This window comes from Gymnogyps californianus, chromosome 11 (genome assembly GCF_018139145.2).
Source record: "Gymnogyps californianus isolate 813 chromosome 11, ASM1813914v2, whole genome shotgun sequence".
Lineage (NCBI taxonomy): Eukaryota > Metazoa > Chordata > Aves > Accipitriformes > Cathartidae > Gymnogyps > Gymnogyps californianus.
Window position 1 is genome coordinate 15,136,807 of NC_059481.1, and position 72,089 is coordinate 15,208,895.

Below are 72,089 nucleotides of genomic sequence, written 5' to 3' on the forward strand. Positions count from 1 at the left end.
GCTCTGATGACAGTAATTAGTGTTTTGGGATACACTGCAAAACTCAGCAAATTCACGAGTAGGACCTAACAGACTTCCAGGCTTTCATAGTCTGGGGCAACTATTGTTGTGACTCACATGCCATTTGCTTTCAAAGGTTAAACAGCAGTTCTTCAAGAATTCATTCTAGAAAGGTTTTCTTTAGCTGTAGTGACTCTCCTACATTAGGGAACTAAGGCTGGGTCTAAACACTCTTCTTTTGTAGATGTGTTGGGAGGTGAACCAAACTGAAGCAGCAGTTGCCGGTGGCACACAACAGCATTATTCTCTCAGACAAATCCTCAAGACAATCAAGGCTTTATGATACTGGGAGAACGAAGCAGCCTCCTTCCGGTAACGGGTTCTCCATCTTTCATCTTGACGTAAGTAATTTTTTACAGTAAGAACAATCATTTACTGGAACAATCTCCCCAGGGACATGGTAGTGTCTCCATTGATGGAGGTTTTCAAGATGCGACTGAACAGAGTGCTAGATATAGTTTCATCTAGGCTTCCTTTCCCATGAAAGGTTGGACCAGACGATCTTTTGAGGTCCCTTCCAACCTGGGCTGTTCTGTGATTCTATGGTCTAACTTGGTGGGTTTAACTACAGAACACAAACAGATGTTAACATTTGCTAGAATGTGTATTGCTTCCCCTCCCTCTCCTCTCCCTCTCCCTCCCCAATGAAAACAAAAAAGATTATTTAGCATGTATAGCAGGACTTCTGAGATAAACTTTGTTGCTGTTGAAGAAAAGATGGCAGCATCCTGAGGGCAAGGAGCAGCTAAAGGAAAATGCCCACCTCCAGAACACCTACAGAAGTTACATTTTAAAATGTTACATGTCAGAAATTACATTTTAAAACATATTTTGACATATATTTATTTATTTGCAGTCTAAGTCTTCATGATAAGAACAGTAATTCTTACTCAGTTCCTTTTTGTGCACTATTGTAAGCGCATATTGTAGTGGCTAATACCAGTCTATTAATACCACATTCACTTCCTTTTAGACTAATCTAGTAACCTATTTTGTACTGGGGAGTACAATTCTTTCATTAAATATAAAAGGCTAACCTAGCCTTTTCAAAATCTATGATGTGATGCAATAATTTTAGAACTTGCCTTCATGGCAATGCCTGGGTTTAAACAAAAGAAGCCTGGATCATTAATGGTCCAGTGGGCTCCAGATTATCTTCACCAGGACAAAACCTCCATTAGCTCTGCATTTAAGAGCAAGAAAAGCAGTGATGAGAGATACCACCCAGATTCTAAACATAATAAAATGTCTGAAAACAACAGGGCTATTAGCTAAGTCTTATAAAATAGTATAGATATGCTTTGTTAACTGTCATGAAGTTATCTGTACATGACACTGAGTAGTGTCCCAGGTCCCAGGTCCCCGCTGTTTAAGGGATCCTTACAGCTGTCAGGCAATACCCAGGAGAACCCAATGCTGTTTCTAGAGCAAAAGATGAGGTCAAAGAGCTGATGACTTCATCAACGCGCACAGTAGCTAAATTGAGATGTCATCAAATGCCACGTAGAACAGATTCATGAAACCAACTATCCTCCTATAGAAACGTCCCTTTCTGCACTTCAAGGTGCGTTGGATCATTACATGTGCCAAAAAGAAGCCTCCAGTCTCTCCCTTCAGACACAGCGACGCAGGCTAGCACACCTTCCCCGTGGGTGCAGCACCCAGGCGTCCCGAGCCGCGCGCCTGTGCCCCAGGTGCTGCGCTTTCGTTCAGAACACCTCCCTCGTGGCCCAGGCCCACCGGCGGATGCCGTGGGGATACGAAACCGTTTGGCAGATGGTGGTAAAATATCCCGCCGAAATGTAATTTCCACTTCTACAACAATACTAGGAAAGGGGAAATTCTTCGTAATCTGCTTCAGACAAAAAAAATAAAGATGGGCCTTGCCAGGGGGTCGGCAGGGCCCAGGCTGGCCCTCCAGCACCCTCACGGAGAGCAGCGGCTGGAGCCGAGCGGAGATGGCGGCCAGCCAGCCCTCACAGCAGCGACCCTGCCGCCGGCTGACCCCTACCGAGCGGGGCCTGGCGGCGGGCCGTCCCCGAGAGCCCTGCCCGGCAGCGCCGCCACCGCCCCCGGGGTCCGCGAGGGCGAGGCCGGCGCTGCGGCCCGGCTCACTCGGCGCATGGAGCGGCCGGGGGAGGGCGGCGAGATGGCGGCGGCGGCGCTGCGGGCCGCTAAGCGGGCGCTGCGAGGGGAGCTGCGGCAGCGGCTGCGGGCGCTGGGCGCGGCGGAGAAGCAGCGCCAGTCCCGCCTGCTGAGTCGCAAGGTGGGTGCGGGCCGCGGCCCGGCCGCCGCACGGCGGCTTCCAGGAAGAGCGGCCCGGGGGCGGGGGGAGGGCCGAGCAGCGGGGCCCGGCCCTGGCCCTGCGGGGGGAAGCCCGCCGGGGACTTTCCAGGCCCGCTGGGGACCGAAGCGGTGACTCAGGGGACCCGCCGGCTCCTCGGCCTCTGCCCCGGCCTTCCCGGGCCTGTGCGCCGAGCGGGGCGGGGGGTGAGCTCTGCCTCGGCCCCTGCCTTCCTGCCTCATCGCTCCTCGTTAATGTCGGGGACCGGAGCTGGTGGCTTTGGTGTGTGCAGCGACTGCGATGAGCAGTGCCAGCCGTCATCAGGTTAAAGCATGGGGTGTTTGTGAAACTGGAGGCAAACTCCGTCATAAACCCCAAAGCAGCGGGGTTTCTCATGGGTTCATGGTGGGTGTTTATCTCAAATGTTTCACATCAGGCTAGCTTTATGGCCAGCTCCTAGCAATACATACAAAAATTTAGCAACTGTCTCGATTTGGCCTCTTGTTTAACTGGCTGTCGTTTCCCTTCTGTATCTTTCAGTGGTTTTTCTTCCATGCAATTTTATTTCTAATGTAATTTTTATACTTTAAAAGATACCAAGCAGGGTTTACCTAACTGGTATCCTAGCACAGCATGATATAGGCATGTACTTTTGAAATGTCCTGTTTGCATTTGGATTACAAAGTTTTTATATAGATGTATTTTATCATTTTAATAAACACAATAAAATTTTATTTTGCAGTCACTGCGTGTAATAGAGCACAGTCCTCATTTTTTTTGCAGCACCAGCGGGTACTTCTAGATGATCTACATTTACATTGTTATTTTCCTGCCAGAGGATCTCAAATCATTTTATAGACTTCACTTAATACTAATGTGTAGCCACTTCATGAGTGGGACATGGCAGCACAGAAACTTTAGGTCATAGGAAGTTTAACTGGAACTCATGTAACCTTTTTTTGATTGGGAATGCTTTTTTTAAAAAAATACATGTAATGTCCTACTATTGTGATAATGCATTTTAGTAATCACACATCCTAGACTTCAATCTCTCAATTTTTAGAAAATACTGGTATGCATCCTCTTCAAAAATGCAGTCCTCTGCCAGCTTATAAGCACCCAGCCCATGTAGTACCAAATTTTTAGGAGCCCTCAGCCTTTGTCTAACTGCTGCTGTTAAACTCAGCAACAGAGCACTCGTTTCTGCTAGCGAGAGCACACTAAAAGGTACAGCTTTTGTTTTGCTTAAAAGAAGGCATCAGGAAATATGACATATAAATTGATGTTATCTTGCCATTTTAATAATCTGACACAAACTGAAAATCCTGAGCTTGCATGAGACAGAGTGGCATTGCACAAGTGGCAGAAAGTAGAGTCAGCTTCCCTACAGGAGCGTAGTACAGCAGACGTGAAGAAATTTTTGAAAATGCTGAGAAAATATTTGGAACAATATAAGGCTGAAAATGTAGCTTTATAACATATATCAGTGCTTGCAGCTAATAAAAGTGAGTAGGTTATTTTACAACACCTGAACAATATTTTTAGTCGTAAAATCTCATCTCAAAATGATCTTTAAATTCAAAGTGAAATATCTTCACAGGCTGATCTAGCCACTAGTATTTAATTAGCTTCTGGATGATTATTCTTTTTTAATATTTATGTTCATGATTAAAGTCATGCTGTTTGCATGCTCTGATTCTGCAAAAATAGTCATCATCTGGTGAACAAAGGGCAGATAATATTTTTTAAGTGTGGAAATTTTTTCACTCTTCTCAGAAACTGCTCCGAGTCATAGCAGCTTCATCTTCACAGTTCTGAAAACATCCGAAATTGTGTCTTCCTGCTAGCATGTGGTTTTACATCTTCAACCTCATTTTTTTCTGTACAGCATAATCAATGCATTACTGGACATGTCAGGGCAGATTGGACCTGTGTGGTGCCCACAGCACACAGCACCACTTTGAAAGAGGAGAGTTCTGTGTCTCGGTTTCTCTCTTCTCCAAACCCATGAGAAGATTCGGCTGTGGAGGCCCTCAACAACATGAATCACAGGCATTGTCTGGAGTCTGCAATTTGACTAAACAGCCTGTTCTTTCAAACAAAAGCTACCATGGAAATTCTGTTGTTGAAGAGCTTAACCAGTTAGTTGGAAAAATCCATGTGTAAGGTTGGGCAAATTACAAAAGGAAGTAAAATATGGTTTTCAATCGTTAAGACATTTCTATGGCCAAGCAACACATTACCATAATTTGGTCTGGAGTCTTTCTTTTTTTTTTTTTTTGGCCTTACAAAAATATATCCTGAATATTTCACCTGGGCTTTTAACTGCTGTGCTGGAAAGAAAGAAAAAAAAGGAGTGAGAACCATATCTCAACTCGGATAGGGGCATTTATCTCTCAAAACAGGGCCAGGGCAAAGGCTAAAGCTCAGAAGAGCAAGTTACCCTGCAGTTATGCAAACACAGAGCAGAGGATCTGGTGCTCTCTGTTCCGTACATAAGCACAGTTTCTCAGTTGTCTGATATTTTTGACAGATTTTTGCAAGTGTGTAGAATAAGAATAAATCACATCTAAATGAGAAGGGACACATTTGTATTTGTTTTGTCCAGATGTAAGTAACAAAATATGTAAGGTACTAGAGAACGAGAAGACATGCTTTTAAAAGCCTCCTCTCAAATTTTAATGTGGAATTCAATCTGGAATGAGGCAGAGACATAGTGAGGTATGAATCTGCTAACACTTTTTCGCCATATAAGCATTTTTCATTTTTCTTCCTATATTCAGTCTTTTATTAGCCCAGCACAGAGAACCTCATGAAAACCAAAAAATGTCAAGGCCGTCTTTCCTTCAAGCTCTGAAAAACGTGCAGTAATAAGATCACCTATTAGAAGCAGGTGATGTTTGAATTCATATATCTAAACTTGCTGTAGGGAAGGCATTTCAGGTTAAAAAAAGAAAGAGGGACCTGGTCTTGGAGGACTTTGTGCTCTGCAGTTATCTGCTCTGATGCTAATTTTCTTTTGAGTTGTTATCATTGATGCACTTCTCGTTCTACCGAGGCCCAGATGAGAGATGCAGCATGTAAAAAGGATGGAAGAAAAGGAATGCAAAAACCTCATGTCTTGCATAGGCGGGCAGTTCTGACCTGCTGTATCTTTCTCCAGTGTTGTCGGGCATTTGAGGGTGTCTGCACTGTATAGCACAAACATTTAAAGGATCAGGAGATTGTCTCCAAAATTGTTTTTTGTTGGCCCAAACCTGTTCTACAATGTTTTGTTCACTAGGTGCAAAAATTTGCCTATTTTGATTTTGCTGATGGTAGAAATGTTGGAGTAGGAAACAAAAAGTCAGTTTATTCTCTTTACAGTTTGTATCTCTACCCTTATTCAATGGATATTTTGCTCCAGTTGTGTGTTTAATTAAAATAAAGTCGATCTTTTCATAAACTTTTCATCAACTGATTGCAGTCATTTCCCAAGTAGGTGATTGGCCATCCCAAGTACCAAGAATCCAAAAGAATTGCAATCTTCCTGAGCATGCCGGATGAAATCCAGACAGAAGAAATCATTAATGACATTTTTAAGCAAGGCAAAGAGTGTTTCATCCCACGTTACAAGCCTCACAGCAATCACATGGACATGCTGAAGTTATCATCAGCTGAAGACATTTCTTCACTTGCTTTGACATCCTGGAATATTCTTCAGCCTAGTGATGATGACAGTGCAAGAGAGGAGGCTCTTGCTGGTGGTGAGTATTTTCTTCCTACATTGTGGGGTTGTTGAGCAGGAGTAGCCTGGAGGCCAGTAGGAAATAATCTGATAGCAAGACTGAAACGAAATGTTACACTTCGGGTTTATATGTTGTAGAGGTGCTTAAGTCAATGTAAGCAGATGCTCCTTTCTCTTGCCTGTTTTTCTCTACTCTGTGCCACCCCTGAGATATGCCAGCAGGGCAGGAACAAGACTGGACAGTTGAATCCAGCTGAAGGAAACTCAGCCCTCCAGATAAATCAGCTTCTTGATCCAATTTATGGACACCCTCAGTGCAGTCTTGGCAAGCATAACATAGCGGCTCATGAAGGAGATGGGCTTGCTGGAGGTGGCTTAGGCTGCCATTGAAAGTCATGGGGATTCACAGTTTTGGGCTGCACTCTGAGAACTTTAGTTTGCGCTGCCTGAAAGGTAGGGAACTTCTCAGGTGATGCCTGTAGACTGACATGAGAATTTTCTGAAACCTTTGATCCTGCAAATTGTATCGCATGGATGAATCGCAGTGCTGATATGGAGCCTGCCCATGCAGAACAGCTCTCCAGACTGAGACCTTAGACTGAAAATAAAAGGACTTTCTTGTAGGCCTGGATGAATATTGCAAAGTCTTTTCCATCATTATTCTCTCACATTTTTATTTTGATCTTATAATGCCGTCTCAGACACTGGATTCTTCATAGGGTTGAAATGTTAAAAGTTTGTTTAGATCTAGCTAGTGGCATGTGTGTTTTGGTCTCAAAATAATGTCTCTTTCTTAACATAAAATTCCCCAACTTCTACAAACTTGTAAACAATCTTACTTTTTCTGTGTCTGCATTCATTATTGGCATTCTTTTTGTAAACACATTAATATCTTCCTGAAACATCTGCAGAAATATTTAATGTTATGAAGGGAAAACTCATGTTGAACTCATGCTTGAAACCTCAGTCTGGGAAGATTTTCTCTAGGTGGAAATTCACCATGCAGACAGCTTCCACACCTCACAGACTTACCAGCTTTTTAATGCTTGTTAAAGGAACATAACATTTATATGATTCTGTTTGGTTGAACTTGGGTTTGTATTTGCTTTGGGATGCCAATGTACTTTCCCAGAACACTTCACTGTGTTTCCCTTTTATTCTCGATCTCTGCCTCTTTCCTAATTCAGAATCCTTTCTGTGTCCACCTTTTAGTTAGCAAGGGATTTCACTGCTTCATACAACCATCTTCTTTATTTTTAATATTTAGCACTGTTACTTGTTTTCCTAATTTTTGCAAAAAAATTGTGTATATTGATGGGATTTAGGGGCTTTTGAAGGTAACCCTTAAAATGTTCAGGGTTGTGTTGACTGAGCTTAGTTCAGGCACTCGGGACAAGCTTTTGTACTACTGATGAGCTGCTGTTAATTGAATTTAACAAGTCTCTTGCAGACATCACAGAGTAAACACACAACAATTTTAGGTATGATGGGAGCAAGGACTACGTGGTGTAGAGTGCACTGAGATGTACCTGTTGGGGACGGCTCAGGTGCCAGGCAGTGAAGATGGGGGAAGGCAGTAGCAAGCTTTGGTACCTGGCTAGTTCTGGAGCTGCTGTTTTGTTCTCTGCACCAGGGTATGGTTATGGGCAGAGAGTAATGCCAAAAGAGCTACTGCAGTCTACAGAGAGATGCCAAGAGAGCAGTTGTAACAACTGGTGTATGTCCATGTCAGACTTGTTCTGCCTGAAGCTCGATTTTAGTCTGTTTGTACTCAGCAATTTAGGAATAATTCGATTTGGATTGGAAGTCAGACCTTGGTCCTTTATCCTTGGACAGTTTTTGTAGATTAGAGAATTAGATTTTTTTCACTATTGCATGATCAGACTCCCCCCCCCCCCCGATTTGTCCCCACAGAAACACACACTGCATCTCAATGTGTCTTTAAATTCCTTTTGCTGTATTTTTTGTGTCAGTATATTTTTTGGACTTTGGTACATTTGCAGGAATGCAAATTGCCTTGCCGCTACATCCATCCTCCATGGTTGGAATTATGCATGGATGAAACATTTATCTCTGTGATGTTATCAAATACTGGGGTGATCTGAGGCATTTACATTGTTATAAGGAGATAACATGGTGTTACATTAGTAATGTTCCCATTGCTGGCATAAGTTGCTGTGTAATTTCCAAGAAATACCCTGCAGGTACATAAATAAGTCATGTCATTTCTGAGTGTATTCATTTTGCATGACAAAAAGCTTAAATTCACACTGTCCTTAAAAATTCAGGCATGGTTATTGTGAAGAATAGCTCAAATACAAGACTAGGTATAATTTTTGCATAGAGTTTCCCAGTCTTTGGTAGCACTCACAGGCAGTGTTGAATAGACATGAACCCCTCCTTTTGGAGACAGTCGTTTTTCTATTGGATCAGGGTTTACCCATTTCCATCTTGGCAATACACCACATTACACCTTGTTGGCATAAACAAAGATCACTGCAGTTTTGGTAGTAGAAAGTCTGTCATCTTCTCGACTATGCGTGGGTGACAGTAATTGTCATATGAAGAGTTGCTTTCTTTAGGCTAAATGGACACAGTAACAGAAAGAACAAAGGTGGAAGAAGTTCAGTTATTTTGTTTGGAGTAGGGGTGTATGTAGGTGCATGACTTGGTGCATTTCCAGCCATACCTACTGAAAGATTTAGACAACTTCTGGAGCAAGCCAGTGGTACGTTTTCTTAATGGGTACCAATTCCCATTTGTATCCTTGCCCATCAGAAGTATAAATGTTCACTGGTATCAGGTTTTGGCCAAGGTAGTACTTTTGATGAAGGTTCAGGCGGGTTGCAGTAATTGTTTACAGGAACAACTTTGGAAGGAGTAAATCAGATAAAACCATGCTCCCTGTTTGCTTTTTATCACGACTCCTACAGAAATTTAAAGGACACTTCCCCAGCAGCTCTAATTTCAATGTGGTTTAGGGAGGCGGTGTGATTCAGCGGGCTGGACATGGGTTTCCTCATTTGTAATGTTATTTATTATTACTTAAACCTGCTCTGAGAACTACAGGTGAAAAGCTAAGTTATTCCTCTGAAAAAGAGATTATTCTTACTGGGACTTAAAAAAAAATGACTGGGTTGAGTATCTCCATATGGTAAAACTCTTGGAGGTGGCTTCTTTGAAGGGAGGCAGGTGGCCAACTTTGGACTGAGGGATCTCAGTTGGAAGTCTTGGACCTGAGCAAATATTATACTTAAATGTTCATAACTGAACTGAACTACTGACTAGTAGTTGAAGGAGTACAATAAATTGTAGACAACTTTTAAAACATTCACATGGGTGATGGGGAGAGCAGTTTTGGCCTAGATATTTTTCTTTGGCTGAAAAATGAAGAGTTATTAGAAATTATGGCTCTGAATTTGCTTACTCTAATGGATTGTGAGGTGCTCTCCTAAGAAATGCAAGAAACGGGATTATGTGTACAAACTTAATTCAGCCTCTTTTTCTGTGTAAATTCTGCCCTGGTCTTTAAGTAGTTATTACATCCTTGCCCGTCGGATCTGGGCTCATTCAAAGATGAACCCAGATAAAATAATCTGGGCTCTTTCAAAGATGCAGAAGATGAACACTGCTTGCTGTTAATGAATGCCACTAACAAGTATGCGCTCAGTCATTTGCTTTCTCTCTGTTCAAGTTAGCTGCAGGCCTTTTTTACCGTGCATTATTCAAACCTTGGTATGGAGACAGAGGTCTTCATTTCTGTATGGGCTCTTCATCACTACAATGTTCAATGACTTAAAGATATTAACTGGTATTTGCTGATGGAGAAGCAGCAGAGGCTCGGGATCCTGGTTCCAGCCTGAGTTGTGCAGAGGAGCTGCCCCAGTGAACACAGACTCTTTTGCTTGTTTTTCCAAACATTACGGTTTCTTCTCTGTTCCCTCCAAAATGATCATTTCCCAGACTTGTCTCGTCCTTGGGCTAGACCCCCTTTTCCAAGCTTTAATGCCACCATAATGCCGCTTTCCATCCTTCCGCTCTTTGCCCAGCCTATCCGAATCTCCCTCTCCAAGTGTCCTTCTCTGGCCTTTCTCACCATATTCCCCATTTCCTCCTGCTCTCAGTCCTAGCCTGTCATTTCAGGGGCAGCTGAGCCAACACAAATAGCTTGCCCCTGCCAAAAGGGAGGAGATCATGTGCTTTGTCTCCTTTCACTTGTCCACTTCCAGACATACAAGATTCCCCGTCCAAATTTACTCATTTCCTTCCCCACTGTGCTGACTTCTCTCTCTTTTTCATTGGCTTAGAAAAACTCCTTCTCTGTTAAATAGTACTTTTTGTACTAAACAGTACAAAAGACATAGTTTTGTGATTGTTTCTTTTGGGCAGTGCCTGACTGAATAAGCTGCAGCCCTCTCTCCTCTTCTTGGTCCCCACCCCTCCTCTCCTGTGCCAGCACAGATGCCCCTGCAGCCACATTGGGAGCTATACTGGGAAACCAGTCTCGGTTAGAAGTAACCCAGCACAAATAAAAGGCTCTTCTTCTCTCAGACAGTGCCACCACACAGATTTGGACTGATGCAACTGAAGAGCTGGTAGGAAGCTGGTGATGAGGCGTTGCGTAAATGGGTGGCATGCCAAAAAAACATCTTGGTGAAACTTCAGTCCTCATTTCCTTCCATGTTTCAGTTCCCAGTCTTGCCCCAGTCAGCGGGACTAGGAGCAGCCACCGAAATGAAAGTCCTTCGGAGTCCTCGCAGTTGGGAGCAGGGCTGGCAGGAGGAGCTGAGCCTGCAGCTCTGGGTGCTCTGTCTTTGCAGCAATACTGGCTTAAGGAGTTTTCACGCCTCGTGTTTTCAGCATATTCCTGCCTCTCTATGGTAAGCTGGATCAGCTTGCTGCTCTGGATGAAGGGTATTTTCCTCCTCTCCTCCACCCTGTTTTGGTTGGGATTTTTTTAACCCGGGTGAGTGGATCCAGTTTACTGTGCGGCCCTATCAGTGCAACGTGTGTGGGGTGGGAATGAGTAGCCAGGATGGAGGGAACATCCCCTGTAAACTGACACTGGCTCCTAGAGAGAGTTCTGGGGCCACCCATGCCGCTGTGACTCCAGCAGCGGTACGGAGAGGGTGGCATCTTCAGAGAGGCCCAGCGCTCACCCTGACACATCTTTCCTAAGCCTGTGCAAATGGCAGGTTTTCAAACGTTTACAACATTGTGTAAGCCCAGCTCAAATGGATTTGAACAGGGCTAAAGTCACATCAACACAGAGGGTACTAAGAGCAAGATTTCAAGTTCTTGCCTCAAAGTGTGGAGCAACAAAGCTTTCCCCATCGTTGTTTTTTGCTAGCTTTGTTCTTAGAAACCAGTGAACCATTTTGCCTGAAATAAAAGAAACATAACCCCCGCCTCAGTCTGGCATAAATACCCAAGCTGAAAAATGTCAGCACTTGAAAATATAGCATCTTATATGTAATGGGGAATGCTGAATAATCTGCTACTACTCTACTAAAGCATAATGTATTTTTGCTCCCAGAAATGAATGTATTAGGAACTGGACTTCTATTTTGTAATTTAGTTTGGAGACTGCCGGCATTTTCAGTACTGGAAACTTTGGTGGCCTGCTGATCACAATATTTGTGTTGTACCTTCAAGATAATTAGTGAAATACTAAATAGATGATCCGTTCTTTAAATAAGGGTATATTTATTATTAATAATAAGGAAAGATCCGAATTTCAAACAAAAAGTGAGGAAATATAAACATATGTCTAGCAGCAACTTCTTGCAGCTTCGTTTTCGTATAATCTTTTGAATGTTGGCTTTTAAGGTTAGGGTAGCTATATCTTTCTGCTCTTATAACTTCCAGAACACTTTGAGACTTGCTGTAGCATAAATTACAACAGCATGCTGGCAGCAGAAATAGACAGGGACAGCTTACCTGCGTGGATTGTATTTGGTTTATGAGGGCTATTTGTTCCAGGAAGGGTGACCCTCTTGCAAGGAAAATGCTGGCTACCTCTAGGCTACATTTCCAAGCAACCTCAAGTAGTTTGAAATTATTCCTGAGTGACCATTAGCCCTATTTTAAACTGTGCCATTGGGATTTGCCCTGCAGAAACATTTTAGTCCGCAGAAGCTCTTTTTCACCTGTCTTTAAACTCCTGCTATTTATTCATACATTCAAAGAGGCTGTATTTGCTGCCAGGACTGATGGCCTTGTGATGCCATCAGTATTCTTAGTTATTCCAAATTTTAGCACAGTTCTTTAGAAGTGTGACTGAAGTGGTGGCAATACAGTCTTAAGAGGAATAGGTTTAACTTGTAGCTGCGAAATAAAATGGGATGTAAAAAAAAAAGATAATGGGTTGCCCCCCCCCAAAGTTGCACCAGAAATGGGAGGGTTTTGAAATATGAGGCACATTAGAGTTTAGAAATAAAAAACAGCGTGAGGAGAAAATGCTATGTCTTGAAGCACAGGGAAGGTCTAATATGCTACTTCAGCTCCATTAGATGTTGTATAGCTGTACATGAAGGCATAATGGGACCATACAAAATGATGCTAATCATTCTGAAAAAAGACGTGTAGTAAATAATGCTCAGGGGTAACTGTGAATATTTAAATGAGATGTATGCAGATTGGAATGTATCTGGAATAAATGAAATATAGGTATGTGAAAAGCAGAGATGTTAAATATTACTGCTTAGGAAAAAAACAAAAAAATACCCCAAACAAGATTGTAAAGTGATTGAGGGTACTATTAGATTTTCTTTTCCTCTGGGAGACTTGATTAAAACTTACAGTACAAAATATGTCAAGGGATAGATTATAATTTAAAATCTTTTTTACACTGGTCATAAAAAAGAAAACCTGAGAGCATGGCATGAAACAAAATTGAAAATCGAGGCTTAGCTCTTAATGTAATTTATTTTTTAATGAAATGATTTAAAGTTTGGAATGAACTTCTGCTTGGAGACAATGAGCCATAGTATTTTGATATGCATAAGGAGAACAAATTCAGTGCAAGTGAGGCATTAACATTCTGGTGATGAGTCTTCTTGTGGAGAGAGGATGCTTCCGCTCACACAGTGCAGGATCAAAGCACTGGACATACAATCCAGCATCATGTGTTTTACCAGAGTCAGGAGATCTCACAACTTGTAGCTATGTAGCAATAACTGAAATTTCTTCCTACCTCTGCAGGTGCAGCCCCCAGCTTGTCCCCTTACAAACAGGTTCTGGTTTCTCTTTACCTGTGGGCATTCAGAGCGTTCCTCTAAGCATCTAATTTTATTTGTATTAAGCCCTTGGCTCCACTGCGTTCTGACAGCTGTGAGTTGTACTGGTTAGTTAGTTGTAATGTGAAATATTATGTTCCTTATTATGTTAATATTATATTATGTTCCTATGATGTGTGAAATATTATGTTCCTTGTATTCATTTTAAATTTGCTGCTTTCAGTTCAAGTGATACCTCATTCTTCTATGACGAGAAGTAGATAAGGATGTTTGATTTACTTTATTATTCATTGTTTAGTTAAACCTGTATTATATCTGTTGTATTTTTTTTCTACCAAACTTTGTGTTTTCTTATTCACATATAGAAGCTTTTCTATATTTGTAAGAGTTCCAGCCATTGCTCTTTCAACCTTTGCAATGTCTCTGATGTTATTCTGGAGAAAAGATGTCTAAGAGAAAATTTTGTGCCCAGGTAAAGAAATACTGTGAAATATATGTCATGGCACTGTAAACGTGAATTCTTTCTGTATATACCATAACACTGCTTTTCAGGTCAGCTCACTGGGCAGATCTTTTTTACTGGTTTCCACACAGGTGTCCCACAACGATGCATCATTACAAAAATGCCTGTTCCAGTATTAAAGATCCATAAAATAATTTTACATTATTCTGTCTAGCATGTTCCGTAACAGGGAGAGCTAGGAAAATGCTTGCTTGGAAATAAAATATTTCAGGTGTTGGACCCAGCTGTGATACCAACTGTTTCCCTCCGGGTTTTTCTGCATCCCAGCCTTCAGTTGAAAGATGTGGGACTCCATCCCTGGCACTGGGATTGCTCTCCCCTGCAGCTGGTGTCTGCCCTTCCCCTTGATGTCTGCACCAGCTTCCGCAACTCTCTGAAACAGCTTAATAACAATCGACACCCAATTTGCTAGGTGAATGAAGACATTTTTAGCTGAGCTTCTGCCAGTGCTTCTGTTCAGAAACAGGTATGGCATGATTACAAAGAGTCTCCTTTGAAAGGCTTTTGAGAAGATGCTCCGAAATGCAAAGGTTGATGTGTTTATGTGGCATCACTTTGTAATGCCCTTTGGTGTCCTTATGTCCTGAATTTCCCCGGCGCAGACTAAACCGTGAACACTATGTGGTTTAATTTTAATACCGCGTGTGCCGGGGTATCCTGCAGTGAACCTGGAGGGCTGAGAGCTCTGGAACACTACAGCTTTTTGCTTTCATAAAGTTCATTAAGGCTTTAAAAGAGTGCTTTTCCTTGTAATCATCTTAAGTGTCACATCCATGTTTGCCTTCTTGCAGAAAACATTCTCCTTGCACTCAGCAAAACAACTAAAAAGATTACTTCTGCTGTAATCAATTAAAGTTTAAAGAGAAGTGAAAGCAACATAGGCAAGGCTTTAAATTCACTGCGACTCTCAAGTGTTTTGTTTCAAAGAGGGCTAATTTTGCTACAGTGAGTGTGAACAGTAGCATTGTCCTTTTCTTCGTACTGTTTCCTAGAGAAAGGAGTCTCTCAAAAGCAAATAAGAGGTTAGGTTCATTTCTGGAGTGTGACATGAGTCTGTACAACAAACTCATACAGGGGAAATGCAAACATGCAAGTATCTCTGGCTGCGGTAATTAATCCAAACAGACGTTTTTGTCTCCCTTTATTTTCATTTTTGGAAAGGAAGAGCCAGCACCAAGCTCATCTCAGTGCCTTTGTGCACATAATCTGGACAATCTGGAGAACAGGAGAGGAAGCTTTTTCCTGCTGCCTACCTGTGTAGGGTAATGTGGATTGAAGATGCGGTTTGGTGAGACAGCTGAGCCCTGCTAGCAGCCGGCTGGTGCCAGAAGGGGCAGTCCTGCTGCCTTTTTCTTGCTTCCAGCTTGTGCTCCCCTTGTCCTCCCAACCCTGGTGCCATCTCCGATACTGCTGAGCAGATTCAGCTCATGAATCTGGCAGAAAATTACTACTTTTTTTTCTTTCTTTTTCCTAGGATTGGTTTTCTGCCAGCTTAGTTGGCTGTTAAATCAGGTCAGCACTTTTCCAGCTACAAAGAATTTGTCTTCCTGGCACAGTTAATCCCCGCTGTCTTTGCTGAGATTCAAAATACACTGTCATTTCCCCTGTACGGTGAGAAATTCCTTGGACCTGGCTGAGAGCCGCTGGCTTTCAGGAAGCAGGAGACTCATGCTGCTGTTCCACGGTGTAAGGATAGCTCTTGGTCTTCATGTTTGGCGTCATAACTGGACGCAATTCCTGCTTGTGCTGGCTGTTAGGCATGTGAGATGGGAATCAGCTTTTGGGGTGTAGATGGAGGGCAAATTCCTGTCCAGGAGTGACATGAAGTCCTTTGCCGGCAGGTGTCAGTATTCCATGCATTTACTATGGAGCATTGGTGTCATTTAGGCTGTTTTCCTATAATTAAAATCGCATCTAGGCATTGTACTCACACACACAGGAGGACAAGTGCTCCAGCCTAACGTCTCCAAAAAATCAGGGGCTGGAGTGAGGGAGGTGGAGGATTCCAGGGAGAGTTGGGTTTTTTAAGCTGTGCAAGCTTAAAAAGATGAAAGAAAATCTTGTGATGGAAGAAGCAGGTTTTCTCAGCTGTTGTGATATTAACACATTTGACACTAACAGCGAAGGTGCCATCACCTCCAAACCAGCTGACTCTACACGTTCGATAAACCCTGCCTGTAAGCATGCCTAATGTTCCCATCAAGTGGTGTAACTCCTTACAGGAATCAGGTTTATGCACTGATGAAGAAGTTGATGTCTTAACCGTTTATATTTCACAAGCAATTCTGCGTATTTTACAATGGGCTATATCTGCTGAGTGAGTCAAAGGGCGTTGGAAATATTGATAGTGATGCATGATGTATTGAAAAAATCCCCAAATGATTCACTTCTGTCATATTTGGATTTTAAAATATCCAGACAGCAGCATGCAAAAGAGGACCAAGAGTAAAGAAATGAAGTAGTGCACATGCACATGTATCGAGTGGAAGTATTTAAATAAGTGCTCAGATAAACACTATGGGAAGTGTAGCTGATAAGATCTTAAAGAATTTCATGTAAAAACACATAAAGATACACAAAGATCCTTGTATTTCAGGCTGCAGCAGTGTTATGACAATCCCGACATAAACAGTTCAAGCACCAATGCCTTGTGAGTTTCTCTAAAGGATCAGATTTGCAGTCAGCATTTGCTGATTTAACAAGATGTGTTGATGTGCTGTAAAGTGGCTCTAATGCCGTTTGTCCTCTCTTTGGAATTGCTCCTTGGTACATCTTGTTTCAGAGTATTTTGGTGGTTTAAAATCACAGGAGAACCCATGTGCAAGCCTTTGAACTGAACATTTTTCGTTGCCCATGTTTTCCCAATCAGACTGTTCTAATTCTGCTCACATATCTGAGTATCAGGAGCAGATAAGTCATTTTTCATAGACTGATAACTAAAGCATTTCTAAGCAATTATTTCCTTTACTCTGAATTTGCAAAACCAGACATTTTTGTAGGTGGCATTGAGTGATTATGGTTTATTTACGGGGCTTACGCAGACTTGATGAATAATAGTGAAATAGAAAAGTACTTGTTCAAATTTTCTTTTAGGTAGACATTTGGCAAATTCTGAAAATGAGACACTAGACCTCAGCTGACTGTAAGTTAAACCTCAGGGGAAATGAGTGTGATGGTTATAGCCTTGCACTGTCTTCCCACGTTGTGAAACCAGCTAGATTTGAACACAAGTCTTAGCCTTATACAGTAGCTTCCCTGATGACACGTGAAAGGATATTTATTTGTGGAGCAGGATAGGTTTGTTTGTGCAGGGCTGATGTACTACAGCTGATGTTGTGCAGTGCACTTAACCTTTCAAGTGCATTGGCACTAAATTTATAAGATTTTGTTTTAAATGAATTCAAAATAGGAGGGCATTTGCTTGATCGCAGCTTAGTAGCACAGGAGCTGATCAAATGTCTTTATTAGTGTGTTTAGCAGGTTTAATAATGGGAGAGTGGCTGCCACTTGGTTGTTTTAAACCTGTATGACTGATAGCTATCATGTAGCTTCTCAGGGAGAAGTATAAATATTTTATTATGCTGTAGTTCAGAAGGGCAAGTGTGAACTGTGGAGACCAATGTTTCACGCTGACACAAAGCACTGACATGGATGAGTAGACAGATAAACGCTGAGTTGCTCGGTGCTTGTTTGTAGATTCTGCTGATGGTTCTATTTTCTGCAAAATATTTTATTGAAGTAATAACAGAAGCTGTCTCAGTCATGCTAGTGGACCAATTACCTGGGGCGCGTGGATTGCAGAGGAGATAGTCTGCTTGGCATCTATATATATGTAAAAGGTAGATTGGTGGGTTATGGGTGTGCATGGATGTGGGTAAAAGGTTTTTTAGAAGACAAAAGGACACAAAACCTTCCTGGTGTCTGCAATTCCCATACACAAATAGGAATGAAAATAAAGCAAGTGATTGCCCGTGGTGTTAAAAGCATTTCTCCCTGGATGAGGTGAGCATTAGCCTTGAGGGCCTCACGGTGTGCCCCATAGCAGGAGACCATGGATGGAGCCTGCGGGATTTGGATGTGATATTTTGATTTTTGATTCCTGTGCCTGGCTAGTGCGTGCTGGGTAAAAAGCGAGCATCTCTCTGGCTCTCCTTCTAAAGCAACAGATGTCTATGAATAGTTAGAAAACAGTAAGTCCTGCTGAAGTGATGTCGTACTGCACAATTAAAGGTGTTCACACAGGGGAAACACCTGGAGGAAAAGCTACTGACTGCGGTTTAAAATGAGCTGGTTTTTCAATCTAATATGAAACACAACTTTTAGTCCTGTTAGGTAACTGTTTGGGATCATAAGGAGACTGCAGAGTGAGCACTAGAGGAGAGCTGTTTATGAACAACCAACAACAAATATCTACAAGAGAAAAGAATTGATTTTTCTCAAACTCTTGTCAGTAACTCGGGATATTTTTCATGTAGTTCCCAAGGTTGGTGCAGAGGGGAGTCAGTGGGGCAATGCTGATTTACCGTAACTGAGAATCTGATCCTTTGTGTTGTAACTTGGGTTTCCAAGGAGATGAGAATTCATGCCAAGCTTCTGATATTGATTTTCAAAGGCTGTATCATGTGAGCAAATAGAATTATCGGATAAGAGTTTCATTTCTGTTTAAGGGATTGCATTTGCATTTTAGCAGACTGGCTGGGGTAAAGTTAGGCAACATAACTGTTCATGTCTGCGATCCCCTGTGTTACTGGAAGAAGTCAGCATCGTTGGTTTTGGATGAATGACTTTTTTTCAAATGCTTATCAATTGCAGCAAAGAGTAATGTTTTTGTCTCCTTCCTCATTTGATTGGGGATATAACAGTATCTGGCTTCTCCAGGGCTTAGTCAGGATAAGGAGTTGGTTTCCTCTAGAAGCAATCCCAGCCCTTCCAGGAACCATGCAGCTCCGTAAGGTCTGGATTAGGCCTGTAGTGAACAGATCTGGCATTTCCCTTTTTGACCTTGTACCAAGGCAAGTCTGTAATAGCAGAGATGCTGCGCTTGAAACCAAGGGCAGTTTTTTTCCAAAGGGCAGAAAGCTTTTATCTGGAAGGAAATACCAAGCTGTTAGCAACCTCAGTAGTGGTGTGAGGGACACCCGGGGCATTCGGCATTCTAGGGAGAAGGCTTTGCACTAGTCATAAAGGGGAAGGGATTTGTTTTGCTGCAGCGTAATTGAAATATTTACTTCTGTGGAGTTGTTTTCCCCGAGGTCTGGTGATTAACCCTGACCACAGTGTTAGGTGCTATGTAAATACAGGACAAGATGATGATCTGTGCCCTATAGAGTATACATTGAGAAGCTAACACCTACCCAAGAGGCCTAACTATGCTGATGCTGACAGTAATTAAAGTCACAGTAATGACTGTCATTAATTAGAACTTTCTGAGTTATTCCAATTCATTGGCTCGTACCCTGCTTGTCACCAAGACTGATACTCAAAATGTTAGGATCAAGTGATCGAGTTAATTTTTTCCTCTGTGCCGGGGTAGCAGATACAGAGGCAGCAGATGGTTACTGCACCCTTTTCATTCTGAAAAGTAAGGTTTTCCTGCAAAAGGGTCTGGTTTTTTTTCTCCGTTGTGGTCCTTGCTAGCTCAGAAAAGGACCAAAGTAAGCTTTCATTCCTTGTAAATGAACAGCTTTCAAATATTTGTCAGCTCCGCAGAGGTAGTGTGTAGACTGATCTGACATTGTTTACGGAATGCATGACACCATAAACATGCCTTTCCTTTAAACAGAAAGCTGTTCTTGTCCTGGTTCTTTTGGTCCTGCACCTTATGTAATCATTTACATCTGAGCAAAGCAGGGGGAATCGGTGACTACCACTGTAGAGCGAGCTGTGCGTGGAAAAAAAACAACTGATGAAAAGCTCGTTCCTGCCCAAGGTACCAGGCTGGGAGGATCAAGCCATCCTTGTGGTGATGGAGTAAATGATGCACAAACTTCTGCGCTTCAGAGAGAAGCTCAAACTGCACAGCTGCTGCTCCTCACAGCAGCAGTGGCGTACAGAGCTGATTACCGTCGACCTCTTGTAGGCTTGAGTGGAGGAGGCATCTGTGCTGCGAGCATGATTTTTACAAGCATGTTGCTGTTCTTTACAGGGACACAGGAGTTGCTGCAGCTCATCCTCTGCCTCGTCCTCTTATAAGTGCTTTGGAGGCGAGGATCAGAAGAGTCCTAGCTCCCACTTTGATGGGTCCCAGGCGCTTTGCTGTGTCCACACAGCAAGTGGCGGCGAGGGATGAGAAGATGGGATGACAGAGTATTTCAGTTTCATCTTCCATTAGGACCGTCTAGCTGTGCAGGGGGAGATGAATGACCCCACACGGTGGGTGGCAGTGGGCCGGTGGAGCCCCTTCAAACCTGGGAGGAGAGAGGTCATGCTGGCTGCTCCTTCTGGGGGCAGGACAAGTCTCCAGCAGTCTTTACATGACCTGTATCTATGCAGTTTGATGGACTCTTCTATAATTAACCATTGTCAAGAACACTTCTGAAAATGCCGGCTGGCATTTCAAATAGGAACATCAGATTAAGGAGAAGAGAGGTAATGAGGTGCAAGGAGAAAATTCTTCCCTGGGGAACAAATCAAACCTGATATCATCATGAAGGATAATGAGAAATGCACAGCCGAACTGAGGAGATTCACCGCAGCTGCCTAGAGGAAGCGAAACCATGTATTCCTATTTAAAACACCAGAGAGGGGATGCTAATGTTTTGGTCTGCTGGTTAAGTCAGGGGACATGCAGCTTGCACACCTGCCTTTTGTGTGTAGTTTTGCCACACGTTTCCTGAGTCCTTGGGCAAGTCATTTCACTTCTCTGTGACATAAGGTATGTCTACGTAGATGTATGCAAGTCAGTGCAAACAGAGTGTGCCTGTACACCCACATAGCAGGTTCTGAAGCTATGACTGTATCTACACTGCTAAATAACACAGGGCTAAGTGGCACAGACTAGTCCTGTACACACTACATAGAACTTGGCCTGTCTCTTCTTTTTTGGTCTCACAAGATACCTCTGTGGCCCTAAGACAATGCTGTTTTTTTTAATCTTTTCCCCAGTTTGTAGTATATTTAATAATATGAGGTCTTATGGCAGACCATCACAGCAGTATTTTTGTAGCATCAGTCTGAGGATTTGTGTTGCATATTGTGGCACATGGCAGGAAAGCCTGTGTCTGTGTCTGGAGGAGCAAAACCACTTTTGTTGGTGTAGGAGGACTGCACAGGGTGGAAGGAGCCAGACCTGTACTCTTCTGTCTTTACTGCCCGTGGGAATCCTGTGCCCTGGAGCAGGTATGGGTGTCACTTGGACACCGGCAGTGCCAGACAGTGTGCTGACAGTTCAACAGTATTGGCCACCTGTGATGCTGTAAATCAATTTGTTTTCTGGCTCTGCTGTATTTAGCAGTATAAATGAAACCTGTGTGGCCGTGTCAGCATGGCTGTATGCCCACGTTGATAGATAAGTCAGGGTATATTATTTCATGCATGGTGCTACGCAGTTGAAGGAGCTGTGGCCACAAGAGCTCATGTCATAGATACAGCGAGTATTAGGTGACTGTCATCATAATTGCTAACCTTACTGGGATGCCCAGTAGCTTAATTAAAGTGTATAAGAAGCATTGATATTCTCTACATAGAAGCTGGAGCAATACATTGTTGCTTGAGACAGCGTTTTCAGACTTTAGCAATTTGCAGACCACAAGGAAGTATACCAGGAGAAGCATGGATTACCTGTAGCAAAACCCTCTTGGCTGTGGATGTGCTTTCCTGGGCTCCTGGAATGTAGTCACAGGACCCTCAGGGATCCAAGAACCACCAGTTAATGACTACACACACGTGGTGGACAGTGGACTTTACAAGGAGAGGGATAGAAGTAGGTGGTGAATGTGAGACCTCCCTTAACATGTTTTACAAGGCACTAAAAACTGATGTGGTGTTTGATGCCCAAGTACCTGCTCTGTCTTCTCAGGGACAAGGATGCCATTTCACACAGTGGTCTCTGGGAGCAAGGGGAGTAAGATATGAGAGCAGAGCAAGCCTGCAGGGCATTCTGAGTGGCAACCAGTGGTCCTGCAGGGCTGGAAGGGCCTGGGAGCCTGAGGGCCCTGTGCCAAGAGGGGTATGATGTTCTTGCCCTCACCTGCCATCCTGTTGATGTACTCTCATTGTTGATAGTAATCTTATGTGTCTGCAATCTTGGTCTCATCTGTGTCTGCAATCTTGGTCTCATCTGTGTGTCACCTCTCATCCTGTGACAGCTCTTCCCCCACGCTGCCGCAGGCACCACAAGAGGTTTTGTTGCTCCCCAAGTTATGTGGCGGGGAAGTATTTTCTCCATGCAGCTCTTTTTGCCATTCATTGTAGATCCTGGGGTAGGATTTGGGGCTAATGCTGCTTGAACTGCCCTCAGGCTCCTTGCAGGGTAGCTGTGTCATTTTGCTACCGAAAGTCTTGCTTGGCATTTTACTTAAATCTTGTAAAAGTGTGAGTTGCGTGGATATCAGACAGCGTGTTGTGAGTCAGAGCAAAGGCAGTCGGTATCGCAGTGCTCCAGTAGAAGAAAAATATAAGGGTAACTATTACAGTATTTACAGCATAATTTTTCATATTGAGATTTGCACAAGCTTGTTTGAGTTATTTGGCATAAAAAATCCATGATTATAGAGGAGCTGACTCATTAAAACAGCCTCTGTTTCTCCAGAGAACCCAGAAGAAAACACAGTGCTTTAATACATCTAAATTCACTCGAGTGTGCCTGATGCTATCAGTTAAACTACATAGAAAATGTCTTTCTTCCCTGCACTGTTCCTGCCAATTCCCTCTTTCCTTAGTGCTTCCCCTGACTTGTCTTCTTCCTGTCTGTAATACAAATGTAAGGAGAAATGGCACCTTTTTACTCTGCAGATTTGCCCCTTGTGTGCATTCTTACCTGCCAGCAGTAACGACAGCAAATGTTTCCTGCTTTTTGCCATGGGAGTCACATGGAGTGAAAACAGCTAAAAAAAAGTGTGTTTCCTTCTGTGAATCATTAGTGTTTGGTACATACTGGTTTCTGGGCCACCTGAATACCTACGCAAAGCCAACGTGAGGGAAATTATGGAGAGGATAAGTAGTGATCACAGGAGTAACTCGGGGAGGATTTGACCTGCAGAATCTATGACTGACCATGCTAATGGGGAGATGATCAGCTGGTTTCTAGGTCCTAGTCCATAGGCCTGACAATTGGCAAATATGTATTTTTGCTTGCAAACTGAGGAGATGTGACATGATATGTCCAACGTGATGTACACGGTGATACCATAAAAATGGCATCTCTTTTCAGGTGACACCATGCTTCTGCCCTCATGCCTCTTTTCCTCTTTGTTTGCCATTTGCCATTTGTCTGTCCTATGAGTCAAAAGTTGACTGCAGCGTGGTAAAACACTCAGACTCCTTTTTATTTCAACCAGTAACATTCTGTGGTCTGCCCTTTGGCTAATTCCCTCCTCTTACTCCCCTGACCTCTTTAAAAAAGCCGTGCTTCTTAACTGTATGATGCCGGATTTGCAAGATTGATCTTCTCTGAGCATTTCATACTGTGTTGCCTTGCATATTTTATATCAATGTTCTAATTGAGTCATCAGGTCATGATGGATGAGTGTTCATGTCAGTGACTCTTCTCTGAACGATGAACAGCGGAAGGAAATCTCCAGGAGCCTGGGAAGTGTGTGCAAATGAGTTCGTCTTATGTGAACTTTTAACGTGCTCTTCCATGTTGAGTTTGGAGTTGATACGTGATCTCAGGTGGGATTCCCTGGAAACTGAAAAACTCTGCTTAGCTCTGGCTCTTCCAGTACATGCTCCCACACATCTCCTTGAATGTTGGGCATCATTGCTCAGCTAGATGTAGTGAGAGCAGCTCAGTCCAAAATGGCAGGAGAGAGTAGGCTTGGACATAGGAAAAGGGGAAAAATACCTGACACATCCTAGCCCTGGTGAAGGAGCAGAAGCTAGTTATAGAAAAGCTGCTCAAGGCTAAGTACTGTTCCTGTAAGAAGGAAGAAGCAGTGGACTGAGACATAGTATTTGCTTTCTTTCCAGACTCGTGTCAGCTGTGTTTTAGTCTGTGCTGGCTTCCCACTACGGTTCCTGCCCTTCTCTCCTTCAGTGTCAGTCTGTTACAGCACCAAGTAATGAAAGACTTTCTTTGCATTATGAAACTAGTAAGTGGAATGTTCCTGTGTTCAGCGGTCAGCACCAGGCCAGCCAACCTTATTTATTTAGAGGATGTCCTTGCAAGACGTCTCACACTAAACGAACAAGCCTTGCATAAGTAATGGGAATCTGCACACTGGCTGCCTCCATGCCTGGCGGTCACTCAGTGTGGCAGCTGGTTTCCTTTGCCTACCTGGCAGTGATGTGAATCAACTCCTGAAACAAGTGGGCAGCTGAGTGTAAATCGTAGCTGGCTATCTGGCATGATGCCGATCCACATCCGTTCGCAGAGTATGGACAAAGCAAGAAAAAAGGGCTTAGCTGATCTTGCCTTTTTATCAGGAGCTGGTTGGTGGGGTCTTTTGTCAGGGTTTCACCAGGCAGTTGGGTCTGTTTTGTCCAGATAATGGGCAGCTTACACAGCTTGTTTCAGTTTTTTAACTGATTTTGAGTTCCAATCAAGTGCAATTTCAGAAGAGCCCTGGGGAGCCCATACGTCCCTCCAGAAGGAGGGATATTGAGGGCAGGCAAGCAGAATGCCTGTGTGTGCTGCTGGAGCAACAGTGAAAATTGCTGGAGGCTCAGGAAGAAAGTCCTTTGGGAGAAGAGGAACCTGACATCACGAAGAGACAAGCCTTCAAATCTTGATCTTGATATAAGGGGGCAAATACCCACTTTCAGAATATATTGTATTCAAGGCTTCTTGGTTTGGGGAGGTTGAGTGAAGGTTCATGACATGTTACAGTTGTGTCAAGAAGATGCTCTCTCTCTCTCTCTCTTCTGTCTCTTCTTTTCATTCTTTTTTCCTTTCCTATTTTTGTGTCTGATGTTGAAGTTCATTTGATTTCCTGATTCCTCCTGCATTTAATTTCTCTGAGTCCAGTCTCTGCCTGGATTTAGAGACATAGTCATTAGTATTTGGAAGTGTGGGGTTAAAATCATGAAATAAATTGTTATAATGTAGGTTTTTTTCCTTCTAGCTTTTCAAGGTCTAATTATTTTGCAGCTGATCTAGTATGCAATTCAAAGTATTTTTCATCTGATCAAAGAGAAGGAAGCATTTTGCAAAACACAAAGCTTGCGTTTTTGCAAATACCTGAAGTTATATGGATGTAGTCAAGCCATCAGGAAATCCACAGTGCATCCACTAATGTTTATTTCATTTTTCTACAGGAGGTCTTGACCTTATCTTCATGCCAGGCCTTGGGTTTGACAAAAAAGGCAACAGATTGGGAAGAGGCAGAGGATATTATGATACGTATCTTGAAAGATGTATGAAACATCCCAGTGGAAAGCCTTACACGATTGCCTTGGCTTTTAGGGAACAGATTTGTGAATCAGTGCCTGTGGCAGAAAATGATGTCCAAGTAGATGAAATCCTTTATGAAGACTGCTGAAAGTATCTTGATACCAACCCACCTTCAGAGTGACCGACCAAAGTTGTCAGATCCATCAATCATGATTTTTTTAATAGTCATGTATGACTTCGGGAGCAATAAAATACACTACTTGTGTTTGAACAAAAATCGCCATTGTAAATGTGGTAATAGTAGTGAGGATTGCATTGATTTGCTTCTAATTAGCAAATAGCTGGTCTGAATTCTTATTCTAGAATCAATACAAACAAGAATGTGTGACTGTTTATCACAGTAAGGACCATTTCTTCTCATCATACTTTTGAGGAACAAGCTACTTGATACTTAACAATTTTATTATTCCAGTTTAAAAGTGAACTGTCTACTAATGACAGTTCTTGATCCATTCTGGAATTAGATACTTGTTAGGGTAAAAGTTCTTAGTACTTAAATATTATGTGCATCCATGAGCAAAACAAGACACTGCCAGATAAGTCCTATAGTAATCTGGGCAAAAAATGCTGATTGGAAAAAAGCCTTAATTGATTTTAGTGTATACAATAATTTTGACTGTTTACTTGGCTCCTTGAAGTTGTCTTAAAATAAAGGGAATATCTGTTAATAAAAAAAGGTTCATGTCCATAGCTTTGGTATATGGTTCTTTCCTTTATCTGAATACAAGATTGTAATGTAGTCTAAAATACAGTCAGTGAGTTCTCCATCTGGAGAAAAACAGCTCTTTTTTTTGTAAAATAATACTCAAAATTACTTTAAGTTCTATAATTTTGTACATGGGCCATTCATAATGTCCCAAAATGTTGTGTGGAGTATGGGTACTATGTTAAAGGATAAAGAGATGCTAAGAATTGCAGAGAGCAGGTTTTATGGATTGAGTAAGTTTTGGGGTGGAAGGTTGGTTGTTCTCCAGTTCTCCAGACCATCCTGGAAATCAGGAAGAAGATAGAGTTTTCCTCTGAAAAAACTCACTATCCAGAGATAGTGAGTTTTCCTCTGCACACTGTCCTCATAGTAATAGGACACAATATTTCCAATCAGGATCAATCAAACTGTCAAAATTTTGTGTTCCTTCTTCAATGCAACTTCACTTTTTCTATACATGTTTAACTCCTCCCTCAATCAATAAATCAGTGCATTTATTTTCACCAAACTACTCTGTGTCATTAAAAAACCCATGAATTCTCAAGGACCAGCTGCAGAGCAGAATGACCTTCAGATTTCCTCAATGATAACTTGTTTTTGTGAACAAAAGCATGCCTACAGTACGTATGAACCTTTTCATCTCAGAATGCTTGTATTCAGTTCTATTTCCATTTTGCTAATACAGCAACTAATTAAACCCTCTTGCTGTGGGGTGAACATAAGCTTAGCAACTCAGGTCTCTCTGGCCTGTGCTCCCTGGTGCTTCTCCATCCTATGTTAACAAAGGTCCATCTGGCTGGGGTGAAGATACCTTCAGTATTGGCCCGCTGGGCTTCCCATCAGTGCGTACAGAAAAGCTGCAACCTGACCAAGACAGCTGGTAGCAGTTTGCAATATGGGCTATTTAGTAAAATGGTGGTGATCAGACTTTGCCTTCCATCGGTTCTTTATCAAACTATTTCACTCCACCAAATGAAAGATGCGGAGTAAGATGTGTTCGTGTATCACAGAGGGTTGTGCAAGCAGGAGTTGAGATGACAGTATCGGTGCTGGTGCATGCGGCAGAGCGTCCTCCAGCTCCTCTCAGCTCTGCAGTGCTGCCAGCTGTTCTGCCTTACAGGAGAGAGACAGAATCTTACGATTCAAGACCTTTGGGGAATAAATGTGATGAGAAAATTAGACCATGTTTTTTTCACAGTATCCGTCCTGGCAGTATTTTAATCCCTTCTTCATTTCTGAACTTCTGTTGGCATATGGAGAGCAATAAAAAAAAAGATGGGGCAGGCTTTGCATGTGGCAGACCTATTTCTAGGTTTGTCTGCAAGGCTGGCCGAGTTCACCGATCACATTAGGCTCAGCACTATCCCATATGGCACGGCCTACCACGGACATCAACAAAGCTATGCTGAAGCCAGTATTTTTCACAACGGAAACCTGGATCCCAAATCTAATATATGTTTTAAATGCATATATTAAGTCCAGCCCCATTCAACAAGCTACCTGCTTCCACCCCACCAACACCAGTGGGTGCTTTTAGTGGTGTCCTGCCTCAAGGTTTAACCATGGAGGTTTATCTGGGATCCTGAGACATGTTTACATGTTTTTGGTTAGTGTGACACTAGGCGTGACTGCATGAATGCTGCTCCAGTTCTACTTTAGGCACAAAATTAAGAGGCCATGTCAGCATAACAGAACATAATCAGAGGCTAGTGACCTCTTGCTGCTACATTCAAGCTGAGGGGAAGCCATGATGCTTGGTTTTAAAGCTGAATACTATTTTTTTGAACTGTGTTTTATTAGGATGCCTTGTGCCACATAAATCAAACGGCTACCGTGAAGGCAAACTTTTTATGCAAAACCTCTGCGCCTTGTGGCTTTGCTTTTCTGAGGCATTCTTTATGTAAGAGGGTTTTATTCTTATTCTTTGCTCAGTTAGATACGAGTTTAGTCACAACACTTTACGGCCCTTTGGATTAGCTTTTAATCTTCCTGTCTGAGCTTTGATTTATTCACTAGAATAAGGGCTAGCTGGACTTGTATGTATTTCACTACAGGTGATACCAGGTGAACAACTGTGTACAAAAAGGCTAGTATATGATGAGGAGACTTCAGAGCCAGCACTAACAACTCTACAAAAACAAAGTGCTTAGAGAGAGACGAGGACTTGGTCATATGTTTTGTTGTGTGGGAGTTCAAAATAGGGGGGGAGAAAGTAAAAAGCAAGAGTTTGGATGCAAAATACAGGCCCCTGTCCAGCAGAGCCGCAGATAGGCACCAAGCTTTGTCCTCGTGGGCTCGCTAGAGTTGCTGGAACTAATTAGTGTAGGAAAAGCAAGTGAGCTTTGAAGGCTTTCAGGACTTGAGGCAATGAGTGTCCCCAAACTTCTTATCTCACAGATCACATTTCAATACATCATGGAGCCATTCTCTCCCGCTTTCACTCCAAACTGCCCTTTTGGCTGCAGCTGCAGTGAGAAAGGATGAGGAAACTGTTTAATGTACTGTATCATTGGGAACAAGAGGAGCTGGCGCTTTGTTTCTTGCCAGCCGCTCCTGGGTCAGGAGGAGATCGTCACAGGCTCATCGGCCAGGCTGGGGGAGCTGCAGGACCCTGGCTGATGCAGACAGCTCTTAACATTTGGCTGGTGGGGATAGTAAAACAATATTTATGTATATTGTCTTAAGAATCATGAAGCTAAATAAATGTGACAGCTTTCATTTGACATCCCCAACCTTGCTGCTGTCGCTCAGGGTTTTTCTTTTTGCCACATAACATGAAATCACTGTCAGTTTGATAGTATATAGCAGTGTTGCCGAAGCACAAAGGTTAGGGGATTGGTAGGTGCGTCAGAATTATTTACGTTTGCTATGCATAAAATGGCACTTGGGGAGCAAGGCAGGCTGCCAAGAAGGAGAGGAATCGGGGCTGTCTGGTTGCTCTCTTGTATCTCTCCATGCTGGATTGTCAGAGTAGGATTTATAAAAATTGCTTCAAAACAGTATCATCTTTCCTCAAATGGACGTGCCCCCGTCTGTTGCAGTGAATGCCATTATTGCTATTCTCATGACAAAGCGTCTATCAATCTCTACTTTGTTTATAAACAAATCTGCCTGCCCTGCATAAGAAATGGATAGGCTAAGGAAAAGTACCATTACCAAAGGAATAAGTTAATTATATTTCAGGATCTCAGCGGGGAATGCTATCTCAGAGTATTCAGTAAGATCTGACCAGTGGAGTTATAATTAAAAAATGTCCCCAGGGAGGAACTTGTAAATTATTTACTGTAAGGGGCTTTTCCAGGCTCTTTTAGTTTAATTACACACTTTGAAAGAGAAAGGCCTCAGAAACAAATTAACTAAGAGGTTGAAATGGCTTTGTTAAAATCAAGTTCACGGCTAAGCAAGTGGAAGACTCTGAGCAAGGTTCAAATATAGGACAAATCTTTGGATGCTGTCATTACTCCTGGTTTAAAAATCATATGGAAAGCACCAAAATGTCTGTGCGTAGAAAATGCAATCACTGGTTTTGTCCAGTATTCCCACTGGTCTCAGAAGACTTTGTATGTAGTCCAGATCTGACAGTGCCTCATGTTCTCATGGCCATTTGCTTTATGGGGGGAGGAACTGACTTTTGGGGGCTTTTTGGTAGGGTACGGATGAAGTCCTAGCAGAGGGAGGTGAAAGATTAGAGGTGATGGAGAGGCAGAATAAGAGGATGCTGGGACGGTATGAATTTTCCATCGCTCTCACACCACCTATGACATTTTAGCTCGAAACAGCCTGGTTAACCCTCAGTGGAAGGTGGGCTGAATGTGGCCCTTGGTGCTGAGAGACAGGCACCCGTGCTATTAGCGGTTGTGTCCTTTTGAAATGCATGGCTGAAACCTGACTTGCTTGCCCTCCCACTTGAAACACGACTTAAGCGTTTGCTACTGAAGTTGGCCCCTGGAGTTGGCCTTTGTTGGAAGACAGCTGGAGTGATCTCTGGTCAGATGTGGAGAATGGAAGTCAAGAGGCCAGAGCTCTCCCCTCATCTCATTGCTTGGCCGAGAGGGAGACATTATCTAATATCTGTTTGCTAAGGAATGAGGCAGCCAGTAATGCTATATCTGCCTGCCTGTTGATGCCAAATTTTATGTATGTAATGGCCTTTCAGCCCGCAGTTGTCCTTGCGTTTATTTCTTTCTGAAAAAAACCACATCTGCTGTGGCATCCTTACCAAAGAGCCAACTGGCTGAGCAGAGCAGCTGCCGTACGTGCCAGGCTGCTGGTGCATACGTGCTTGTTAGCCCATATACATGCATATAGCATTTCTCTTCTCCTTGTGTCTCCTTTTTCTTTCAAATTTATTGCATTTACATGTCTTGCTTAGATGAAAACTGCCCCAGAGTTAACAGTCTCTCTACCCCCTGCATGTGTACAGTCTTCAACACAAGCCATTTGATTATAGCCTGAGGGTACCGTTATCATGTCCTAAACAATAAGCTCTCCACCTTCAGGCAAACTAGCTGAAAATCTGAAGATGAAAGCTGCTTTAGTCATTCATCAGGCAGATGAGATCTCTGCTTTTATTTTGTTACAGTGTAAATCTGCTGCTTAGTTTTCTAGTCTTTCTGAAAACTACTGAATCATAAAAATGCTTGTAGCAAATGCCAGCTTGTCTGTCACCAGAATAATACATTAAATGGCTTATCAACTCTAAGAGAAGACTACAATACTTTTGAGAATATTTGGATATATAGTTAGGGAACAAAATATGTTGACAGCTTTAGAATTGTCTTGATCAGTAGTTTTTATTTTGTATTTTACTATAGCGTATCCAGTAGTACTTGGGGAGGAAAGAGAAGGTATCCCTAAATTTCTGCAAATGTAGCTTATTGATGGGGAAAACCACAGAAGAAGAGTGGAGTAGAACATAAATGTAAAAGGAAGGATTGTTCTTGAAAGGGCAGAACTATAAGGTTTGAATATTCTCAGCAGAAGTATTGCCATTGAATTATTAGGAGTGGTGAGTCCGTATTAACCTTTATGGAAAAGTACTATAGACTATAATAAAGCTGAATACTTTTCTATAGCCTTTTGTTATCACCTTGTCAAATTTAATAAAAAATTACTAATAAAGAATTCTATTAGTATGGCTAAAAAAAAATAACTGGAAAGGATCATTTACTATTAAATAGTTTAGATTCATAGTGTGATTGTTATTAGACCGTATTAAAATGTGTATGACTTTTTCATTCTGAATACAGCTGGAAACTGTAATTACAGATGAACTGTGCAGGGCCTTCGCTATTGTTGCCTTGCCCGTGAGCGAGCTTCCCTGGCTGGTTTTCTGTCACTGCTGTCCTGCATGCCCGGGGTAAGTCGGAGTGGACCTAGGGACTGCCTGAGACTGACCCGGTGGGACAAGGCAGGGTTGAGATGGTCTCGTGTATATACTTTGGCTGGAGTAAGATAACAGAGGGTATAACAAGGGTAGGGGAGGCAGGTAGCATCTCTGACCATGCTGGTTGAGGGAATTGGTCCAGAAGTCTCATCTGACAGAGCAAATTACCTTCAAGTCATGCTAGCTGATTGCGAACCCGTGCTTTGAGTACACTGACGGTGAAGAACAAGGCTGCCAACCCTTAGCAGCTGCAAGGGCTTTGCTTCCCCAGGGCTGGCCCCGGAGGGCAGCTCGCTACCTCCAGCCCTCACAGACAGCAGTGGGAATCTCTTCCCCGGGAGGCCCCTGAGGCTTGTGCAGCTCCATGTCGGAGGTGGCACATCAGGCAGGGATGCCGAGAGAGAAGGAAACGGCTCCATTTTATCTCTTTAAGGTCTGTAGTAGAATCAGGCTGTGCAGAGGCTCTGACAGCTGCAGAGGCCAGACTTTGCTCTTCAGTCTTAGAGGGTTTGCATCATTTCTGGTATGGGGAAGGTCCGTGGTCCCCTGGGAACATCGCTCTTGGAGCCCATCAGCCCTTTAATACAGTTTGGGGCAAGAGTAAAAAATATATCAAGAGAAAGCAGGTAAAATTTAACAGGAAGCAGGAGCTGAGGTGGGAATTTGGGGAGGTTTAGATACAATCAAATCACGTTGGAAAAAGGGGAAAAGAGATTACCCTCCACGAGCTGAATTGCAGTGGCGTGGTGCGAGATGAAAGGGCTTAGCACAGACTTCAGTGGTTTTGCAGCTGCCTTCCTGGGGACACCTTGCAAGAGTCAGTGGCCAGATGCAAACTACTCTTTTATGACTGTGATAAACACTTTGCAAAGGCTAAAAAAGCAACTTCGCATCTTGTTAGCTGGGAGAGACTTGCTTCCCTGAGACTTTGGCTGCCTAAACTGGTAGGACTTTAATAGACTTCATCTGCTTTAATGCTACCGGATGCGCTGCTGTCTCCCTAACACGAAACGCTCATGTATGAACACTGTTGTTATAATAAATTAAGAATAGTGGGAAAGGCCCTGGAAGTTAGCCATAAATCTGGTGGTAAGCGCCAGCGAGCAGCAGGGGCTCGGCTGTACATCATTAATAAAGATGTTGAAGAGGTGCAGGCGGCGTGTTGCTGTGGATATTGTTACTCAGGCCTCCACCACAGCAGAGCTGAGATTTGATACGCACAGGACAATCAGTCAAAAACTCTCTGCTGTTGTAAAAATTACGCAGGTTACTGTTGGTAAAATAACTGTTGTTGGCAGTGAGGTTATTGTTTTGCTTTTATTTAAAGAAAGAAAAAAAGTCCAACTCCATTTTTCAATATAATGCAAATTCCTGAAGAAATTCCCCAGCTTGTTGAACAGTGCTGTGAACACTTTGTTTTACGTAATTTGCACCAAAATTAAAGTGAAGTTTAAAGCTCTTTAGGGCATTGGTCTTGGCTTTGTAAGCAGAGTCTCCAGCACAACAGGCCTGTGGCTGGGATTAGTACCAGCACAATACAGATTATTAAAGAGGGAGAATAAAGAGGCAAGAGAAGGGTATTTTAGTGCAAGAGGCTTAAATCTGGTTTTGAGTAAGGGCTGTGGAGCAGCAGCAGGACCACTCAGGCTATTTTCTCACCACTTGAATAGTTCAAACGCAGCCTGGATATATAATTTTATGGCTTTGCCTCTGTTTTCCCTGATGGGCACCCCGATTTTTTGAATAACAGTGGCTTCCTTCAACATTTGTAGGATACTCTGTGGTGCATGGACAGAAGCTGTGAGGGGGTACGGTGGGTGTCTTGCTCAGTATGGCACCCAGAAATGAAATATTTTTCTTTCAGGACAGCAGGGAGAGGACTGCACCTTCTGGGCATCGGGGGCGGAACGAGGAGCTGAAAGGGTGAATGGCCGGGGAGGAGGAAAGGAACCGGCTCTGCATCGGGGGCTGTCACAAACTCATCTGTCAATTGGGAGACTTTATATACAGAACCATGGGGAACACAAGTATTTGTCGATTTTGGGGGGAAAACAGAATGTAAATTAGATTTTAAAGCAAGCATTTGGCTAAAATTAGAAGCCATGGGCCTGATATGCTGTAGGCTGTGACAGGAGAAGTGGCTAATTGCAAGCGAGTTTCCACCCCACTTGATTATTGTTGTGACACACAGATCATTAACATGATGGTCTAAACATGAAACAAATTGTTTAAATATTAAACTGTCAAGTCCTTCCTCTGATCTCGAAATCACTACCTAAAGTAGGGGGGATGTGTGTGTAAAAACTGAGTTTTGGGCTCTGCCACTGTCTGATGCCTTGTTGCTCCCTGTGAGCATGGCGACTGCTGCCAGGAGGCTGCGAAATGGCATTTTCAATCATCTGCTTTGTTTGCAGATGTATTTAATAACTGATCACACGTGCTCTTCTGCAAGCTCTCACATGGGCACGGAGGCTGCTGCCTCCCGTGTGCCTCCCTCTCCTCCGGGTCTCCAGCACAACTGGCCCTGCCCAGAGATTTGGGGCATTTGGAGCAAGGGAGATGGGGAAGGAGAGAGGGCAGTTGCCAAACTATGGCTCCAGCCTCTTCTGCTGCTGTGGATCCAAGTGGGAACTGTTCAGAGGTGTACATGGACAGTGTCTGACTGCCATACCAGCACAATGGGGTGGCCAGCGAGGAGCTTCTTGTGTTGCAGCAGGTCGTGCAGGAGCTGGTTCGCCTGGAAAGAGCCTTTGGAGCAGCTGCACACAACTTCTGTGCTTCCAGGTACAATGTCTTCTTTCCTTCTGGATCTGCAAGATCCATGGGTTTGGGAAGATGCCCTAACTGCCAGTTCATGTACTTTCAAACAGCTATCGTCAGGCAGAGGAGGAGGAGGAGGCCACCGCAGACAGCCCTCCTTCTGATGCAGGAGTAGTGTTGGAAGGGTGAGCAAGCTCTACACTATTTTCCGATTTTCCTAGACAGCCCATGGAACAACACAAACATTCCCTTGGTGCTCAAAATACAGTAGTGCACTTCTCAGAGAGGAAGAATTTGGCTGTAGCTGAGAGGCTGTACCCCGCTTCTTTGCAAGGTCTCTGCAATGCTGTTGCTCCATGAAATGACCTCTGTTCAGTGTCACCTTAAAGAGGAGACGAGCAGTGTAAGCACACTAAACTCCGATCATTTACAGTTCTGCCCTGTTGAATTTTATTTCTCAAATAGCTGTTGTGCCATGCAAAAGGTGGTGTGCATAAAAGACCCAGTATAGAAACTGTTTTGCAAGAGAACAATGCTGTTGGGAGAAAAATACATGCATGTTAATGACATCCAGCCAAGGGATTATTAAAGGCAATGAGCCCAGGGCACTTATTTAGGAAACTATTTGTTCAAGGAGGACACTCTAACAGCTTTGGCTTCATGGTTTCCTTCCTGTGTAACACATAAGAGCTCAGGAAGCCAGCTCTTGAATTCATGGGTCATAACCCTATCTGCTGAAGAGCTTGAGTAGGATCGATTTAAAATGAGTCCTAGCACTGTTCTGCCTTTCCCCAAGAGCACAGCGAAATTAATCCACCCCTAAAGTTTCTCTCTGTCTGGAGCCAGAAAATACCAATAGAAAGTGAAATTTGTGCTGATAATTACTTTGACAGCCATCACATGTGCATGTTGTAAAGGATCAGCACAGACACAGCTTCCAATATGACGATAGCCCATGGTAATAGCTATGATTAAGAGGAAGCTAATTAGAATGCATTACACATTTAGTCCCCACAGTTCACTGTTGTTTAAGCAAATTTGCATTTGGGAAGAGAGCCTTATTTTTAATATACATGGATAGTGTTGCCTGCAGACTTCCATTGATTTGCACCATAGCCATTTGTACCAAAGCGTTTTCTTTGGTAGCTCACCAAATATGGCAGCTTTCTTTAACACAGCAACAAAACTCAGAAAAAGATTTGTCCTAGTTGTCCTTACAGACAAGCACGTACAAAAATACCAAGCAGTACTTAGCAGCAAGAGAGATTTTAAAGGTTACCTAAGGAATTTTGTCCAATGCTACTTTTTTAGAGTTGCCTCGAACACTACCTGCTGTCAGTGTAATATGTAGAAAAATGGAGTGAGGATAAGTAGATCTGTTTCTTACACACACATCCCAAAACCAGACTCAGAAGGAGCTAGAAGCTTTTGAACAGTACTTTGATTTCTAAGTCACGTAAGTATTTGCAATTTTACCCAGTATTGAGTTGCACATGCAAACAGACTAGTTTCAAGCATCACGAACATATTCAAATTCTTTTGTGCTGGAGGTATTAATCCACATATGGGTATTCAATTACTATCAGAACAAACTGTGCAACTGCACTAGAATCAGGTTAAAATATGCAAAGCAGGTAGCTTGAGGCTCATTTATACTGAAATTCCTCTAGCTGTTTGAAGAGGCTTTGTAATGTCAGTGTACTCCCACCTGAGTATATTCTTTATTGTGAACGTTGTAAAGTGGCCTTCCTGGATGCAAAAGTTGGATCTGAATATATTCACTTCAAGGATGCAAGTTTTTTTTTTCTCTTAGGTAAAAAATGACCAAAGAGGAAAAGTAACCTAATTATTTTCTTTCTTTCAAGAAATTATGGAATTTATAGAGTGAGAATTTGTGAAAAATAAATTAAAATGTGGATTATCCCTCTCTTATTTTCTCCTGCTCATCTTTTATCCTTTCTTGTCCTTGTCGTCATTCCCCCCTCTCCCCTCCCTACGTTATCATCCTTGCTATCCTTATCAGCATTATTACTTTTGTTGGCATCCAATTCAAAAGCCTGCCATCCCATCACGGGTCTATACTTTCAGATGCAGGGCGAAGGTTTTGGATGGAATCCCCCCTTTTGGGGGCCCGTGGAGATGCATGGGGAAAAAAAGCAGATAAGAACAGTAAGTCTATAAATCTCCACGTCTATAAATCTTAAAATGAATTACTGATGACAGTGACTCTTTAATGGAAAGAGTGACAGTCCATGTAGACGAAAGGCAGTGTAATTCACAGAGGCTATTAAATTTGAGGGGCCTTTTCATTCTCATTTGTCTTTCAATGTTATGTGTCAATATCTGTGAGATTATTCTCTGGGGAGAGATGTGCCCTACTCATCAGGGCCTGAAAAGCGCCTGTGTTTATTTGTCTGGCATTTGCTGTGGTGGGTAATATATTTGCTCCTCCTGCACCAGGGAGGAAAACCCACAGCACTGGTAGGGGATGGAGAAGAGGGAATCCAACTGGCTGCCCTGCTCGTGACATGTGAGAGCCTCCTGGTTGCACCCACTGTGTTTTTAGGGTTAAAAGTGTCCAGAAACCCATCACAGGGCAGTTGGAGACACATGGCCAAGTTCTCCACATGTGTTAATCAGCTGGGATGTGGCTGTGCCCAGGCAACCCCTTCACAGCATGGCATGACTATCACAGGACAGGGGTCACCTTCACTGCATGGGACACGATGGTAGGGCTGTTTTCTGGGAGCTCCTCTGCTGCAGCTTTGCAACGGGACTGAGGTCTTGGCTGAGAGGTCAAGCCACTACAGAAATATACACCCAGCAAAAGCAGTTTGTGGTTTATAAATACTAATGCATCAGAATAAGAGTGCAGAACAGCAAGTGGGCACCAAGGGGAATATACATCTAAAAGCACTCGCTTTGCCAAGGTTGCGTTCCTTCATTTTGATCACGGATTATGAAGTTACCGTGCAACATGTTCCCATGGGAAACTAAAGGCCAGCTAAGTTCATCAAGAAGCGAGTTGCTTCTTTGACTCTGAAGAGGCCAGGAACAGGATGGTTTCACTCCACGGAGCGGGAGGATTTACTGTAACACAGTCATTTCATGCAGGTGATTGACTGTTACTGCTACCTGCGACAGCCTGAAATCTGTTGCCTTTGCGTCCTTGCTGTTAGTACAATTGTTCATTCAGGGACTGAGACACTCGCAGTGCATCCAATTCCTCCCTGTGCAAGTGGATGCGATCCCTATCAAAATCAATTGACTGAAGTCAGACCCTGCATCTTCAGTTGCTAAGGAAAGAAAAATCAGTGTTGCTCATGAGAAGACCACTGGTGCAGAAAGTCACTTAGCACTAGCAGCTGCTTTATGGCAGCAGAGCCTGGCAGAGGAGATTCAGAGATGCGAGCAGAGGCTGGAGCAGGATCCTGTATTACGTAGGAGTCCTAGGGACATGCATGGGAGGAAACCTTGAGTAGAAGGTTGCTCCTTGACCGTGTGTGGAAAATTCCCATTCATTTCTGAAGGAAAGAGCGTGTGTGTAATTTATTTGTTTACTTATTTATACAGCTAAAAAGATCAAGGACATTGCTGTCAATCTACAGAGATCTGGATCCATGCCCTCTCACTGCAGCCAGGGAGCTGACAGGGGCTCCAGTGCTCTAAATTACTTACTAGCTAATTAGCCAATTACTATTACTTATTAGCGTATTACTATTAGCTAATTATGCCCTGGCTGGCCATTGCAGGAGCCCCATCTTGCCCATGCCCTGCAGAGACGAAGACCTGCTCCCTCCCAGGTCTGTGTTCAGCGTAGGTCAGTAGTGGCAACCTAAAATTGCTGCCCTTCCCTATAGGAAGCGGGTGGGTTGGTCTCACCCTGAACACTGGTGCATAGTACCTTTGTCACAACGCCCCGCTCGCGTTTTGGCAGCATTGCTGGTGTTCTGGGGATGAGTCACAGGACACTGCGCTATCTGGTCTGGTCTAGGAGAGGCTCAGTTTCGGCGCTGAGTCACTGGCAAGGTGGTGTGGGCAGCCTGGGGCTGCGTTTGTATTGTGCCCGAAACCAGGACGGCTTTATAAAGGACTTTTGCTTATTTTTGCCCATCTAAAAGGTCATGGATCCCTATGCATCCCTTTATTGATGTTCCTCCAGCACATCTAGCCAAGGGTGGGTTTGCTGGTTCGTGGTCCTCACTGTGTAACATGAGGGTTTCGTCACAGTGCATAACCCTCATCCACATTGTGGCTGCCTCCAGCGTGGCTCTGACACCAAGACAGATTCCACTTTTTCCACATAAAACCAATATTGTTATTGTTATGTATTATTTATACTGTGGAAAAAATATTGAGAGGAAGAAGTGGGAGAAATTAGCTCATTCTTTCTAGAATCTGTGAGCAGCTGAAAGACAAAGAATATAGAATTTGAAAAAACCCCAAACCCTCAGCTAATTTTGGAGCGTGTTTCATCTTCACAAGAGCCACTCATTTTGTAGCTAATTCTTTGTAAACCTTTATTCCTTTTGTTGCAAGCTTGGTGTAATTTTACATTATACCAAGTTCAATGGAAGAAAAAAAGGGAGCAATGATTTGAATTACTCCCCATCCCCCCATCCCGCAAGAAAAAATTGGGTTTGAAGATCACTTTTTAATATGCAAGGATCCATCCAAGGACGCCCTTGCTAATCTTTCAAAATGCAGCATTGTGCTCCTTCAAAGTATTAAAAGCTGCTAGGATTTTGACTGAACATGTAACCCTGTATTAAACTTCTAATGGCTAACGAGACAGAACTTGGTTATGAGGACTAAAATATAGAAAATATAAATCAGCAGCCTGGAATGAGTACTCATCCTCTTTTACTTTCATTAAATCCATTTTAAACTAACTTTACCATTTATCTTTCATGAGATTTTCATTACTTTCCCATCCATTGAGGACAAGATGGAACAGTCAGTTTTATTGTTCATTTGTCTAATCTTCTCTTCACTGTGGGTTATTCAGGCATTTGAGTGTGATATTTCACTGCCAGCCCAAGCTAGTGTTTTAGTCTGTGCTGTCCCTTCTCCTCCTTCTGTAGTCTGCCTTTCTTGCAGTTGGAAGGGCAAAATATGCAACTTGAAAAAAAAAAAAAAAAATCCCTTGCAGTGTTGTTCTAAGCTGGAGCAAATCATGGAAACAATAAAAATGGCTTTTGTCAGCCCTATTTCCCTCTAGACATTTGCATCCTTAGTCCATACAGATTATTCCTAGCTTGGAGTGATCTACTAGTTCTCCTGTCCAAAGATGCAAAGCTACTGCTCTGGCTGTCCCTTAGGTTACCGTTCGTGCGTAGTCCGTAAGAAAGCTGAAGCTGTGTATGTCCAGTGGTGTTTCACTGGCTAAATCCTTCTTACCTCATTTGGGCAAAAAGTTGCATGAGTTACATGGGTTTTATCTTGCATGAATGAAGTAGCAAGGTCTGATTCAGTAACGTCAATGAGATTTCTGACTTTGGCTAAACTATAAATCTTTAATTTTGTTAATACATACCTATGAAATCCCTCGCAATGACGGCTCCTGTTATCCAGAAAACATTTGAAGGACAATAACAGGGTTTATGTAAGTCAATTGTATAGTTATTTGTGGGGACTGCACTGTAGCTCTGCTGGAAGTAATGGCAATTCTGCAGTTATTCATGTCAACGGAGTGATGTTATTCCCTGATCGCTCTGCAATTAACTTGTGCCACTGCTGTAGCCCAGGAATGGAGTAGGTAGGATATGTCATTAAAGAAAACTATGCGTTTTTTGAAGGGGTTCCCTTATGGCCACCAGCCCCCAAATAGTCATTCTGTTTAAGCAAGAGCTGGCTAAGCATTAGCAGTGAAGATCCACGGCTATTTTTTTGAAACAAAGCTCTGCGTTCAGCTCGGAGTTATTGATGGGGTCGCGTGTGAGGGAGGCTTACACCGAAGGGAAGAGTAATGGCATAAAGAGAGAGAATGGCAAATTGGCTGGCTGAGAAATTACCTGCATTCAGCCCTGCTGCGTGGAGTGCTTGCGGCTGGGTAACCCCTTCGTGCTCGGGGCTGGTTGGAAGGGTAAGGCACAGCATGCAGCCCTTCTGTAAAAATAGTGGAAAAGACATTTTTAGTGAAAATATAAAAACTGGTAGTAGTTAAAAAGGACAAGTCAAGGGGCATAGGCTGTTCCCTATGCGGCGGGGTTGGATTGAGGGTAAAGGTTTGTTATATGCATCTTTAAGGGGTTTTATTAATTTTATTGGGGAACAGGCACCTGTGATTGAAGCCCTAAGAGGCAAAACCCACAGCCATGAGAAAGGCACGTAGGTCTCAGGAGCCACTCTTCAACCTGAGCGCTGGGGGAGAATTTACAAGTGATCGATCCCTTCATACGGAGCGGGTTTGGTTAAAACAAAGCGTGGCAAGAGGGCTAGATTTGCTGCAGATGTTATTGCCAGCAATAATTCCCTCACCTCCACTCCTGTCAGCTCACTCGGCAATAACCAGCCACCGGAGCACAGCAGAGGAGAAGATGCTGAGCGGTGACATGTGACAGGGACAGCATGTGGAGTGACGGGCCTGGGGGACAGAAATCGGGACAGGCAGCTCCTGGCAGGAGTCTTGGTGGCTTCTTAAAGCCATTTCTGGATGCTGGAGTAGACAGAAATAAGGTCACAAGGCTGCAAGAAAAACAGATGATGCTGTTTCTATGAAAACAGATGTGCATTCCTGATGTGTGCTGTTGTTTCTGTCTCAACAGCTGGATTGCGTCCTCGTTCGTATCGCTCCCTATTGCTGCACTGAGCTATTGCACATTTACTATGAGGCTTTTAATTCTTTTAATGGAAAGTTTCACCCGGTAATACATCTGCATGTGTTGGTATTGGGCTGGTTTCTGTACAGAGATCCAGTGCTAGACGCTGATGAAGAAACCTGAGATGAAAGGCTCGGTCCCCTCAGGGACACCACACAGGTAAATGGGGTGCAGGCTTTTCAGTCCAGTGGACAAGGAATAATTCATTGTATTTTCAAGCTTAGCAGCTTGTTTCTTATAATTCCTTGAGACATAGTAATTAAATATCATCACATTAGAACCAATATGTCCCAAGTAGAGAACCAACTCATACTCATAATTATGTAGCCATCACATTAAACAAACGAGCTGCTCATTAAAAATAGATGCAAAAGATTCAATTAGATCTAATGCTGTATTAAGGATTTGATGACATGCTGGCTTTATTTCCATTGGTTCTAGGCAATAATGAAACAGCTTTTCATAGTGACCCAAGAGGAATATGTTTCTTTTTTAAATACCCATTTCCTTCTTAATCTTAAAACTGCTATTAAGCACCTTTTCCTTTAAGTAAAGGGGGGGAGAGAAAAAGGAGCTTTATTGTTTTCTAGCATTCCAGCTGGGTTTAGAGGCATAAAAGAATGAGGAAGTCCAATCTTTATTCTGCATCCTACCTCTAATATAGCTCAAAACAATGTAATAGGGAATCAAATCTCTGTGAGGATGATTATTGAATGTACAGAAAAGGATGATTATTGAATGCACAGAATTTCTTCTAACCGTTATCTGCCTGTCCTATATGTGCACATCATAGCACCAGAAGAGCTGTGTGATGGTCGCTTCGATCCAGTTCTCCTGATGAAACCGTTGCCTTTGGTCCGTCCTCCCCACCCAGCTGGGCACTGGCTGCAGCTTCGACTTAAACCTAGCAATAGATCTTTCTCTCACAAACTGGTTTTATTTAAACCCTTGTCTGTGGCCCTGCCCCTTGTGTTTTGGAAGCACGTTACATTTTGCTGAGCGATCAGGATTACACTTGTTCCATCGCTGCTCTCCTTTCTCCAGAAAGGCTTCTCAGGGGACAGAGCTGTAAATTGCATCCCAGCTCCGTCTTAATCCATCACCTGGACCAAGCAGCAGAGTCCTAGCAAAGACTGAAACAAAATCAGCTTTGCTTTTTCCCTGAATCTCTTGCCTAGCTCACAATACAGACGCTGTCAACTTTTAATTATGTGTGGGCAGATTACCCAGTTGCAAATGAACTGTGTTACACCAAAAATAAAACACTTTTATTCCCGTCGTTGACCTTTTTCTACATCGTCACTCCAGTTTTCGCTAAGATTAATATAGAAAGTAAAACATTTATTTTCACAATCTGATTTACACCGTTTTTGTTCAACTGTGCTTTACTTTATTTGGGTTAGTTCAGCTCCCTCCCCAAGTCTGGATAATCACAAGTTGACTGACTGTAGTGAGGAAAGACATATTAAAATTTATAGTTATAAAATAGCCTGATGCAGCGTCTGCTGTAGATGGCAAAATAGATCGGATTGATTGGGCATTTGTCTCTGAAACAGAGGGTGGTTTTGATGTATGTGCATAATTTGTAAGTGAATTTGCGTCTCCCTGGTACTGCTGCAGTTGATGCTGCATAATTAAGAATTTCATCACCAATCTGAAAAGTGCCCTTCGCTTTAGAGTGTGGTTTGATTTCACACAGAAATCACCTTCTGGGCACAATGTATTTGGAAACCCCAAGAATCCCAGTTGCTCTGGGATATTTGCTATGATGGAAATTTAAGGGCTGTGTGCTTATGAGTGATATTATTAAAACGATCGATTTCTTGACTCCACCTTGTAAATCAGTATATTCTAGCAAAGGGCACAAGCCTGAGAGGATGTCCACATAATATGTTAATCTACAAGAGATACAAAAAAGGGAATACTTTAGGTAGCTTTTCAGTCCAATGTCAGCTCTTGTTACTGTGTCCAGTCTATAGGTAGCTGTGAAATCTCTCTTGCTTTTCATGGTGTGCTGTAATGTGGGAAATAACTTTGCAATGCCACCAGCACAGAACAGGAGATGGTGGTGGTGAGGTGGGATTGCTTTGCCAGCCTGGTGCTTGCTGTGTTTTTACGTTCTCAGGAAGATACAGAGTTCTTCAGAAGTGTAACAGATGCTGATTTGGTCTGTAGTGCATATGAACTTGTGTTTTCAGGTAGAGGACTGCAAACTGGAAAGAAGCAGACTGTCAGTCTCTGCTGAAACTTGAAGAACACATTTTTTTCCACTTTTGCCCACATACTTTTCCCTAGCCAGCTCATTTCCCTTTTAAAAGCTTTTTTTTTAATTTTTTTTTTTTTTTCCAAAATGAGTAACAATTCCTTATGTGCCATTTCACTGTCATCTCCAGGAAGGAGTTGCCGTGAAAGGAGTGGAAGAAATCTATCAGAGCATTTCTTCTGATAAGGGGAAAATTGTGACCATCCTTAGCCGAGTCACTGTTAGCGTTTCCCGTCACACCACTCTCTGTTCCAAAAGCTTTGACCGGAGAAAAAAAATATTCAAAAGGTTAGGTTTTCTTTACACTTATAGAGACTTTCATCCCCCAACAACTGAATTTATTTCATCCATAAAACAAGAGTCTCGAAGGATCCCACCCTCCCGTACATGGGGTGGGTTGATTTGTATTCTGCTGCTGTTTTCTGTAAGATAACAAATACAGGAAGAGAACATCAATCCTGATTTCTTTTCTTTCTTTATCTCCCCTCCCGTTCTCTGTTGTGCCATGACTGCTAATGGCATTCTGGTTTAGTGGTGGATGTAATAAGATATGGATGCTGGATATTGTCTTTTTATACCTGTTGCACCTATACAAATGCTGACGGCAGGCTTCCCTCCTCCTCTCCTGCTTCTCTCTGAATTGAATTAATTTACCTCAAAATTATAGAGCTGTAGTCACAAATCTGTTGGGTCAGAGAGATACTTAGAAGAAAGATGTAGTCCACTCACCCCTCCTATATGCTCTTACATTGTTATCACTCCCTCGCCTCTCTTTTTTCTTTTTTTCTGAAAAAGAGGGACAAATACTCCATTTTTTCACTTAAATTTCAGATCATTCACTAAAGTTGTTGTGTGTAACCAACTTTAATTATTTATAAAGGTGAGACTTTCTGTACTTGTAATAAATTTCTATACTCATAAAAAGCCAGAGATTCATAACACCCAGAACTAAATTATGTATCAGTCAGAAAGATGGTTGGATCCACAGTACAGGGTGTTTCTAAGGACCTCAGCTGACCAGAAGGGTCGTCTCCTTTGGGTTAAGGGATTTGACCTTGCTCTTTCTGTTCCCTAGAGCTTTCCTGACAGAGAAAAGCAGTGGGCATTATTCAAGCACAGATTAGGTTTTGAAAATTATACATTTACTAGGGAAAATATAGCATGAAGACGTGATGTGAAAGTTAGGAACTGGATGTCTGTCCCTCATCCATCAAACGGGAAGAGCAAAGGTGACCATCAGAGCCACTCAAGACTGGTGATGAAGGGCAGCACCTTCTGCTGCTGCTCACGTTTTGCCCAAAACCACAGACTTTACCGGTGCTGAGTCGCCTGAGCTCACATGATGCAATCTGTCTGTGCTCTCAGTACGGCATGGCCCGGTGGGTGTTGAAAGGCCAGCCAGGCCAGCCCAGGGCTGCTGGATGTGGGCTTGAAAGCGTGGTTTTGGAGAGGGAGGTGGTGCGGATTGGTCCCCACAGTCAACAAACTGGTGTCCCCAGTGGGCCAGGCACCTCGCCCACCCCCAGTCTCACCCATCTCACCCGGCGGCTCCACAGAGACCTATCCCTGATAGCGCCTCATCACCCCACGTGTTTTTTACCTGTCCTGTACGCTGAGCCAGAGCACATCTGCCTTCGCAGCAGCGACATTACCTGGAGCTCCAGCCCAGAGCCTCTGCCCATGCAAAACCTGTTTTTTTCATTCTGTTGATGAAATTGCAAAATAAGATTTTCCACCTGTGCCCAGGAAAGCAGAATTGAGAAAAAAACAAGAGAGAAAAACAGACAGAAGAAGAAAAAAATTTCCACTTACCAGAGCTGTTAGATGAACCTCATCGCACATGCATAACTGCCTTCCACCAGCAGCAGGGCTCTGGGAAAAAAATCTCCATGGCAGACAGCAGCACAGGTGATCTAGTGCAGAGAATCAAGGGCAGCAAGTTTTCCCCAGATTTGTATTTTTATAAGTAACTGAGATTTTCAGTTTATTCTCATGATGAAAGAAGTGAGCGGGAAAAAAAAAATCCCAGCTCCTTCCATCATGAAATACATATTGTGGCAGAATGCTGCATGCCTTGTGTCAAAGGATCCATAGTATTGATTTCTTGAAATGAAAAATAAGTTTAAGGTGGAGTGCTTGGAAAAAAAAAATCAATAAAATTTCAAGTGACTGAATAGAACTATAAACTGTAATGACAGCAGTCAAAAAGCCTTATCCAGTTCCATAACATTTTGGTGTCTGGACCTTTATTTTCATTAATATTGTCATTGACAGAATGCTGACCTTACCTTACCAACCTGTCTGAAATTAGATTAAAATTAGTGCAGCTCAAAAATGCCTGTTTTCATTCTACAAAATGTTTGTAAGCAAAAAATGGAAAACATGGAGCAGAAGTGTAAACGTCTGCAATGCAAATTGGGATGCTACAACCCAGCTGACTGGGAAAAATATTTGAAAATATCTCCTGAGATTTAAGAAACAGCCTCAGCCGCCAGCAGCTATCACCAAAACCATCTCCCAGGCTGTTAGCAGGAAGGCCAGAACATGAGAACTTGGGTCTCTTCCAAAACCCTCTCTTTTTGTTGTTTTTCCCCTTCATTCCCACAAGAATTGAATTATCAACAGTCAATAAATAATCACCCCACGTGGGACTGAGGGCTGCAGCTCCCTGTCCATCTGACTCATGGTGTGGGACTTGCATCTGAGCCATGCCCATCACCATCATCACCATCATCCTGGGGCCCCTGGGAGGCCAGCGAGGACTCAAGGCTCATGCCATCCCCAGGGCCTTCAAGGATGGGAAGGATCAAAGGGCACTTCTGGAGGCAGTTTGCTCTGCTTGGTTTTTCCAGGTACCCCCTGCTTGCCTCGGCCCATCCAGCCAAGTGTCTTGGGAGCGGGGTCAAACTCATTTTGATCCCTCTGCAGCCCTGAGTGCATTGCCAACATGCAGTAAATAAAAAGCATCGTTAAAACTGCAGGAAGGAAGCTGCTGGGGTGCTTGCATGCCTTGCAGAACAAATGCAGAAGACAACTGAGGTGCATGAGGCAGGAGGGAGGGCTCACGATGTCTCATGGGCTGCTGCAGCGCACCGGGCACAGCCGGGTGCCCTGAGCTCCTGGCACCCTGTGCTGCATAAATATTAAACGTGAATGAAGGTGTTAACAGGGCAACGCTGGGGAAAGGTGCATGTGGGGAGACAGGGTCGAAGCAAGCATTTTGCTCTTAGGAGGTGTCAAGTTTGTGGTGCTGCTCCAGTTAACGTGTAGGAATTCATTATTCATTATTATAAAACATCTTATCTTGCTATAAATCACGTAAACAGCACCATCCTTCTCCACAGAGGATGCTCCCTGCACGATACATTGCCGTAACCCCTGTGTGACCGAGGCAGTGGCTTTTCTGGGTGCCTTCGGGAAGAGCCGAGGCCAGGCAGGGACCGGCGGGTGTCCCCCACTGCTCGTTCCTTCAAAGCCTCGCTCCCTCCTTCATGCTTCTCCCTCCTTGGCTGCTTTCCCTGCTTTTCCCCCTTTGTTCAGTGAAACAAGGCTGCCGTGTGCTGCCGGCTCAGCAGCTCCCAGGGGACATGCGTGGCAGGTCCCCGCGGCGAGAAGAGCCTGCAAGAAGAGCGACCGCGCTCCCTCCCCACCACACTTTCCCCGCACGTGCTCATCCCCCAGCCGCTCTCTTGCTGCCCCACTGCCCTTCCTTCCCAAAGTGAGTGGGGAGAAAGGGAGCCTGTGCTTTGTTCTCATACTCTACGCCCTTTCTATTTTCTTTTTCCTTCAGATTTCTTCCTCTCTTTTTTGCTCCCTACTTCTTTTTTTTTTGCTGTTAGAGCTTCCCAAAGTGTCACAGGGGCCACCTTGTCCTCTGCAGCCCCCAGAGCATCTCACTCAGAGCAGCCCCCTGCAGCCTGGTGCACCCTTCCCCATCCAGTTTTTGACCAGCTGTAGCCGGATTCCTGTCTTGAGCACGGGAAGGCACCTCCCCCATCTCAAACAAGGTTCCCTGCTCTGCAGTGAGCTAAGTAGCCATCTAGCAAAAAACACAGACTAATCCAAATATCATCAGAGCAATGCTTGTCTCTGCCTTCCAGGTTGCAAGAGCCCGGTTGGCCGGCGCGTGTAGGATTTGCTTGGCCAGCCCCAAACACCTCCTTGCTGCTCACAGCCCCAGAGGCAGTGAAAGTGTGGTTTCTGGCTGACCTTCTGGAGGCTGCAGGGCCTCTGTTGTTTAGATACTGCCTTGCACACCTACAGCAGCCTGACATGGTTTGAGAACTGGGGTGTTGATATTGCTGTTTGGCACCCTTACCAAAGCCCCATATTATTTCTTTCAGTTTCCCCGCCTGTCTGTCCACACTGGCCTGCTATCACTTGTCTTCTGCTGGGGCAGAGGCGATGGTTTTTTTTGTTTTCTAGCAGTAAGTAGGAGAGGAAGCCATCCTGGGAGGTCTGAGCCTGTTGTGTCACCTGGGAGAGTCATTCCCAGCTGTGAGGGACAGCAGCATCTGTGAACCTGGCATAGTCCCATCCTGTCCTTGCATTTCTTGGCAAAGAGCTATTCCTTAGGTCTCCCTGAAGTCCAGGGTGTGCATCTTGCAGCTGCTGGCCAACAGAAGGTGCATCTGTACGTATCTTTCAGGGTAGAGCGTTTTGGCCACCCTGAGTCACTGCGTGGTACGGTGGGGTCCATGCCCACGGCTGAGGCCCATGCCAGCAATACAAAAGAGAAAAAAAAGCCTGCGTTTTCCAAAGCTCTTTTTTTGATTTGTTGGTCTAGGCTGGATTTTGATATAACTGCACAAATGGGTTGACTGCAAAATACTTGCTTTTACTTTGTATTGTTTCAAGACCGTTCTTATAAGGCATAACCACAAGAAGATGCATCTCAATGTGCATGGCAGTGCCTCTGATATGGGATGCATCAAATGCTCTCATCTTGGCTGTCATCAAAGGCTTCATGCCCTCCAGTATCTGGAGGTTCAGTCCTCCTCTCAGATGGAGAGTTTTGGCCTTCTCTTGTTCCCAACAATGACACTGAATTTGTAGCATCTCCCTGGAAATATTTCTTAGTATTTAAAAAAAAAAATATCAAGACTCTAAATAAGAAGCTCAGTGGCAAGTGGTTTTATCTTTCTTAAAGCCTTTTGAACTTTTCAAAGCTCCAAGTGTTTGATTTACTTTGCGGTTCAGATGCCAGCTCAGGCTGATTATTTTCGAGACTTGTTCTCTTGTCCCGGGTCATTGAGTTTTGCACTTGATCTTCAAGAGCACCTTGGCTTCCACTATGGGGTTCCTTTGGGAGTATACAGGCTTGCATTCAGCTGCAGGGAAAGCAAGTGCAACCCGCCCCAAAGTACTGGAGTTGATTTACAGGAAAAGGGCCAATTTTTTCCTTTATCGCTTCTACTGTTGCAGAGAGATGAATTCTCCATGGCATAATAGCAGAACAAAAATAGATTGCTTCTGTAATACACTATACAACAGGCTGGAATACATCAGCCTTTTTCCTCAACAGTTCTTTGACAAATGAAACTTTATCTTACTAAGTTCACCACGTCATTCTCCTTCTCTTTTTTGCTCCCTTTTCCCAAACTCCTGCAAGTGCCAAAATGGTGCTTCTGCAGTAACACGACTCTTAAGGTCATGCACTGCCTATACTGCTGCGATGGTGCTACCAGAGATACACAATGAGATTATGAACACTTAGTTGCTTGCTGGATGGACAGAGGTTTCCATTTATGATACTGCTGATGAGCGGCAGTGGTCGGGTGCTTGGGCTCTGGGTCAGGTACTGGCCAGGTTTCCCTTATTTTGGGCTGTATTTGCTGTCATGAATAACTTTCAGTAATTTTTGCACTAAGTTTGCCATTCTGTTCAGTCCTGATGCAGGAAAAGTATTAGGGAAATGCCCTTGTCTATAGAAAACCTTCTAATTAAAACAACTGCTTGGCTCTGCGCTATTGAAAGCAAACAACTCTGAAGGGAGCATTTGCTTTATCTGTACATGAAGAAAAAGCAATAAATGCTCACAATCTGGCTAAAAATGGATGTCAAAGTGAAATCTTTATTTTCAGGTCTACAAAAAGTAAAACCTGTTTAAAAAATTATGCTATTTGTGACTCTGGGGAAAAGCCATTCCTTTCAATCGAGGTGAAATGTTCCCTTCAACACGAGGACTTTATGGTTTCACCCTCCCCCAGCACCTCAGCCTAGTGTTTCTGTAGAAAGGGATATCAAATGAGACTAGCAGGAAACCAGTTCTCCATATATTGGGATTTTGTATCAAATATGTGTGCTTTGACCACTTTTTTTTTAACTTGACTTACCCTAATCTCCATTACACTTTGGCAAGCCCTCATGGATGCTTTCAGGGCTGCATGCTGAAGGCTACTAGCCCATCCAGCCCCAAGAGAAAATGCATCTGCTCCTGTCCCACCTCCTTTTTGCTACTGCTCAATGAACTTTCCTATCGAATTCAAAGGAATGACCAGTAACTGCAACATTATATAAATGTATTTGGAGAGTCTGGGTTTGAGGATGTAGGGACTGCTGCTCGGCGTGACAGGCACTGCGTTCCCAGCACTCCTGTTGCTGCCTGGGGCCAGCGCAGACTGAGGTAATGCAAACAAAATGTTGTAGCAGGAAAATGGGTATTTAATGATGGGTGAGGGCCGACAGTTGGGCGGTACCTTGAATCTCAGCAGATTTCAAAAGACTTCATGCAGAAAGAACAGGCAAAACTTTTCTGCAAGAGCCACCTCAAGCAGACTTTCTTCTTGGGGTAAGAGCTAAGAGGTATCGCAGGACTGCGTGCCCTGAACAGTGTGTTAAAATATTCCCTGCATCCCTTCATTGTCATCCCTGGGAGTGTTGAAAACACATCCTCAGATATTTCACGGATAAACCAAAACGCACCTGCCCAGCCCCATCTGCATTCCCAGAGCCCAGTGACAGCCCAACTCTGCCCCCGTGACATGCCAGGGTCCCCGGGTGACCATCCTCATGGTGGCATGTGGGGTTTGCCGTGGCACAGGAGCCACATTGTCCCAACCGGGGACAGATGTGCAAAGGTGCTTGCGGGAAACTGCTGGTTACTGTCAAGACTGACAAGCTGCAAAAAAAGTAAATGATGGGGTTTGGCATCATTGCAGGATAACCCCCCTCCGAGTCGTTCTGCCCGGCGCCTCAACGCCCCGCGCCTTGAGCAACGGCCTCGTCAGGCGCTTTGGGTGAGGGCTGCCAGATTTCGGGTGAGGGCGGGTGGGATGCAGATGGCAGGCGCAGTTTGTGAGCTTACTTTTCTACCCCGGGGCCTGCTGGGCAGGATTGATTACACTGCTCAGAAAGCGGCATTAGCAGATGTTATTGATGTGGGACTGGCATTATCCACAGCGCATGCTGTCGATGTAGAGAAATACCACAGATGGCATCATTTTTTAAAACCCCTCTGCCAAAATCTTTTAAAACAAAACTTGCCATTTCTGTTTGCATTGATCCTCCTTTCCTGCTATTGATTTTTTCTCTTTGCCATTACTGATGCGAGGAATGGGGAGCGGCCGTTGTCGTGCCAGCACGTGGATGGAAGGAAATCATTTTCAGAAATCCTGTTAACGGTGGGTGCACCTTGTTTTGTTTGGGTTTTGATTTTTGTTTTTGCTCTACTCTGGCTGATCTATTTAACATCAAAATAACAGGGCTGTTAGACTGGCTACCAAGTCCCCAGATGGCCATAAGGAGAACTTGGTGCTTTATTTATGTGACGGCTGTACCATAAAAATGGATCAGTAAATGCTTCAAGCGGAGAGCTTGGCTTGAGCTGAGTCCCGTGACCTGACATGAGCTGGAGCTGAGGAAGGGTTTCAGAAGCTGAACGATGCTTTTCTAGGAGGGCAAGGAGGAACAGGACTTAGGGATAATGCAAAAGAAAACCTGAGACCTGCAAGGTGTCAGGAACAAGGCTCAGTCCAACCTTTCCTCCGTGAAGGGGCCCAAGGTAAGTTTGAAATGTTGCAGTGGTTTTGAGCTTGCTTTTCATTTGCATGTTGCAATTTCAGTCCTCTGCTGTTCGCAGTCTTACTGATAACACACTGCAGAAAATAGGACATGAGTTGGCCTTACAGTTTCCAGGAAGAGAGTTCGTCCTGAAAGGGTATCCCTGAGGTATGGGTCTGTGCACAGAGTCCTTCAGCAGCAGAGCTTGTCTGAGCCCATCTTCTCCTCTGGAGCAGCTCACTGCCTTGTCTGGATGTCCCAGTGCAACCAAGAAGGCAGTGACCTACCATGGGGCAGGTTTTAGGGAGTAAAGAGGGTATAAACTGCTGGACCCTGGTACTCTTAACCAGAGCCACCGTTACAGAAGTTGTAATGTGAAACTGCACATTTGGGTAGTACCACCAGGAGGAGGATCCAGGACCCCATGGCCTCTCCCCATGTGTAGCTAGAAAGAAGCCAGGCCAGAAATGCAAAACCAGACCTTGATCTTTCCAGGCAAGTGTTGCAACCATGAATCCTGTCCCCACACTGCAATCCAACAGCCCTTCCCTGCTTTGCAACCAGTGACAACACCATGTTAGAGTAGAGAGAAGGGCATGGGATAGGTTCACCCCTATTACAAGTCTGATTTTGGCCTTTGGAACCTATCTTTTATGTAAACCTGAATTACAGAAAAATTTGTGCTGTCTTTTGTACCGAGAAGGCTAATTTGTGCTCAGTGCATTCTCTGCTGGCCAAGCACAGCCGAAAGAAAGGCCTGATGCACTTCTATGGGGTGCTGCTTATTACTGCCTTTAGCCTGCCAGCTCAAAAGACACTCGTTCCTAACTAATTAGCCAGTAATTGTGTACTGCTTGGTCAAGGACTGGGGTGGGACCCCCACCAATGGAAATGTTTGAATGTAGATGGGGTGTTTTTCTTGGTGAGTTGTTCTGGTGCAAGCAGGATCTGCTTTGAAGAAGACCTACAGATTGGACTACACCAGAGGTTGGACACAGGATCCCTTCTGCATTCTCTGGTCCCTGTAGCAAAAATCATGCACAGACATAAAGAGATCCACATCTCATCTGCCTGGTGGTGATCAGCTCAGGAGAGCTGGAGGGAACACTAAAGACAATCTGATTTTATTCTTACTTGCTCTGTTCATTCATTCATTCTTATGAATAATAAAATAGCTCAGCTCATCTAGGATGTAGACCTCATACTTCCAAATGAGGGGACAGTGGAGCAAGCTCCTAAAATACAGGCAGCTGTAACTGCACCAGAAGTAGGCAGTTTTGCTGAGAGTTCCCATATTTCAGCCCTCAGCTACCTGGACACTGGCCCCTGAATCAGGGTCAAAAGGCCAATGTCCCTTTTTTTTTCCTGGAAAAAGTTTCAAGATTGAAAAATAGGACAATCAAGGAAATGCAGATGCCTGGGAGCCCCAGCATTAAATGCAGAGCATAAAGATTGTGTATGTTTTCAGCACTGTAACATTTGCAGGAACAGACCTTGTCTTGCAATGTGTTCACATGAAGTTTTGTGTCAAAGAGCAGATAAAGAAAATCATCCTGGTTCCCATTACTTTGGTGGCAGCCTGCCTTGAATACAGCATTCAGTTTTGGGCCACCTCATTACCAGGAAAAAAACAGACAAATTGGAGACAATTCAAAGAGCAGCTAAAATGATTTTGGGGTTGAAAAGATTGATTTATGAGAAAAGATGATGAACTAAATATATATAGCTTCACTGAGTAATGACTAGGCTTATGGTTACTATGTTCAGGCAGACAGAAAAGAATTATTTTGTGTGCACAAAAATGTGGTGCTAAGGGGAGCATGATAACAGTGACAGAAGGGAGAGTCTGAGCTAAGAAACAGGACAAAACCTCTGTGAAATAGCCTCCTAAAAGGCATGGAAAAAGCTCCCATCTTCTTATTGACATTTTAAAGAAGACAGGGAAAAATATAGATGATACAATTATTCATCCAATTTATCCAGTTGCTTTTTTATCAAGCTACAACCCTAAAATAAATAAAAAAATGAAAAAGGGATTAGTTTCTCCTATCCTCAGTATTCCTTAAAAACATCAACTGAGACTTTCTTGGTAAAATTATGATGGAGGAGAAATTTGTTCAGACTATGTAACTCCCTGTGGGAGATCTGGATTTTGTAACCTTGGCAGTTCTCAGAACCCAACAAATACTCCCTCACACAGGGGACAACATTTCTAACCTCATTAGTCTGTGGGTTTTGGGGGTTTCTTTTGTTTATTGCACACTGCAGGACCCAGAGTCCGTGGGTGACACGTCCCCGTGCCTGCTCCTGTGCTCACAGCTGTGCGTGGAGCCCAGCCGGTGCTGGAGCTGCCACGGGCCAACTTCTTCTCACCAGGTCCGGGACCCTTGCAAGGGAATAGCCGTAAAGAAACCCAAGTCCTGCCTCCAACCTGCTCTTTTGACATTGTCAAATGTCTCCATACATGTGGCAGCAGTGCAGAACTGCTTGCCTAGCCCTGGTATATAGGGGACATTTAGGCAGAATGGAGACATAACTGGATGACGTGGACAAAATGGACAAAAATCCCTTTATCTGATGTCCATAGGGAATGTCTGAACGCATGGTGGGTGGGATGAAGTGTTTTCATCGGACCCGTTTTCTGTACAGAAATGGTCTAGTTTGAGAAAAACTACTTTGGTCCGGACCATCTGAGTTAATTATTATTGCTAACCTTGGAGGTCACGGTCATGGGCCATTGTGCTTGGAGCTGCACAAAAGACTGTTGTCGTCGCCGTGTCCAGCTGAGAATCTCATGAAGAAAATCTGTGCTTTTAAAATGAGCTAATCAGCAGACTAGCTAAGGAAGTAGTTATTTCCTTTGGATCGCAACAATGCCAGCACTTTGCACAGCAATGCCTGTAAAAGTAACATGCAACATTAAGTGCTACAAGTGATAAAGAACCAAAGGGCTAATTTTTTTTAAATATGTCATTTAAAAAAAAAAAAAAGACGCCTCATTTAAACTTGTCCAAAAGCTGTTAAACCAATTTAACACATTGCTGTTTACTTCTGAAAGATGTTGAGAGCTTATCTTATCTCCTCCTACCACTGTTCGAGGCTAATCACAATATATTAATGCATGCACAGTATGAAAATCTCTTTTCCATTGCAATAAACCAGTAAAATGAACTTAGAGATTTCTACAAACTCTGGTTACCAAAGACCTATTCTTTTTCTTGTCTGAAGTGCAGAAAGCGGCTAAGAGGTTGGAAGTGATGAAGGAACAGTGAAGCACTGGATGACACAGGCTCCTATTCATGGAAGTGAACTACAAAAAAGCTTAATGGGAAAACAGTGGGAGCTGAAAACAAGCTTAAATGACTCAGGCTGTCCCGAATAGGGAGGCTTTCCAAAATCCAGCCATCAGCAGGCTAGGGAAAAATTTCTCCCCCTGCAAATCAATCCTGTTTCCCAAAGGGGAAAATTATCAGCCTAGTAATAAAAATACCAGTTATCTGCTACCAGTGCGGCAGCACGGGGTTACCTCCTCCCGCAGAGCTCCAGATCAAGGGCAGTGCGTGATACAGGCAGTGAATCAACCCGCATTGATGAAACACTTTGATATATGGCACACATTGGGACTTGCCTTTATTTTGTTTGCTCTCCCTGCTTAGAGAGGGACAAGTAAACCAAGCACGTTTCTATCCATGGCTTTCCTTATGCAAGAGGCTAGGGAGAAAATTTAGGGGAGGGCAGGAGATACTGTAGAAAGCTTTGGGAGATAAAAACAAATGGGAAACAGCGAAAGGAGGTGACAGCGTAGTGCAAAGGATCTGGAGATTTGCTTGATGCATATAGTCGGAAAATTGCTTTCTTTTTCTCAACACCGAACAGATCCATGTTTTCCTCCTTTCAAAAAAAAATTAAAAAAAGAAAAAGCATGGTTTACCAAGGGTCAACAGATTTATGGGTTTGGATGTATTCAGGATGGGGAATAAACATATGAATTATTCTGGTATAGTGGTAGTAAATAGTCTGGCAGTCTCAGACCAATTTCTGTGGTGCCATATCTCATAAAGTCTGATAAATCCAGCATGTGCAGCTGCTGAGGAGTTTTGGCAGTAGAAAAAGGCCTATATACCACGGAGTGTCTATATACCAGAGACTCACTGACCATGTACCAACCCTGGCAACGTGCCTTTGTGATGCTGAGATTCAGTTACGGCCTCGGTCTCCTGTGTTTTGGGTAAGGGATGAGAGTAAAGCTGGGGAGTGCAGAGTAGCCGCAGGTGAACCTGCTGGACTGTGTCGTACTGAATTCCCCAGGCTGGCAGGAAAGTGTTGCATGCCTGGATCTCTCATTTATGAGTTCATCATAGCAGGTCCAGAGATTTAACTGATCTCTTGAAGGCCTCTTTCCTATCCAGATGCAGTGGTTTGAATTCCCTGGACCAAAGAAGGGGGTCTACCCAAGAGGAAAATGATCTCCAACTCACTAGATTTGGGGAAATTTAGATATCCCTCCCCCGCTTCCCAAAAAACTTCTCCACTCCATCACTCCTAAACATTAGTATAAACATCTTAGCTAAACACTGTCTTTTTATTCCTTACTATTTGTAAGTGAGATTCAGCTTTACATGCAAAACACCCCACAACTTTTTACTATGAAACATAAATATGATCCTTTTCATACAAACTTGAATTTTATCTCAGGAGGAAAAAAAAAATCCCAAACATTATCTGGTTCTCAGTACTGGAAAAAGATATTACCATGTTAGATAATGAGAAAAGCTATCTATGCAGCTGGAACAGCGACTCTTGTGCCCACTACTAGAAATTAAAAACAGAATTATAAAAATATTGTTGTGGATAATTTCAGCCCAGAAATACTGAACAGCTCTTGTGAATGATCATGTTTTCACTAATGCTTCCTGGCAGAGCTGCGTCCTTATTCATGCTGAAGTGACTGGGAGCTACTCACCAGGAAGAGGGTGGTTTAATGTGTTTAGGAGGCTCAGAGAGCTGTCTGAAAGCAGTCAATCAGTCTGCACTGTGGTATTCTGGTTCTGACTGCATTTTGTTTAAAAAGCAGAGGTAAATGTTGCCTGAGGAAATAAAAAGATTTGAGAGAAAAATGTGACTATGGAAGGCCAGCTGTCAGTTATCCAAAACATATTAAATCCTGGCAAACAAGTCTCCAAAATCACCTCCAACCATTTTTCTCCTTATTTTCTTTTCCTCTGGCCACACACAATCTTTATTCCCTCAGGGCACCTACACAGAGCTGAAGGTCTCAGTTCCCTGAACACCACCACCACAAGGCTGGATAGACCAGCCCCAATGTCAAACAAAAGCCCACGAGGAGCACACCTTGTGTGGGATGTATCGGTGGTGAAAATTGGGTGTCTTGGGTAGCGCTGAATACTGCACCAGGCGGCAGCAGAGCCAAAACACAGCACATTCAGAAAACCCGCCCTGGAGACCTCCTTCTCAGTTATCTTGAATCATCCTGGACACGAGGGAGGTGTGAGACCTGCACCAGTGTATAGCCACTTGCCTTTGAATTTACAAGGTGGAAAGCCATGGAAAATTGCCCTCCGAATCCAAACCTAACTTCCCTCAGATGGGTAAAACAGCAGGATTGTCCTGGCTGCAGTATCTTATATAGCTGAGGCTTTACTTGCTGAGTGCATTTCTGATGTGCTCTCCTCTTTGGGGCTGCTGGTTGCTGTATATATGTATGTGGTGGTGGCTTTTTGCCAGAGCATTTTTGTTTCAGCAGCAGAGGTTGTCGGTTCAGCGTTTGCTTGATATTGCTCTTTGCTCAGGAGAACTCCTCTGTTTCCTCGCTTCCCTCACAGCTATCGCTGTGCCTCTCTGCGGTGCTCTTAGCACTATTTAAACCGTGCCAGCACATCCTATTTTTACACACTGAGAAATGGCAAACCTATAATGAAATACGGGCAAGAAGGAGAGCAGTACAATAGGTGGTGCACAATGCTCACCGTGCAGATGAGTATATAAAATGGCTATGTGTATAGCATCCCTGAGCCCTGCTATATTTTGGCAGCCTATTTCCTTCTGGTTACAATTCCAGCACTAGTGCAGTCTATAGAGACTTGTACAGATTTGCTTTGGGGGCTGCTGGTATGAAATACGTACCTCTGCATCTCTAGCCTTTCAGAGCAGTCAACATCAGATGGGATTTTTTAGGCATCTGATCTGGGAGAGAGCTCTCCGGGGCTGATGTCTCTGTACTCCACATGCTTATTTCCCTGGCAGTCGGTCCTAGAGGGTGTTTGATGTGCAGAAAGTTCTTCTTTCAAGCTGCAGACTTGATGAAGGCAACAGCCAAAGGACCAGGGGGCTCCTGGCCCTGGCCAGAGAAAATGACCATCCTGCATGGAGAATTGTGTGTTGGAAGAGAAATATGAGATGCGTGATTGCCTGCTGATGGGCATCATGTGCACCTCCCTCTGAAATTACGGCACGTCAGCCATTAGAGTCAATGAGAAACCATCTCAAATTCGTGGGCAACCAGCGATCTGACTGAGGATATTCAGACTGACATTTCTGAGGGCACTGCTGCCGCCTTTCACAAGGCCGGCAAAGGGCACCTGATGAAGTATTAGGATCAGCCAGCACTATTTAACTGCTTTCATAGTGTCACTGCCACATGAAAGGTGGTAAAGTTGGGGTATAGAAATCCTCCTGGCTTTTGGGTTTGTTTTTATCCTCTGGCCCTGTCCTTTTTTCCCCTCAGTACCATAAAACATCATTCTCCAAGTCCATCCAAGTCACCTGAAGCCTCAGAGTGGCTGCATGTGAAGGTCTGAAAGCCTGCATGAGACAAGCCCTTCAGGGAAGTAAGAGATGCCCGTCCCTTGGGCTTGTTTGGAAGTTGGGGTCGCCCCACTGTGACTGGGGCAGTGCCAGGGAGCCATGGATATGTGCTACATGGGTAGCAAGAGAAGAAGAGAACGTTCTGGGAGGAGAAGGGTGGCAATATGGTCACTGTCCCTCCGTCCGTCCCTGCAGATGCCCTTGTAGGTTGTGGTACATCTGCTGTGCACCCAGAGAGACATAGTCCTGGGAGGTCTAGGAGTGATGGCATTACAAGGAGGATCACGCTCGTCTGTCAATGCTTTTGCAACCAGGAGGCAACCAGTTTTCAGTCACAGCAAGCTTTCGCATGCCAGAATTTGGGGTTGCCCAGCTGGAGGTGCGAAGGCCATCTCCCAGCACAGACCTGTGGCCACCACAGCCCCGTGACCCCAGGACCAGCAGCAGCACGAAGCCCTGAGCAAAATGGGCCAAGCACGGCCAGGTCTGGCCAAAGTCGGTGCAATCTATGGAGGTGCAACGCTTGCGTAGATCAGCCCCAGGGGCTCTCCAGCCAGAATAACAAAGGCAATTTTTCTTAAATTTGTCCACTTAACACTTGTGCTTTCCCTGCCTGATGATGGGAACAGGCAGCAGTGAAAGTGCCTGTAGTTTTCAACTTGAAATGTTTGCAAAACGTTCTCCAACCTGGGCAGAGCAGCTGAGACCCGAGCACAAAGTGCGGTTCATGTTTCTGCTTTTACGACCCCGATTTGCCCACTCTAAAGGCTGGACCTTGCGCTGGGTTAGGGTTGGTGTGCGCCTTTGCCTTTCCTCATCAGTGCTCAATAGCCTGTGAACAGGAAAGGCTTTGTTTTAGTGGGAGCAGGTGTTTGATTACCTTGCCTCTCTCTTTTCATATTAAACATATCCCCGGTTCACCTCTCTAGGAGGGATAAACTTGTGTTTGCGAAAGCGGCGAGGGAAATCACTTGAAAGGCGACATCAGAGGTAGGCTGTCTGCGCTGATAGTTTGATGAAACAAAAGAGCAAACGAATGAAAGAAAAGCGTTTAAAGTATTTTCTGCCTGTGGAGCGCAGCTTGGAGCGATGCTGCAGGCCAGCCCGTCTCTGCGGCAGGGCTGTCCGCCTCGCAGCGAGCCCCTTCCCCGGGGGGGGGGGCTGCCCAAGGCTGGACCCTTGGAGATTTACCCAGAAAAGGGGAGAAATTCAGCCCTCTTCGCCATCCCCGGTGCTGTCTCCCTGCTTGGAGGCTGCGCTGGTGGCAGGTGCTCTCCTACCCCAGACAAAGGAGCTGTGGCATCCCCTCGCAGGACAGCATCCAAGGACAGCAAAGGTGTCCCCGAAGGGAACATAAGATCCATTACTGCCCGTGCCAGGCTGCAATCAGGCAGCAGTGCCGTGCCCAGGCACAGCAGCTGAGGACTTGGCACCTGAGCTGCCCTTGGCCTGAGCGCTGGGCTCAAGGTGCCAATGCCAAAAGAGATGGTGGGCTGGAAACAGAGAGTCACTCAGGGGATGGACACACGGACCGACATTTTTGGATGTAGAGGAAGAACCGGTGGGGACCCTGCCTGGTTTCAGTGCACCCCATGTGAACATCCATCCCCTCGACTTGGGCCCGATTAAGTGAACAAGCAGAGAACTGTTATCCAGGTTACATCTTTGTTTCAAACAGAAATAGGAGGCGGCCATGCCTCAGTGAATAAAAGCCCATTGCTCCTCTCTAACCATCTGTCAGGCTCCCTGCCACGGTGTCTGTGGGTTTGCTCAGGCGTTGATAGGGAATTACCCACCTTATATCGTGGCAGATTGTCTTTCGCCTTCTCACTACTCCATTCCCCTGGTGAATACTTTGGATCTTTGCCTCCAGTGGCTCAAATTCAGTTGTTGGATTATAGCCATGGAGAGCCAGGGACAGAGAATAAAGAAATTCTTGGGTATCTTTGGATGAAGATGAGGTTGGAAGGAATTTGAGTTCGCTCTCCCAGAGTTTGCAGATACCAGGGGGGCACCAGAATCAAAAGAGCCATTGTCCCCTTGGCACGATGCTGGAGGATGTTATCGAGAGACTGGTCCAGAGTACAGACTTATGGCCAAACTGGAAACGTTTGCCTATTGGAAACATCTGCTGTTCTCCTCTGCTTCTCATATGATTTGCCAAAATATATTTCTTGTACATTCCCAGCTCAGAACAGCTTGTTATGAGGTTTAATTCGTGATGTGTAATCTTGTGACACATTGCTGCCTGATGATGTAGGACATGGAGACGATGAAGGAGGACGACTGGAGTGTAAATGCACCAGAAAGAGTGCAGTGCCCAGCTTGGAAGCTGTACAAAGTATTTTCATAAGCATTAGCTGGCTTTGCTGTTAGTAGTCCTAAGAGCCAGAGAGAGAGAGAAAGTTACCACAGCCAAAGATAAAAGACCTTTCAACAAATGTGCCTTGGAATTGAATGTCCTGCTGAAATTTCCAAGGTTCCTCTGACCTCCTGATGCGATAAAGATGAGCGTCCTACACTGGTATCTAAGCTCCTCACTCCACATGTGGACATCTAAATACCCTCAGCCACTCTGTGCGCTTAGATGCCCTGTAAACCACGCTGCCCCCTTAAGAAGTCCCCCGCGCGTGGTGTGGTGTGCCTCCCCTGCCCCAGCTGAATGCTACAGCTCCATCCAGCCCTTTGGTTTAAGCATATCCTGAAGTGCTTTGCAGAATCAGAGCAGGCCTTCAGTGCCAGGAACGGTGGGGATGCTCTCACTTCACCCCAGCTCTTTGGAGTTTCTCCAGGTTGGCCATCTCCAGAGTCAGAGAGTGATTTGACCCATCCTGAGCCTGGGATCTGAAATAGATGGGTTCAATCTATTTTGCTCTGATAATGCCATGGTCTCTTGTCTAACAGGAGAGGGAACACAGGAGAGCAACTTGGCAAGACACACAGTGTTTAGACAAAGAAAGTCCCCCCTGTCCGAATGAATCTGGGACTAGGTGCTGATGTTCAGCTCTTTCAGCCAGAGATATGAATGCTCCAAAAACCTGTTTCTTACTGATTTTTGGATTGGTTGAATTTAAAGATCAAATACTAGACTTTAACATTACAGTCACGCTTTATATGAAAGATGAGTATATAAATACTTTATAAAGGGCTAATGAACAATTTATAGTTATTTCAAGAAGTGGATAATCAAATGTTATAGATTGTTACACAGTCCAACAGGTCAATACATTGCTTATGACCATAGCTGATTGCTACCAATAACGCCTTGAGTGATGCGATTATGACCAGCTTTAACACAAGATGTTTGTGTCTGTGCAACGTCTATTAACCCTCTCTCCACTATTCTAGAAATAGAAACCTCCTATAAAGCATGCCCAGGATTAATGGGTTATGATACGAACATAAGGCTGTGGGTTGTTGAGTAGCTCATTTGTAGCTCAAGAACTTGATTATAGATGAGCAGAAAGAAGTAGAGACAGATGAATGCAGACTGCAAACAACGAACAACATCTGCTAACTGAGCAGGGAAAGCTCCGAGTGCCAGAATTGTACATGCAGAAATCCACGAGCGATGGGGCTTTTCAGTGTGTGCTGGGGGGCTTTTGGGAGGATCCTAGAAATTCCTTCAAGGTTTAGTCTCATGCTTAGCTGTCTATCCTACTGTTTTAAAATTACAGATTACAGGATGGGTCATCTAACTACCCCATATGGGTCTGTGCAAGAGAAATTGCTCCTTCATGATCTCAGCCTTTGCTACTATACAATCAATTCTGCTTTTAAGTAGTAAAGAAGCTCACTGGAAGTTGCCAGTTCTGATTACAGTGTGAAAGATCTAACCTTGGTTTACAGCAACTAAAATTGCGTTCCTCGCAGCCTGAGATTTACTTGGTCTGAGACAGTGTTGGGCAAAGGGGGAAAAACAACCACGCTGAAACCTCCTGGAAGGCACAGACCACTTGCACGAGACAGAAATGCAGCTGATGGAAGAGCAGTGATGGCTCGCTCAACAATCAGCCTCCTGAAATGCAGCCGCTAGCGCCAAATGCTGCAAAAAGCATTAACGCAGATGCCGCTTATTTGTCCTTGGAGCTGCAAGGATCACTTGAGTGACGGCCGAGGCATTTCACACATCAGTAAGCGCATTCTCCCCACGTATTTCTGATCGCTGTACATTTTGTTTGCTGACAGGTTTGTGGCAATATGCTCACTCTAGCTAAAAATTACACACTGCCTAACAGAAGAACAGACCTAATTTGCCTTGCTTTTACACTGGTTTTGCAATCAGTGTAACTTCAATGACCCTCTACTTTTATACCAGAAATAGCACTGAGGAAATCGGATTTAACAGAGTAGAGAGCCGTTCAGTGTAGCTATTGTAGGAAGGCAAAGATAGGCAGAGACATTTTTCCACTCCTCCTGATCCTGACATGGGCCAAAGGCCAAATCTGCCACTGGGACAAAGTAGAGCAACGTTCAGGCTGCTTTAAATGGCCTCGGTTTGTAAAAGCTGCTAGAGAGACTTACAGTACCCATGGTTTCCGCATCACCATGTGCATCCCCCCTCCAAAACATGAGTAAAGCTGCTACCCCAGTGGTGTACGAGCCAGTTGTGTTCCCTATATGGCTGGTTTAAAGTCTGTCCTGCGGCTGGTTTAAAGGCCATCCATGCCAGCCCAGCTACAAAGAGACATTAATGCGAGCCATACTCTGTCCCAAAGAACATCAAAGGAAAGATTCACTGTTTTGAGGTCTCTGAATCAATTTTTTCTGTCTTCTCTCATTTCTTCTCCCACCTGCTGAGTGTTAGATGCTTGATCAGTCTGGTAGAACATGCAAATATCAACATTTTTTTCCAGAAGTGCTGATAGCCATATGCATATCTTGCCAATGGGTGCAGCAAGCGAAAGATGCTGCTGGAACCTGCGCTCAGAGACTGTCCTGGGGAACCCCCAGGCGTGAACCCCTTCTGTCTCTGACCTTCAGAGGCAGCAGGAGCAGCTTCCCCTCCCTTTGCATTTCTTCGCTGGAAGGACAGCCCACAGGGAAAGGACGAGGCAGGGGGGAGCTGAAGGTGGGAATTGGCTGTGTTCCTGAAGGCATTTCGAACCATCTCGAGCATACAGGAGAAAATGCTTTTCAGCAAATGAATGCCCCTCAGGTGCTTGTGGAGAAAAAAACCCATCCTTCCCTCAGTACTTGTGTTATCCTCAACACCAGTGGCCAAGTCATTACTGGTTGGGTTTTTTTCTTAATTTTTTATAGCAATCTCATCCATGCCTATTTCGCTGTGGACATTTGGGGTTTGTCCCCTTCTTTCACATGAATGTAGGTAAGAATGGGCTACGAAAGGAAAACTTTTCACTTGTGTGGGTGATACAGAAGTGTCCACATCTCTGCCGTGTCAGGATGTCCATGGGAAGTTTCTGGCTTCCTTATCCCTGCAGCTGTGTCTCAAGTCAAGGGTGGGTGGCTACTGTGGGTTCCCACCCTCACTCCATTCCTAGGGCATCTTCCCAACTGGCTGAAGCTTATCTAATGGGGAAGGTGAAAAATAAACCCTGCTAGCTTGCCAGTGCCTCCTGGATGAGATGTGCAGCCTAGAGAGAGCAAGGTGTCTGCCACGCTTGTCCTGGACAAGGAAAAGAATAAATCAATTCATGTCTGAAAGTGGGAACTTTCGAGTTGATGGATGGCACTGGGTGAATATTATACTCCCTTTTTTGTGGGATGGATGTTCTCCAGCCAGACAAATTTTGTCCTTTCACACTTCAGGTGAGGGAGCTGCAGCAAGCTCTGGCAGTTGCTGAGGACTGGAAGAGATAACACCTGCCTGAGGCAAGTTTCTGTAGCGCTTCCAGAAGCAGCAATCTCTGTTTTAAAAGAAGTTTCAATACAACTTAAGGCTGAAATCAGTAACTCTGAAAGATCTGAAAACGGCTGCATTTGGCAGGGATCTCACTATGGGGTTTTATTTAGCTATCCGTTGAAATTAATAAAAAAGGAAATAAACGTAGTCTGTTGGATCCACCTGTCTAAAAGCTCACGTGATGCAGGTTCTCCTATTATGTTTCCCAGGAGACCATGTTCCACTCCTCCTCCTCTTTTCCCATGACAGGTGATAATATTAGCTTTTATCTGTTAATGAGATAGCATGGGAATTCTTGTGCAATTTTCAAATAGAGAGAAACATGTGATTTGTTTCACCCCCTCAGCTTATACTCTTTCCTCTCGGTTGTGAAGAGGACAGGTTCTTCTCCAGGGCAGGATGAACCATGTGTCTGCCTGGTTCGAAGGGCTACAGGACCACTCATGCAGCAATGGGGGGTCCCAAAGACACCTCGGATCAGATACTTGTTTCTAAAAACTGGCATGGATGGGAAGCAGAAAACACTAAGCCACCATGACCAAGGCAAGAAAGAAAAGGTGAATGATGGAAAGGAGGATGGGCCCCTTCAGAGGTCATCTAGTCCAGCAGGCTGCCCCGCGGCAGAAGCAACTCTACTGAAACTACTCCAACAAAAATTTCTCAAGCCCTTTCCTAAAAATCTCCCTGGGCAATCAGTGCCAGCACTTAGTTACCCAAATGGCCGGAATGCTTTTGCTGGTGTCTCACCTCAGAGCTGGTTGCATCGTCTCGCCTCCAGAAGCGGCAGGCATTAGAAGATTAGAGCTGAGGAGTCAGCCTTTCAAGTATAAAATTGAACAAAATCTTAAATATCGGCGTATTATGCACTCCGTGCAGCAGGCCTGAAAAGGCTCTGGGAAGGATGGAGCATTTATAGTTTTCACAGAAAGAACTTAAAGGAGATAAAGACGAGTATTAACTTCTAAAATAAGGGCTGTATTTCGTATAATAACTTTCATTATCTGGTGCTGCTGGCCTGAGCTGTGTTAGTCAAGTGGATTGTGGACTTCTAATCTGAATTGTTCTGCTTGTTATTACCCTGCCGTTACCGAACGACTCTTCTGTCAGCTGTGAAATGGGAAAGGCTCATTCCTGTTGTTATTTCCCTTCCAAAAATCCAGGAGCCTTCAGGGCTCCAGGGAGGCCTGACCCAAAGAGATGGAGTCCAAGGGAAGTTTTCCAGCAGAGAAAAACCCTCCAGAGAAGACACCACAGATTCACTTCCTCAATAGCAGCTGGTTTTGTGGCTGATGTTGACACAACTGGAGAACACCAGGACAGGGCTGGACTTTCGATACTCAGAAACCGTACTTTTTGACTTACTTCCACTTCTGTATATTTTCAGCATAGGAGAAGCTGCAGAGGGGAAAAAATGCTGTCCCAAACCCCAGTTTCCTTAGTTTGCCTGTTTGTGTCACTCTTGGAAGAGAGGGACTTTTCTGGCCTGTGAGGAGTGGGATGGACACTTTCACAAAGCAGTGCTCATTATACCCCAGAACTCTTGTTTAAGTTTTGTTACTTATTATGGGCAAAAGCTGCTGCTTCATTGTAGTCATGTCAGGCAGGGCATCGCTGGGTCCGCAGCTAGCTTCACTGGAAAGACAGGGGATGATGACTTTCTACATTCATTACCTTCTTCCCAGGCAGTTCACAACACACCACTGAGTGCATCTCTTGGTAGACTTCGGGGTTTGTAATGCAATGAATTGTACCACGATGCATTTTTCCAGAGGTTTTAGTGCTTACTCAAATGAGAGATTCTTCTTCTACGAATACATTAGTAGCAGCATAAGAGAAAAGAAATAGAGTTTAGAGAGCATGCTATTTACTGCCTTGTTTTTCTTTCTCTCCTGAAAAGATGTAATAGCATACAATAGTGCAACAGCTAGTTTGCACATTTTAAAGTCTTTGCAATGCAACAGATCTTCACTGAGTTTTTGCGAAGTTGTTTCTAAGTGGCCTTGTTGTTATGCTGTCTGAGTACCAAACGTTGTTTTACTACCATGTGGAATTTGGGAATTCATCAATATTTAATCTGTGTTTTGATACTACACATTTGTTTTCACTGATATCTGATTCTTTCTGTGAAATAGGTTTGGCCTGTTTAAATTTTGCAGCTTTCTGTAAACTAAATATAGAGTTTCATAACTTAACCAGGTGGTACTTGTAAGGATCTTATGCAGAAAAAAAGAGCATTTCACTATGAATATAGTACAGCACTACAGAAAGCTTATACAAAATGCTGCAACTGAATAAAAATATGTTTTTTTCAAAAGCAATAATTTGGATTATTTCAATGTGCCCACAGCCTAGCTGGGTTGTTAGCTGAGTTACTTTATTTCTGTGTAGGATATCACCACTGGTGGTTTTTGTGATCTACTTGAAAGATATCTGCATGTTCTGACATGCTCACTGTCAGCTGAGCATTACAATAATCTAATCCTAATCTCCGTTACCTCTGTTGCTTCAGGAAAAAGAATATTTGGAGCCAGTGTTGTTTTGATTCTTAGATCCTTACTGTCTGTTTAAAGAAGTCCTTTTGTTCTGTCGACTTATTCCATCATTATAGTGCCTGAAGCCCTCAAAAATATTAATGCTCTTGTCGAGCCTGTGAGCCCAGGAATTTAGGGCTAGAAGGATCTTGCAGGTCACATAGGCAACTTCCCTCCTACTGCAATGGTCTCATGCAGCCCTTTCCATGAACTGTGTCAGGGCACTTTTATTTCCTCAGCTGTAAAATGCAGATTATTACATAAAGATTGCTCAAGCACACACAATCTGCATCAGAGCCGCACAGTTAACCCCAGACGGGCAGACACTTAACCAGAAAACAAGCTTTCCTCCCACGCGTTTGGATATGGAGAACTAGTTTAGGCACATACCTGGTACAAGATGAAGACAGTTCTAAGAAGAAAATTTTCTAATTTATTATTCTCTTGTTTAAAGAAAAATAGAAACCACTTCATTGCAGAAGTCTGCATGCTTCAGCTTTCCCTCTGCTGCCTTCCTTCTTAGTCTTAATGCAGAGGAGTGTCTGAGAAGCGTATGCTTTTTTTATTAGCAGAAGAGACAGGCTAAATTGGGATATGATTCATGCTTCCAATTTATGCCTTCTCTTCCTTTATTGTCAATGGCTAATGAGAGGTAATTGCGAAAGCTCGCAGAGGGAGGCACTTTTGGAAGGAGAGAGAAGAATTAGAGAAGGTGCGAGTAAGGTTGTTTTTACTGTTCAGAGGCTCTTCATTCCACTGTTGGTCTATTCGTGACTTTCCAAAGTTTCTTCTGTCAGGGCTTGATAGAATTTCCAAAAGTTAGAAATTGCTGGGGTAGATCAATACTTGTAACAGCACCCTGGCCATTGCTCAGGACGAGTCAGGAAAGGCGGTCCACCTATGCAATGAGCTGTTGTTGAGTCCTCATACCGGCCTGATTTTCGGATGAGCTCTCTGCTTTGAGGTAGGAGCAACACATTTTGGTGCTCCCTAAAGACTGTCCCAATCAAATTACCTGGGCACAGTTCACTGTAGGCACAAAATGGCATCTATAGACGAAAGCCCTGCACCTCTTGTTTTCACGGAAGGATGAATCCTAACAGGATTGGGTACCCGAAAAAAGCTTGGAAGTCAACAGCCATTTCCCAGCATTAGGCTCCAGATTTCATTGTATTACACTTTTCCTGGTTCGACAATATTTATTATTACAAGGCTTTTGTCGAGAACGGAGGCTGGGTTCAGTACACGTCTATGAGGCAAACTGAGATCACTTGCCAAGAGTCATTAGAGGAGAGTGCTGACAGAGATCATTTTTCATCCTTTATTACTCATTTTACCCAGAGACCTCCCTAAGCAGGAGCTGGGGACCCCATGCAGGGGTAGCCCCGGTGCAGAACTTTTCCAGGTGACATAGCTTAAGTCTTCAGGCAGTTCACAGGAGCACTGGCCTGTGAAATCTCAGTATTCACCAACTCCCTACGCCAGTATCACTCCTCTCTCCTTGGCTGAGAAAGGAGGCAATAAGCGCCGAGGACAGGCTCAGATTCCCCAGATCCCTCACTGCAGTGCAATGTTGCATTCAGTTATGTAAAAGGACTGAGTTAAAGAATACTGCCGTGTGTCCTGGTTGTTTCTGGCAATTTAAATGATGAAACATCATCACTGCAGAAGAAAAAATTTACACGACCAGTCACAGTCAGCTTGCAGGTTCAGACAGTTCATACGCCCATGCTGTGATACCCCATCCTGTGAAAAGCTGCAGCTCCGTGTTGTGTTATGGCTGCATGAAGGGCTGATGTCTCCTTTGACAGGTGATAAGCCAGTCTTTAGCCTGATAAACCATGGATAGCTAAACTGAGAACTAAGTACTATAAAGAACAACTACTGATCAGTGATAAAAATAACTCACTCTCCAGTCAAATTCTCTGATTAAAATGATCTTTCTTAGTATTAAAGGTAATATTTTAGCACAGTATGTCACATGCATCTCAACAAGACTCTCCTTAAACATTCTTCTGCCACAATCCTTTGCCACAATGTTAGCGCATGAAGACCATGGCCAGTTGCATTGATGGATTTGGTGTAATTATCTCCTTGGACTTCTTTGTCTCTCTGGCTCCATCTATCGTCTCTCATCTCAGACTTAAATTGCGAGCTCTGGGACACGGACTGCCCATTGGGTCTATGCCTGATGCATCATGGTAGGAACTTCAGGCACAGATGAGATGTGAATAATAAATAAATGGAAGGTGAAATACAACTTTCATCCAGTATAATCCAGCATAGCAAGATTGGGTTCCCAGGGAATGGCAGTATATTTGTTTTCCAGATCGTTAGCTGATGCAAAGGAAAGTGAGAACATTTATTAGTCTCCCTCAGAATCACCTTTAACAAGAATGAATATGCACCACTATAAATAAGACTGTTTCAATTAAGTCTGCAGATAAAATGCTCTGTGGTGTCACAGAAGGCCGTGCTATTCAAAAAGAAGTGCCTAGATGAAAGTATTTAAGGCTGTATTTGAGAACAAATTCAACTGCCTCAATTCCAGTGTTTCACAGTTAATCACTGAAAGTTATGATGTTTTCATCGTATCTGAACATCAGCCTGCAAGTTGAGATGCAGAAGAAACCTTGGGCTTGTTTTTTTCTACCTATTAATGGCAATCTGGTACCATAATTGCTTTCTTGTTCAACCTCAGATAATATATTGTGTTGGTGATAGGTTTTGTGTTTCCCTGAGTATCACTAACAAAGAGCAGTCACAGTACAGAGCTGCTCATTACAGCCTCCAGGGAACATCACCCCTGACATGACACAGTGACCCGGCCATCCTGTCCTGCTACATAGACTTGTCTTAGCATACCCCTTTTTTGCAAAAACACACCCATTTTCAATACTGCCTTCAAAAATCTTTACAAATCAACACTTTGCAGGATCAGGTCTCTTGCAACAACCCTTCTAGACAAATTCAGACAAGAAAATGTATTTTAGGCTGTTGAACACCAGTACACTGGGTCTCCAGCTCAGAAAGTCACTGGTCTTCTGACTACCAAGAGCTCGGAGAATATGTTGGGAAAGTACTGGTATTTGCTGCGATGTCCCTGCCCTGTGCCTTGGGAGCCTCTTCTTGGTTGTTCCCAGGGACAGTCAGCTAATGGGAACCATGGTCTGAACCAGTACAGCTGTTGTCATGTTCTTCTGTAAGTGGCATCATTTACCGAAAACGAAAAGGAAAAGAAAGAGAAAACAATGCCTCTAAAGTCAAATGTTTGCCACAGGAAAACTAAGGATAGACAACAATTTCATAAATGGGAATAAGTTGGTGAACAATCTCTCCCAGCCAACCTTTCCTTTCCTATTCATTGAGAGAGCTGTGATGTGCAATGTCTTTAATGGACACTCACCCCTTGAAGGACAGATGCACAAATCCCCCTCTCTTCTTCACATATGTGACTTTATCCTTTGTAATAATACTCATCCTATTAAGAAGAACTCTAGAGGAGCTTATTATATACCACTGAAAAACATGATGCCAGCAATTATAGGGAATCAATGAAGATATTTGCTGAAGTCAATAACCTAAATTACCAACAAAACAGTAGCCAGTATAAGCAGTTCATCTATATTTCTCTGGGATAAAAATCAGACCCCACATCTAAATATGGTATCAGGATCAGTGGCAACAGTAAATGGTTCCTAAAAGGATTTAGCCTGTTGCAAGACTGCCATAATGCAGAAAAGTGGTAATCTACTCTGAAATTACAAATTAAATTCAGTTCATTCAATTGAAATAACTTCAGGAAAAGCTGTATCAAAACTGGAAACCATGACAGCTGTGTTACCCCAAGTAACAAATCCAATGAGGCTTTGAGATGAACACCTACTATTAAGTCAAAGAGAGTAATCTATGGGCAGTCACGGTTCAGACATCCTGATTAGCCTTAATTAAAATTCTGATCATCAGGTGGCTATGGAAGGGACAAAACTTTTAAAGAATTTAGGCAAGTGTGAAAGGCTGGAGATAGGGTAATAATTAGGAATAATATCTCTTGTTAAATTTAATTCCTTTAGCCTTGAAATTACCATGACAGATTTCAAATTTAGTGGCAGTTTTCCAGTCACTAAAAAGAGCTTAATTATATAGTTTAAGACTTTGGGAGAACTGATTCAGATAAAGCTACATGGGGCCCATATCAACTGTGTGGTACGCTTGAATGGACTCAGATAAAGAAGGAATAGATATCAACTTGTTCAAGAAGCTTGAGACATCACATACCTGAACGTTTTTTTGAGACACCAAAAAAGTTTGGATAACTTTTTAACTTTCTCTTTTAATTAATAACAATCACTCTCATTCAATTTGCCTTTCTACTTCTTGATTTCAGCTGGGACTAAAAGCAAGACAGAGATAAAGCAGCCAAAATTCTGAATAGTGCTGATACTAACAGAACTTCTTAATCATTGGAACTGGCCTATCTCTAGAGCCCAGGCAAGACATCTAGAAAGACAAGCAAAGTTCAAATCTGCAAGCTATTCCTCTGAGTTACAGGACACCTTGCAAAAATCATCACTGTATTCTATTAACTGCTGTTAGTTTAGAAGAAAATATAAGATCCTTAAGAAAATGTCAGATCCAGGAGTTCTGTGAAGTGGAAGAAATACTTATTCTAATACACAGTTGGTGACAAAGCTCTTTTGGGTTTTCAGGGCCAGGGAACATCCTGAATGATGGATGGATCAGCAAGGTGATTAATAGCCTGAAATACAGATGCAGAACAGTCTCTTCTCATAGAATCAAACTCAAGAATATAGATGTTAATATTATTTTAAAGCCACCTTGATTGGATTCTGCCGTATCTATGTAATACACTTATATGATCTCATTGTCAGGTTAACTGAACACTTTACAGTTTTAAAGACATTCTCCCAAGAGCCCCATGAAGTGGGAAAACACAGTTGTCCCATTACATAGATTTGGAGCTGTGGCACAGAGGTGCAACCTCACACATGGGGAAGCAGGGAACTGAACACAGCTTTCCTAAATCCGAGGTTGTCACCCTAACTACTGTTCCTACATGCCCTTTACATCAAAATGAATGGTTAAGCCAGAGTCCCTGCACCGTGTTTCCTTCTGTCTACATTAATCTCCAAGCACCTTAGCCAACCTGCAAGAGTGCTACATCAAGAGGATAGAGTGGGTCAGTGGAAGAAGTGCCCCATTTATTACAGTTTCTTGTTCATGACTGAGCTGATCATATGCCTTAGCATCCACTGGCAAAGAGTAAACAGTTCCCAGAGATAATCTTTCAACTGATAAGAATGGGATACAATACCTTACAAGAGTACAAATGAGCTCTCAGAAATGATAAAAATAGGTACAGCCTGGACTTGATGAGCAGAAAAGGTTCATATTTCAGAAGTTAAATTCAAAAAGGGTTCAACTTAAAAAAAACAAAAAACAAACCAACAAACAACCCAAGACTGGTCATGTGCAATCATCTTAGAACACCAAGAAACCCCAAAGTGCTTGTTCTGATACTGCTGA

General features: G+C 43.7%; 1 protein-coding gene across 1 annotated transcript; it reads left to right on the top strand.

Annotated features, from left to right (window-relative positions):
* Positions 1–2,182: 2,182 nt before the first annotated feature.
* Positions 2,183–26,064, top strand: MTHFS (methenyltetrahydrofolate synthetase). Its single transcript, XM_050903488.1, has 3 exons — positions 2,183–2,326; positions 5,826–6,090; positions 25,248–26,064. Exons 1-3 carry the CDS (start codon positions 2,183–2,185, stop codon positions 25,469–25,471), a joined length of 633 nt encoding a protein of 210 aa, XP_050759445.1. The 3' UTR covers positions 25,472–26,064.
* The last annotated feature ends 46,025 nt before the right edge of the window (positions 26,065–72,089 follow it).

Bases quoted from the DNA above. Each gene is read 5' to 3' on its own strand.
- MTHFS (XM_050903488.1), top strand. From the start codon at position 2,183: ATGGAGCGGCCGGGGGAGGGCGGCGAGATGGCGGCGGCGGCGCTGCGG. The intron at 2,327-5,825 runs GTGGGTGCGGGC...TTTCCCAAGTAG, and splicing joins CCCGCCTGCTGAGTCGCAAG to GTGATTGGCCATCCCAAGTA. The intron at 6,091-25,247 runs GTGAGTATTTTC...ATTTTTCTACAG, and splicing joins AGAGGAGGCTCTTGCTGGTG to GAGGTCTTGACCTTATCTTC.